Source organism: Euprymna scolopes, chromosome 5, assembly GCF_053919585.1.
Source record: "Euprymna scolopes isolate OS-2025 chromosome 5, ASM5391958v1, whole genome shotgun sequence".
Lineage (NCBI taxonomy): Eukaryota > Metazoa > Mollusca > Cephalopoda > Sepiida > Sepiolidae > Euprymna > Euprymna scolopes.
The window spans coordinates 37,995,721-38,067,809 of NC_136486.1; the positions used below are offsets into that span (position 1 = coordinate 37,995,721).

The 72,089-nt window shown below is 33.6% G+C and overlaps 3 protein-coding genes across 4 annotated transcripts; 1 reads left to right on the top strand and 2 right to left on the bottom strand.

Moving 5' to 3' along the window:
* Positions 1 to 5,388: 5,388 nt before the first annotated feature.
* Positions 5,389 to 20,006, bottom strand: LOC145276769 (large ribosomal subunit protein uL11-like). Its single transcript, XM_080128024.1, has 6 exons — positions 19,793 to 20,006; positions 17,266 to 17,339; positions 12,586 to 12,766; positions 11,528 to 11,635; positions 6,875 to 6,966; positions 5,389 to 5,439 (listed from the first exon to the last, which is right to left on the bottom strand). The coding sequence occupies exons 1-6, from the start codon at positions 19,827 to 19,829 to the stop codon at positions 5,434 to 5,436; spliced, it is 498 nt and encodes a 165-aa protein (XP_079984150.1). The 5' UTR covers positions 19,830 to 20,006; the 3' UTR covers positions 5,389 to 5,433.
* A 152-nt stretch (positions 20,007 to 20,158) lies between these two features.
* On the top strand, positions 20,159 to 29,419 carry LOC145276768 (KICSTOR complex protein kaptin-like). Its single transcript, XM_080128023.1, has 2 exons — positions 20,159 to 20,692; positions 27,587 to 29,419. Exons 1-2 carry the CDS (start codon positions 20,159 to 20,161, stop codon positions 28,661 to 28,663), a joined length of 1,611 nt encoding a protein of 536 aa, XP_079984149.1. The 3' UTR covers positions 28,664 to 29,419.
* A 10,132-nt stretch (positions 29,420 to 39,551) lies between these two features.
* Positions 39,552 to 54,904, bottom strand: LOC145276770 (large ribosomal subunit protein eL32-like). 2 transcript variants are annotated; one of them, XM_080128026.1, is made up of 4 exons: positions 54,794 to 54,904; positions 48,248 to 48,356; positions 41,821 to 41,973; positions 39,552 to 39,753 (listed from the first exon to the last, which is right to left on the bottom strand). In XM_080128026.1, exons 2-4 carry the CDS (start codon positions 48,335 to 48,337, stop codon positions 39,595 to 39,597), a joined length of 402 nt encoding a protein of 133 aa, XP_079984152.1. In that variant the 5' UTR covers positions 48,338 to 48,356; positions 54,794 to 54,904; the 3' UTR covers positions 39,552 to 39,594. The 2 variants fall into 2 exon arrangements, with proteins under 2 accessions (XP_079984152.1, XP_079984151.1); XM_080128025.1 differs by lacking the exon at positions 54,794 to 54,904 and having other exon boundaries at positions 48,248 to 48,405.
* Between the last annotated feature and the right edge of the window lie 17,185 nt (positions 54,905 to 72,089).

Here is a 72,089-nt window from a genome sequence, read left to right on the forward strand (position 1 = left end):
AACGTAAATGAACACCTACAGCTGACCCCCTCTTCCCGACAAAAATTCTGTTTACACTTTTTGAGAGGGGGTGCTCATTTTACGTTAAACTGTTTTCATTGTACTCCCAACCCCTAACACAGTAGTCACGGCCATACTCATTTTTCTTCGCTTTTATTTGTTAAAAAGAAAGCGCCCTTAAAAAAAAAAAAAAAAAAAAAAAACGATGGCCATAAAGTGGGTGCTAATTTTACGTTAAATTTTTATAGAAAAGTGATCCCCATTTTTTAAAACTAACATTTCTTCCTATCTTGGAAACTACTCGTTTGTCGTAATTTTAAATGTTAGTTTCATTTACAGCGCCACGAGCAGTATCAGAATTTTGGGGGAATTTTTGACAACCCTAACACAAAACTGCGAATAACATATACAAAACTCGTAATTTCTCCGTTTAAAGTGGGTTGTTTATTTTCTTTATGGAATATACTTCCAAAATAAACTATTAAAATTGTTTAAAAAATAATAGAAATATTATTATTTTTTTTTTTTTTTATTGCCGGCATTTTGTAAACACTTTTTTTTAAATAAAAAAAAAAATAATATTTCTATTATTTTTTAAACAATTTTAAGTTTATTTTGGAAGTATATCTCCAAAATTCTGACACCTCCAGGGGCCACGACAGTTACCACAAATAATTATTAATAAGCTTTTGGGATAACAAAAACGGTCATACACTTTAAAAAAAAAAAAAAAAAAAAAAAGTTTAATCTATTTCACGCTGAGGATAAAAATTACTACCGGAACAGTAGTAGAAACTCGCTATGAAAAATATTGCACAGTAAAATAGTTGAACTAAAAAGATAAATGATTTTTCTTATTTAGAATTATTTAAACAAGGAATTACGTTTTTACGATATCGCTTTTATTAAATTGTTAGGTGAAAGTACATATTTTCACCATACTCCCCATTTTAAATAAGTTTCTAAATAATAATTTATTATTTCAGCACATAACTTTACATTACATGTAAAATTCATTTTTTATATATACTTACATTTTAAAATACGTTCTAAAGAAATAAATAAAAATAAAAAAAAAAGGCGCGTTTTGGTTTGTTTTTTTTTTAAATATGGCAAACATTTTAACACTTACTCTGCTATATTTAGATGGAGTAAAATCCTGTCTTTTTATTGCATTAATCCACTGGTAAATTATTTCCCGTTTTTTTTTGGGGGGGGGGATGAAAACACGGTAACTTTTGGTCCATTTTCGTAGTTACCTCGGCATTTTGGAACTATACATCTCGACGGCATGTTTAAATTTATTTAACCCTCCAAAACTTTAAACCAACTTCCAGTTTAGTCATGAGACTTGACCAAATTTCAACAGACCGATGTTCATGACGTCAGACTAAATTATAGTGGTCGCTAGGCCATCATATTACGGTAGCCACGATAAAACTCGGTCTATTAGCATTCAAAGGGAAATAACTCCCTTTTTCATAACCGAGTCAGAAATACTAATGGTTTATGGTCTTTTTTAAGTCGTTCCAGGTAAATATTTCATTCGTTTTTATTTTACGTTACAGAAAGCACATTGTAATTAACTTTTTTTTTTCTTTCTCAAATCCTAAATTGTATCTAGAATAAAATTGGATACAATTAGTTAATGTTATTTACACCCTCTTTTGAAACTCAAATAATGGGATTTTTTTATATCTATACATGTAAGTATAGATATAAAAAAATCCCATTATTTGAGTTTCAAAAGAGGGTGTAAATAACATTAAGGTAAATTTTGGTAAATTTAATTTATAATCTCCTTGAAATTCATCAAGGATTTCAATTTTTTTTTTTTTTTTTTTTCTCCATGTGAAAATGTTATTACTTTACTGCACCTACTTAACCCTTAAGCTACGCTGGCTGTTAATTTTTTAACACCTAGTTTTCTATTACAAACAAATGCAACAATGGTGTTTTCAAGGACTATGGAATTCTTGTTTGCCCTAACTGCATTAATCAATGAATGAAACCCATGTTTGAATGTTTGTATTGTTTTTTGATAAAAAAATTCTTTTTGAAAGACCGTAGAATTGATTTTATGTGATGTGAAAAAATTCACACCCATCGTAGGCAATGTGTGTAAAAATACTATCGTAGTCGAAGGGTTATTTCATAGTAGCATGATTTCCATTCTATGAAAAAGCATTCCTTTTTTCAGTTCATGTTTGACCAGTTCTTTTCTTTGGCCAAACATAATTTTGACTTCTAAACTGTCAAGTAAAACTTCTCTTCTCCCCCACAAAACAAGCTAGACCAGCAACCACAAGGGTCACCAAAATATGTGAATAGAATATCGAAACATTAAAAAAATGTAAAAGTGGCAACAGTCCAAGTTCAGTTCTCATCTATCAAGAAAAAACAGAAAAAATTTTGGCGCACGTACTCATGAGAGAAAATATTGTACACCGAAAATCAAATTAAGTAATTTTATTTAAAGAAAAAGATTCCAATTGTATGGCTAAACGACGATTGATCATTTGAATCCTATTTTGTAAATAGTTTACAGGACACGGAAATAATTCCAAATAATTTAACTAATTTTGGAAAGATATTCAAAGTAAATCAAACTTTTGCAATGTTTTATTCATTTAGTTAAATATTATGGTGGAATGTCAGAAAGACAAAGATATTTTGTTAAAAAAATACTAGTGGGACCAGTGGACTTCTTAATACGTAATATATTGATGTTGGTATTTTGTGGCTATTCAGTATAAATGAGTACGTTATATTATGGTAGTTTTTGTTAAAACTGCAAAAGTTTATCTGAGCTAGCAGGGACGCCCAGCATAACCCGGTCGTAAGATATGCTTAAATATATTTTAATTTATGCAGCTTTCGTATTTATTATTATAATCAATATTCTATCGATTATGTGATAAACTTGATTTCAAAAATAAAAAAATATATCCATGACTTTGGTACATCAGCTGGAATCAAAACTGAAATCAAATCTTCTGAAGAAAAAAAAATGTGTGCATATATATAAGTTGAGTTCCTTAAGCTATAATAGAAACTAAAATTTGTGAATTCTTGGTAAAATTATTTATTATAAGAAATGATAGGTCATAACAATTAAATGAGTCACTCAGAAGAAAAAAAGATGTAAGCGTGACATACAAAACACACTATCAAATTAATATATAAGCATTTAAATCCATTTTTCTATTTGTGCAGCTTTTCTAAATCTTAATCTAATTCTTGAAAAAAAAAAAAAAAAAAAAAAAAAGAAATTCAGTTTTGGTTAAACCTTAAAATAACTTTTAAGAAAGTTTCAAATCAACTTTGGAAATGATCTGATTTTCATTAACAATTTAAAAATGATTTTCTTTATGAAAAATAAAACTAATGTAATTTTTGCTGTACATTATTTTCTTTCCATCAGATACACGTGTTGCATTATTGAATGTATATATTTGTTAGCTTGCACTTTTTAAATGTTTGCTAAAATCATATATACACCTGACAATTCTTCATTATTCTCCAAATCAACAGACTGATTTATCAACATAAAAGTTTGCTTTATGTGTGGCCGCAACGGCTAAGAAATGTCAATCATGTTGAAAGACTTTTAGTCTGCTCTTTTATTATTTATATTCTCTCTTCTTTCATTATTTATATTCCTATTTACTTGCCTCCCCTGGGGGCAGAGTTAGACACAAGGTAAGTTTTTAATGTGGAGAAAATCCAGCTCCCCAAAAAGGAACATTGGACGAGAACAAAAATAAAAATTGCCTGTCATGAAGGTTTTCTTTTCCACTGATAGAGGACAGAACAGGTGAAATGTCATATGAGAACAGATACTACACTTTTTTTCCCTAACCACAAGGTCAAGAAAGTATCAATCCTCAACCAATATTCCTGGGATGTAAATATCAAATTATTAGTGTTCTTTTTTATTTTACATTGCGCAATGCATAACCTCCTGACCTGGAATGGTGATAATTACAATTCTGGACATATGGGACTCAAGAACGTAGATTAAAAATCCATCTGGAATGTGCATGTTCATACCTCCACTTTTATTGGCAGTGCCCCGTCTCCATACCCAACACATGCAAGGATTTTTTTTCATTATAGGTGACTTACACCGATCACTTCTCCACATACAAATAAAATAAGACCTGCTTTCCAAATGTAAAGAGGTTAGTCTGAAGAGTAGCCCACTAACCACCCCTCTCGAGTTTGTCATCTAACAATGGTTCAGAAAAATAGAAAATAAATTGAAAACTATTGTGATAGTTACTGATAGTTTTGATTACAATTTCTTCCACAATAAACATCAACTTGAGGTCAGCTATGAAGTCAAACTTGTGTTAGGAATTAATATCATAAAAATGAACCTAAACGGATCTAGCAGTCTTATGAGACCATTTTTGCTATAGGCTATTAATATGGAGTTCGAGAAAGGATTGGATGAATCCAATCCTTTCTCGCAAAGAATACTCTCAACAAAAATTCAAGTGATGATTCGGATCATCAATTCATGATTGCGTGTTCGTAGACATCGAATATCACTCGTTTTCCACTAAAGTCTCCTCATCCTGCAGATCTCTACCGCATGTTGTCAAATGCAGCATGCATACCATTTTCAATGGATGGTACACCGTGCTGCTATATTTCAAAGGAATCTGCTTCTACTGCACTATAAATTGTGGCCGAACACTTGTTTTGAGGTTGGTGTTAAGTCTTCTGCACCAATTGTAGTAAAGTACCAATTGTGCAATTTTTTTGACAGAGCTCGGACATTCTTGCATGAAAGCGGCATTTGCCATGGGTCTGCCACGCTCAACAAGAAAATGTCTGTGAGAAAGGATTGCTCCAAACTTAGTGGAAGTGTTCTTGATGGCTTGTAGATGAAGGGACAAGGAGTTCAATATAGCACTATTAGTGTAGAGCATTTTGTTTGCTTTTTCATTTTTAATCATTTGCATTTTGCTTTTGTTGAGCTGTTCACTTCCCACATAACAGCTTTAAGAGGAAATGGTACATCATTCAAAGTGACATTTTCTCTTCACCATTTGCCTTTCAAACTCAAAGAGCCATTGAACAATTAAGTCTATTGATTATCTCATGTTTAAAAGCTTGGATTTCTTTTGTCGTTTTTAAATTTGGTGCAGACTTGTAATCTATTGTTTAAAAGATGGTGGTTTCGAACAAGGCGGGGTAGAATGATATAATGGTTCATGCAATACTATACATGTGACACAAAAAATTTTTTTTTTTAATGGAGGACACAAATTAGGCAAGACAACAATACTACACTTATTGTAGTCTCTGGCATTTACAAGACATTTTTCTTTTTAACTTGCTAATAAACAAAAAAGTAAAGAAATAACCCAACAAAAATAATTTTGTAAACCAAATTTATTTATTTTATGTTGTCATCTTTGTTTATTCCTGAAAAGAAAAAAAAAATGTAATTTGAATTCTAATAAAAAGATACAAGTTCGATGTTACTTCATAAAAATAAAAAAATTGATTCTCGTCCAGAATTTCATTTGTATTAAAAAAATTTTAAAAAGTAAAGAGAAATCTGTACTCATAACAAAATAAAAAAAAAAAAAAAAAAAAAAATCATATAAATTGATCAAGTATAATTTTTATGAAGAATTTGAGCAATTAACAAGATATGTAGGCATTACAAATCTTGCACATTTTGAATTTTTTTTTTTTTTTAAATGGCAACAAGTCACTTCTCCAATATTAAATAAAATTGGATTTTTTTTTTTTTTATAAAATAAAATTACTTCATCTACATGATTTTGGAAATATGGTATTTTTCATTTCCATTACACAATAGTTTTTTTTTGTTTTAACATAAGGAGAATTCTGAATAAGAACGAACATTTTTTACAATTTAGAATCTTATTAAAAATAACTGAAATTCATTAAAGTAAAGGAAAATGTCAATTATATTGACTTAAATAAATAAGGTTTTCACTTATGAGAAACATCTAGAAACAAAATTTTCAATAAGTTTGGTTGCAATACATGATATTTAAGCTAAATAAGAAATCAGAATGAGAAAATATTTACTAAAGATACTTTTAAAATCAAGAACTGAACCAAAGACCAAGTCAGCACAAATTTTATAAGAATGCATTTTTTTTTTTTTTTTTTAGATATTTATATAATACAGTAGTTTTACAGGTCATCTGACCATTGCTAAGGCATAAATAATTTTAGTAAAGCTCATAATATCCCATAATAAACAGCTTTTATATTGTTTATTGAATTTTTACATTTAACAGCTTTTGGAGAGAGAAAAATGAAACTAAAGTGAAATCAGTAAAAACCAGAAAATTTTTCAATTTGTAAGCGTTTTTTTAGATTTCAGAATTTTATTAAATGAGTGCTAATTTGAAAAAAAATAAAAAAGATTGTTAAATATTGATACTACATATCAAGACAAGTTAAAGCCTCCCAAAATTCATACAGGAATTGTCCACATTGTTTAAAAAGTAAAAACCTTCAACAATCAGTTTGGAGTGACGGTTTTATGGAAGTTGAAAGCTCAATGCTTACTAAAGACAAATAACCAAAATACTACTTCTACATACTTGTGAGAGAAAAAATTCTACCAAAAATCAAGTAACAAATGATTCCAGCATTTTCTACAAAAAGCATACTCATCCTAAAACTGTCAATCATACAACTATTACATTTCTATAATTTGTTTAATTTGAATCAGAATAAACATGTAGGAATTCAGCAAAGAATATTGTTTTTAATTTTATGAGAAGAGAAAATTACTGAGCATAAAAATTATTTAAGATTGATAATCGTAAATAGCTTAGATTTGGTATAAAAAAAAAAAAAAAAAAGCACTTACAGATGGAACTTCATATTCTCCTTCGTTGATCAGGTCAATGATATCATGAGGAGGTTGATTATCTACAGTACAGCCAACAGACTGAGCAGTGCCTATACGAGGGAAAATACAAAATTGAAAACAAATATATAACTAAGCCGGAGGAAAAAAAAAAAAACATTTAAAAATTTCAACACGCAAATTAAATGGTTAAGAAAAAAAATGCAACAATAAAATGTATATTTAACGTGAATTTAAGCTAACATAGCAGTTTGCATTATATGTTCTTAAGAAACGCATAAATAAACTTCATTTTTGAGCTATGGTTAAATATTACACTTAACGTTTTCTAAGTGCAATCAGTACATTGATACAAGTGGTGTTATAAAATAAAAAAATCTGTTGCAATATTTTTAGTACAATTATGAGAGTATGATTAGCAGTATCAGAATTTTGGGGGAATTTTCAGCCAAGTCGCCATTTTGAATAGACACCTATCTTTCTATCAGATTATAACAATATGAAAACGTAATTTAAACCCGTAAATTTTATTTCAATAAAACGAGCAAAGACCAAATTTTAATATCATAAAAGCTTTAATAGAGAAATAAACAATTTTATTTATTTTTCCTTCGATTTCTTCACTTAACATTACACGGCTTGTCGAACAATAACATTACTTGAATCTTACGATATTTATTTTAACGGCAAAATATACAACTTACCTGGTTAATGAGTAAGATATGCTTTCTTTTAATCTTCCTGTATGAGAATTTATTCATATTTATGTATTATAATCCATGTATTTTTTAAATGGAAGGATTTTTCCAACACATATCGCGACAACGCGTGTCTTTCAAGAAAGTTGTAAAGACACCGGATGTTAAGATTATCACTTTCTTATCTACGGAAGCCTATAAGTGTAAAAAAAACACTAATTCAGAAACCTTAATAATCTCGATATTGGATTATATTCCTTCAAATTTTCCACTTTCAAAGGTTTTCGGAGGCGCTGAAAACGGAAATAACCATTTATATATACGGCAAACGAAACTATACTTTTCTATAATGATGTGACGTCAAATGGGCACCCACTTTATGGCCACATTGCAATGAACAGATTCGGCCGTAATTTTAAAGGAATTTTCGAGGGTGGCTTCATATTGACCCTATATGAATAAAGGGAGATAACATCGTCCTTTTTTTTTTTAATGTTGGCGCCTTTACGCTATCGTACATGAAAACTGGGATTTTTTATTTTTGGATTTACACGGATTACGAATGACGAAGATATGAAATGTAAATTTTTTTTTTTTTAATATCTTAAAGAAATACCTGAATTTTTTATTTATTATACTATAAATCTGCATTATATGGTATCGTCTTTTTTTTTTTTTATATCGAAAAAAACAGGAAACTAGGAATTAAATATAAAAATATACACTGACCGAAAAATATTGACTGGAAAATTCTAAACAAAAATTAAGCTTCTACGTAAAAAAAAAACACGTGGTTATCGAAAAAAGAAGGATTTACATTTTGGACTTTACCGGTAAATTTACAGATAAGTGATATTTTTTTGTTATTTTAAATTTGAGTATTTTATTTATTCATGTTTTATCTTCAATTTGTGATATATAAAACGTATCGACCAAAATTAATTATTAAAATTCTCATAGACATTTCAAAATGGGGGGGGGGTGAATTTATAAAACAACGTTTGTCTAAAATATTACATTCAGTTTATCGGAAAGAGCATAAAATTTTACATTCACCCTGAAAAAAAACGTAACAATTGAACGAATAGGAAAATTTTGATAGATTTTTAAAGTTTAAAAATTGAAAAATATTCATCTCATAAAAATCAATTGATTTCACTACGTAACAAAATGGCTCCCTGAGCGCACGCACGCACTTTGTAAACACTTTTTTAAAAAATGAAAAATAATATTTCTATTATTTTTTAAACAACTTAAATAGTTTATTTTGGAAGCATATTCTATAAAGAAAATAAATAACCCACTTTAGAAAGAGAAATTACGAGTTTTCTATATTTTATTCGCAGTTTTCTGTTAGGGGTGTCAAAAATTCCCCCAAAATTCTGATACTGCTAGAGTATGATTACAAAAAATTGGAAGGTTTATAGACAGGATGTTAACTGACCAATCAAATGGAATGACGCTCTGCCACTGACCAATCAAACTGGAATCACTTCACAAAACATACTGGATATTTCAGAATTCTGACATACTTTTCATCTTCACACAAGGAACTTTGCTCTTTGTCTAAGGACTTCATCGGATTGACTACCTACCAGAAAACCTTTGTCTTAGTCTGCAAACTTTTACAATTCAAAGCTTCTCTGGATTGATACTGCCATTTTGTTTGGAACATTTCTTTTTTAAAACTAAAATGGCTTCTAACTCCAAAGATTGTTTTAAGATTATGAAGTAGCGCATTTGTGCCTAATCCTAGTCAATTTAAAAGCTTAGAAAAAAACACTTGAAAGAGTTTCCAGGCATTTAATTCCGATTATTGTTCCATAAGTGAACAAAATTTTAGACTGTAGTTAGCTAACATACTTCCTAACTTCTGGCGTAGCACTACCAGAAACAGTGACATGGCAAATCAGTGTCTTCACTTTTACTATTCTTCAGTATTTCTACTGTGAAACGATTTATTGAAATAAAATATAAGAAAAGGACATTATTGAAAAGAATACAATAAAAATTAGCAAAATTATACAGATGAAAATAGGTTTTTATTTGCACTTTTAATAATTTTTTTTAGTTTTTATTTTATTTGAAATTTTATAAAACAATGTTTATGAAATTATAAAAAGTTATTTTTTAATTTTATTTGAACATGTTTATAAAAATAAAATTGAAATCAAAACAATTTTTAACAAAAAATAATGTATACAATAAATATTCGCAAAATAGTTTTAAAATATTGTAAAAAGTGTTTTTAATAATTCTTTAAAAAAAAAAAAAAACTAATTTCAATAATTCTTAAAACAAGACAAAAAAAAAAAAAAAAACTTAAATGATTAAGTAAAAAGAAAAATCAGAAAAACGTAAAAAAAACAATTTTTTGTTAATAAGTACATGCATATAGGCATGAGAGAAAAAAAGCGAAGGAACAGATTTACCTTGTCACCACTTCCGATAGTACTATGCAGGAAGTTAAGTAGATTAGTTGACTATAACCAAATTTTAATTGTTTTGGAAGCTTTCAAACCATTTTATAGTTAGAATTAAAATTTCAACATATTACATTTCATTTTTGCGTTCTTGATCAGAATTCCCCTCCATATTAGAAAATGAAAAGAAAAATCTGTATGAAAATATCATTGCCAAATCACAAATTAAGTAGTTCAATTTTTAAATGAAGTCAAACTTTGAGATTCCAAAGAGTGATGATCTCATCTGCCATTTTGAAAACCAAAATCTCAAAATCCAAGAGAGATAACTCGACAATAATTCATACATATTAGTTCAATACCTACAAATTCCCATTAATCATTTAAAAGTGATTTTCTTAGTTAAAAATAAAACATGACTTTTGGAATATATTTTTATTTTGTCACGGGTACATATCACTTTTTTATATTCCTTGTTACTTTTGAAAGTCTCACTGTCATATGTCCATTTTATCTGGCACATTTTTTAATTTCTTCTAACTATACGCTGGTATTAGCCAGCCACTTTTCATCTTAGCATTTACCTACCCATTTTCTTCGACATGGGTTTTCTGGCAAGCATGTGCTGTCCTTTTTCCTCTTTTTCAGACGCAAGCTCGCGAACACATTTTCTATCGTGCTCATAAGCACTCCGTTACATTTCCATATAGAAGGAATTCTAAACAGGAAGAGATTTCTGCTCCTAAACTAATGTGAAACCACTTTTCAACCACAACACTTGCAAGCTAGTAATAATAATTGGTTTTAAACATGAAAATTTACATTAACTTAATTATTTCATCAATTGAACTGACAACTTCAGTTTTTCACGTTTTATAGAGAAAAAAAAAAAAAATCTATGCCAGTTGGAAGAGGACTAGCAAGATTTCTTTAAAAGCCATCCTCTACTACATTCAAGGAAACATTAAAATCATTTGGTCTAAGCAATAGAGTTCACAAACCATTATCAAAAAATTATTTATGAAACTTACCAGTTGAATAAATGAGGTCAGAAAAAAATAAAACCTCCACGAGTGAAAAATTTACTTTCACCATGATTAATGTTAATGCGCAAAATTTCAAAAACACCCGAGGTGTGGTTATTGAGAAAAGTGTGAACAAACGGGCAATGATTTGAGGGCAATTTTAACCCTATAATGTCCTTAAGGAGCAACTAGAGTTATGCCAGAAAATCCGTTCTGGCAAAAATTTATCTTTTTTACAACTAATGTTTGTGCATAGTTTTTTAAAATTTAAGTCATGGTTATTGAGAAAAGTTCAAACAAATGAACGGGAGTAAATTACTAGGTCAATCCTTCCTTTGTCAGGGGGACCAAAAAAAGGGCAATTTCGATGGAATCACTTAACAATTGTTAGACAACCCATTCACATTTCTTTCTCATAAAAATCATTTCAAGTTGAAAAACGTTAGTTTTAGCAATGACTAAGTTAAAAGATAAAATTTTTTTTTTTTAAATACCATTAAAACTTACCAAGAATTTCTTTGCAAGTTCCAGCTAATGTTTTCGACATACTTCTTTCCCTCATCGTACGTGCTACGGAAATGATGTCATCAAAAGTTAAATTGCCATTATGTTTGACTGAAAAAAAAAATAAATAAATAAAAATTAATTACGAACAATTACTGTGTGGGGCATGTTCATAATACGACTCACAATTATTCAAAATTTAAAAAATTTTAAGCCTAATTTCTAATTTGGTACCGATGCAGAGATGGTACCATTGCTAAAATAACATTTAGGAATACATTCTTAACATGTAGAGAGGAGAGGTTTTGTAACTATTCTGTATTTTCACCTAACAATTTAGAAAATAAAAGGTACGGTAAAAAATTGAATTCAACTATCAGTAGCTTCTTTGCAGAAATACCTCTAATTTTTTTTTTTTCGTCATGTTTTTACATTGTCAACACTAACGAAACTGCGTAAATTCACTAAGTTCAGTAAAATAACTGGTGAGAGAACATAAGCCTTGTTGCTTGCTTTTCTTGTGGAACAGATGTGATGTATCTTTACTGGTTTTAAAATAATCTGCTCTGGGACGGGGGGGGCTCAGAATTACATGCATCTATTTGACTTTTTTTTCTTTCTTTTTCTTAATTAATCAACAGATCTTATTCCAGACACGTCTTGATAAAGTTGTCTTAGATTCCAGATTCACCAAAATCAAAAACCGCACATTCAGCTATGAAAACAGCTATTTCGACTAACTTTCCGACAAAAGTAGGTGAAGCACTTCTTAGCATTGGAAGACAATCACCTTGAAATGGTACCCTAATAAAAAGCAGTGGCTCTGTCACCGTTAGGAAGAGCATCTGGTCTATAAAAATCTTGCTTCATCTAAATAAGCAACCAAGAAAATTTGTTGCATTTCAGTTTATGTAGTTTGAAGAAAGATGTGGCCAGAGATAGATCAGTTTGGTGGTCAATTTCTAAAAACTGTCCAACAAGTCAAAATGTAAAACGGACGCTAAAGAATATAAGATTTTATCAAGATGAATGGACACATGGGAAAAAAAAGAACCACTTACTGTGTTTAACCTTTTTTCTGTCTCGTGCTGGTTCTTTGAGGGCTTTGATGATGAGAGAGGCAGCACTGGGGACAACAGAAACTGCAGCTTGACGATTCTGGATGGTCAATTTCACAGTAATCTTGAGTCCTTTACAATCTTGAGTTCCTTTAGCAATATCATCACCAACTTTCTTTGGAGACTGAAGATAAAAAAAAAAAAACTTTAAATACACATTTAAGACTTTTTTTCCAGAAGAGTGTAATAATACAGCAAATAGTTAGGAAAATACTTTTAGAAAAAAAAAAAAAGATTTAGTCCTCAGAAAGGGAGATAACTTATGCAATAAATTCATATTTTCTTTACAGAAAGATGGGGGCTGCATCATTCTATGATGGTTTGATTTTGTTTACATATTTAACTTAATTGGGATGAATTTGTTGTGTAGGAGTTAATTTACTAATAAAGTTAGTACAGACAAATCCTTTGGTGCTTATATAGATTAACCCCTTACAAAAATACAATGCATTAATATAAATATATAAGGTTAAAATAAAACCTAAATAAATCATTAAATGCATTAATTTCTTTTGTACAGTCACTTTTAAGCTGTTTGTTGTAAGAAACTATGACATGAAAGGAAAACCTTACATTTATCAAACTCAAAAATGATATTTATGAAAATATTAGAACTTTAGGAGTAAATAGTAGAATTTACTGGATAACCGGCATTAACATCAGTTTATATAGTTGTTGTTGCTCTCAAGTTTGAAAGTTGTTTTGTTTTTTTTCAGAAGTTAATTTTCTTTTTGGTGGGGTTGCAAAAAAAATGATAGTTGATATGGGATCATTGTATAAAAAGTTTGGAGCAACTAGACAAATAAAAAGTATTAATTTTCATTAGAATGTTTATATAAAAAATTACTTAATGGATGTACAGATTACAATCGTAATGCGTCTCGGTGGGTGTTGGGAGATGACTACACACAAAAGCAACATTTTATATTTATATATATATATATATATATATATATATATATATATATATATATATAAGTGACTGTGTCTGTCTGTGTGTATACATTTCCCTATGCAATAACTGTCAATTTTAAGTCTACAGACTCAAAATTTGATATACAGGGTATTGAGATTTGGGAAAATCTTTGTAATCCTTTTTCAGCAAGAAATTTGGCTGTTAAGGGGTAAAAGTTCAACGATTTGACCTTTGAACTCTATCAAACTCCTTCGACAAATTTGGGTCTAAACACTTGAAATTTTAGATATAGGTTCCTTGGACATGGATCTAACTTAATAACTTGATTTGAGCCCAAAACAATAAATGTTCATGGGTCATAATAGGGGTCAAAGTTAAAAAAATTGACCGCTTTTTTTTTTTTTGCTCAGCATATACCTCCAAACATCCGGGCAATGCCAGGGCTGAAATGCTAGTGTATATATATATATATATATATAAACTGATGATAGAAACTATTAATCCAAATTGATACTTTTGCAATATACGAAGAGTGTTTAAATCAACATTTCATCAGGTTACATAAACAGACAGGAGATGCCGAACGACAACTGATTTATTAACAAAGAGGTTTTAAAAACACCATTAAAAAGAAAATCGTTATTATACAATAATTTCAATGTAAAAATATTTTTCGTTACAAGGAAAACATAAAATGAATTTTTTTTTTTTTTTTTTGAAAGAAAACACTATCATACTGGAACGTTTTTTTTGGGGGGGAGGGGATAATGACAATTTTTTTTTTTACTCTTTTTTTAATCATACCAATTAGTTTATGGTTGTTTTGTATTTTAGGGAACTCCTTTCAACTAGGTTAGGTTAGGGTGAAAAAGAAAATCAGTTCTTTGAATTTTTTTTTTTAGGGTTTGAAAGTTTTCACAAAAGACTGAATTCTTAATTCAATGAAAGTAATTATTGCTTCAACCAATTTTAACTCGTTGAAATATTCACTTAGCGCTTGGCCAGTGATTGCTCCGATAGCAGTGTCAGAAATTTTGTGAAAACTATTGAATAATTCCACCCGCTATCTTTCGAAGCTTATAACTCCTCGAAGCCCTAAGTTTTTTTTCAATTAAAGGAGCAAGGACCAAGGTTTCATTAAAAAAAAAAAAAAAAAAAAGGTTTTAAACTACGGACTTTAGAAGGTAAATTTCTAAAAAAAAAAAAAACACTACTTTTTTTTTTTTGTTTTAAATTTGAATATTATTTATTGATCTTTTATCTTCAATTTGTGATATATAAAACTTTGGTACATAAATTTACTTTTTAATAGACATTTGAAAGGGGGGGGGGTGAATTAAAAAAAAAAAACGTTTGTCTAAAATATTATATTCGATTTATTGGAAAGAGCATAAAATTTCACATTGACCCTGAAAATATCGTAAAAATAGAATCAATAGAAAAATTTTGATAGATTTTTAAAGTTTAAAAATTGAAAAATACTGAACTCGTAAGATTCAATTAATTTCATTATTTTTTAAAAAATATTTCTATTACTTTTTATACAACTTTAATAGTTTATTTTGGAAGTATAATCCATAAAGAAAATAAACAATCCACCTTTAAAACAGAAATTACGAGTTTTTTATATTTTATTTGCAGTTTCGTGTTAGGGGTGTCAAAAATTCCTACAAAAATTCTGATACACCTATTGCTGTGATCTGATTGGCTAAGGGTTTCAGCATCTGATAGTTTGACCTGTTAATTAGTATGCTGATGTAGCATCAGTTTGAATACTAAACTGCAAAACCCAAACTTTTACCAACTAACAAAAAAGTAATTTAATTATACCTTGAAAAACAGAATTAGTAAAGACTGACCATTATTTGTGACAAACATGGTTTTATACATTCCATCTTTGGTACTTATGCAGAGAGTGATCCGGACGTAACTCACCGGACGCTCGGCTAGCCCCGTAACACAACGTCAACAGCCGGAGTTAGCCGAGCGTCGGCGATGTAGTTCGACGGTTTTCAACGAGCGTCGTCCATTTTTTTTGTTTAGCTTTTTTCCTTGAAAACATTACAAGTTTTCTTCTATTTGACTCCCATGCATGTGAAAAATAATTACGGTAAGTTTTTCTGTTATTATTTGACAATAAAAATTACTTTGCAACTTACCTGCATCATTCATTTTTCTATTTAAAAAAGTAGTAATTATTAAAAAAAAAAAAAAAAACAGGGTATGTTTTACGGCATTTTAGAACTTCGCAAGGTTAGCGGAATTTAGGAACTATCCGACGGTATAATTTTAAACCGCTCTAACATTCGATATGAAATAAAAAGCACTTAAAACTACTTAAAAATACCAACGAATGATGCAGATAAGTTGGAAAGTAACTTTTATTGATAATGTTACCATTTATTATTCTTTTAATGGCTAATTTCGTGAATTTGGCCGTTTTTGAAATGGTTTGGCCTTCAAGAAATTGTATTTGGCCTTCTTTTTTTTTAATTTGGCTTCTGTTTTCTTTTTTTTTTTTTAAATAATTTTACCACTATATTAATTTTATAGTAATTAAAGAAAATGCTATAATTAATTTTTCAAGCAGTTTCGTGTTGAAATATTCTGGAAACTTGTATTTGGCGCTGCTACTGCTAGCCCCTCCCCCCCCAGTCGGCCATTAATTTTTTCGCGTTTTCTCTCTCTGTAAGCCCCCCCCCCCTCGTCCATTTTCTCCGTCAGATGGCAGCATGTGACGTCATTTTACGGAGAAATCCGAGCGAGTGATAAGCCACGCCCAGGCCAGCTCATGCACTAGTACCAATTTGTTTTCCGTTACAGTAAATAAAAGTTTTAACAAATTTTACATTAAGGTAGGTTTCTCTTTTCTTATGTTTTCAGCGCCCACGCTCGGCTTGCTTTTCCTCGCCGACGCTCGGCTAACTCCGGCTGTTGACGTCGTTTTACGGGGCAAGCCGAGCGTCCGGTGAGTTACGTCCAGATGACTCTCTGCATAAGTACCCCATCTTTTGTCACATCAATGAATTCTTAATACCAAAACCCATGCCAGATGTAATATTCCAAGCATTGAAATGACGCGGCACAAAAGACGACTAAACTGGTTTAGGAACGTCATTCACTGTGTGCCGGCTCTGAATACATCCACCGGCTGGAAAAAACAGGTGGGTAAGTAAAACCTGGCTGTCAAAACAGATCTGAGAATCTTCAGTTTTCACCGAAATCAAGATCTGGCCGCCAATCAAGACATCGACAGGTTGCGCTGGTGCAAGATGTGAATTCATCTAGAGCCGACTCAATTCAGTGCGAGAATGTCGCTACAAGCACATACCCATGGCATAAGATTTTTAAAATCTTAAATTGATCAAGTAGCTTTATTTTTAATAAAGAAAATCTTTTTTAAACAATTTGAAGTGATTAATAAATCGTAGGCATTACAAGGCTGATCTAACATTTCATTTAGTGAGTTATCTCCCTTTGTTTTAAGAGGGAGACGCAAGGCAATTTTCTTTCCACTTAAAATTTTTCTTAAAATAAAATTACTTGATCAATTTATATGATTTTGGAATATGATATTTTTGTTTCTGCTCACAGGTACCAGAAGTATTTTTGATATTGTGACCGTTGGGAATTCGACTGTTTGCTGTAAAGTGTCTATTAACATTTGATAGGCTTGAAAATGACAGGTTTGTTTTCAATCGACTTACCAAACCAAGGGGACCAATTTTGGGAGCAAGAGATGAAGTACCAGGAACTTCTCCACCAACAGCCCTGATGTAGACTGGAAAAAAAAGATATTGAATTGAAAAAAGTATTGCAAAAACTTAATATACACTTTTTAAGGGGTTTGTATTATAGTACACAGATTCGAAAAAGTTGTCAAAAAACAAATATATAACAAATAAATGTTATCAAAGGCAAGATAAGTTACTTTTCTACCAAACTGGATATAATTTTCGTGTTTTTATTCAATTTAACATGTTTATACAGCTTGAAAAGTATACAGTGTTTACCGATGTATTGGAAAATTCAAAATGGCGCCCGACTCTCCCTTAAACACGGTAAGTTCGGGAAATAATAATATTAAAAAACCACCGAATATATGTCAAGTTATGTCACGGTAATATATATTGAACGAATTTATAACAGTATTTTGTCTAGTTTATTATTTATAACACCTTTTCCCGAACTTACCGTGTTAAAGAGAGAGTTGGGCGCCATTTTGAATTTTCCAATACATCGGTAAGTAAACACTATATACTTTTGAAGCTGAATAAACATGTTACATTGAATAAAAACACGAAAATTATATCCAGTTTGGTAGAAAAGTAACTTATCTTGCCTTTGATAACATTTATTTGTTATATATTTGTTTTGTTTTTTTACAAATTTTCGAATCTATGTGTACAAACCCAAATAATCAATGGGTGAAGCAAGCACCTATTAAAAACTCCCTCAAAATAAAAAAAAAAATTAAAAAAAAGAGGCGACCATAAAATGAGTGCCTTTCTGGGGTTTGTATTACTGTACACAGATTCGAAAACGTTGTCAAAAAACAAATATAACAAATAAATGTTATCAAAGGCAAGATAAGTTACTTTTCTACCAAACTGGATATATTTTTCGTGTTTTTATTCAATGTAACATATTTATTCAGCTTGAAAAACATACAGTGTTTACCGATGTATTGGAAAATTCAAGATGGCGTCTGATTCTCTCTTTAACACGGTAAGTTTGGGAAAAGGTGTTATAAATAAAAAACTATACAAAATACTATTAAAAACCAGCCGAATATATGTCAACCTATGTCACGGTAACATATATTGAGCGAGTTTTTAACAGTATTTTATCTGGGTTTTTATTTATAACACCTTTTCCCAAACTTACCGTGTTAAAGAGAGAATCAGACGCCATCTTGAATTTTCCAATACATCGGTAAACACTATGTTTTTCGAGCTGAATAAACATGTTACATTGAATAAAAACACGAAAAATATATCCAGTTTGGTAGAAAAGTAACTTATCTTGCTTTTGATAACATTTATTTGTTATATATTTGTTTTTTGACAACTTTTTCGAATCTATGTGTACAGTAATACAAACCCCATTTCTTCATATCTTGAAAACTTGTTTCTTGGAATTTTAAACGTTGGTGGTAATTTTAAACGATTTTCCGAGGGTACGTGGCCACAAAGTAGGTGCTCATTTTACGTTAATATAGAAAAGTGATCCCCCACTTTTTTAAAACTAACATTTCATCATATCTTGGAAACTACGCGTTTGCCGTAATTTTCGTTTTCAAACACCCCGAAGGTCGACCTAGACGAGAGGATCCAAAATGGCCGACCAGGACTGAGATATGACACGTGCCGTTGTTTCCTTAATAAATTATTTCAGTTAGGAAGAAATATCTCATGTATTAATAAATGTTAAATAATAATGAAACCTTACCAAAACAAAACGAAGTAAAAAAAAAAAAAAAAATCTGACAATTCATCGGCTCTAGCTGAAATAATTTATTAAGGAAACAACGGCTCGAGCTTATACTAATAAATAGCAACTTACACACAAATAAATGTTAAATAATAATGAAACCTTACCAAAACAAAACGAAATTAAAAAAAAAAAAAATATCTGACAATTCATCGGCTCTAACTGAAATAATTTATTAAGGAAACAACGGCACGTGTCATATCTCAGTCCTGGTCGGCCATTTTGGATCCTCTCGTCTAGGTCGACCCAATCCGTATTCTGCAGAAGTACCAAACAGGTACTAACATTTTTCTACTAAGCAGCACCGAATAAACGTTCTGAAAATTAACATTCTTTTATGATTCATGAAAAATGTTTTTCTAAAAATAAGAAATTAGTTAATCTACCTCTTATTTTTCATAATTAAACATCGTTAAATGTTATTTTAAAAAAAAAATAAGTAAATAGATAAGAAAGCTTAAGGAAGCTGGGAAAAATTTACGTGGCACACGTGAAATTGAAATCTCCAAGCTTTAAGTTATCAACAATATGAATCTAGTCAATTCACAATGTTTATTAATAAACAATATACGAGCATTTTTATACAAATGATTTAAAATAATTTTAATAACAAACAGAAAAATGGTTGGTAAAATTTGATTTTAAAAAAAATGAATAAGGAATTTACAGAGGCCACATGGATATACGTGTTAATCGATAACAAGATTATAACAAGAATATTGCCTAAAAAGGCGAACTTACCAGTATGCACTGCAGTGGGATCGAATTTGGGTGGCATATTTCTTTAAATTTGGCAAATTTTAATACGAATTAATAAGACTAAGGTGTTGGATGAGCTTAGATTAGCACGACCAAAAAAATGTTGCACCCAAGTCTAGATGAGGGATAAACAGGAAGAGGACGATATTTCTTCTTCCGGTGAGGGGCAGATAATTCTAGTTGAGATTAAGCAAGTTCCGGTTTGATATTTCAAGATGGCGTACAGTCATTTTATACCGTAAATACTCTATATAAACAATGAGTATTATGCTAGTATAACTCTGGGTTTTAAGCAGTTAATTAACTGTTTTGAAGTAGTAGCGGTTTGTGTGCTTTTAGCTGTACACTATGGATGGTAAATGCCAGTGGATAGATGCCCATTTTAGCTGCCTCCCATCGCAGAGCAATGTTTACGGTTTAGCTAAATTTGCCAAAGCAGATGGCACCACCAAACTCTTGACAGGATGCATGAATGGGAAAGTGATGAGCGTGGAATATCAAAAAAGTACTGACAAACTTCGACCGTCGTCGAGGGAAATCCAATTCACTTACATCCCGGTTGATGCTGAGCTGGTCAGTATCGACGCCTTTCGGAAATGTCATCACGGGGACGAACTTATCATCGGAATCGCTTTCCTCAAATTGGAAGAAAATGAAAACAAAACGGAAACCTGTCAATTCCTCAACATTTATTCGGCATGGGAGAGCGAACTGGATGTGAAATTAAATTTTAATTCTGAGCATGTGACCCCCATTTGCCAATACATGAAATTAGAATTTATACCGTATCAACTGACGCACACTCAACTGATTACAGAGGATTCGAAAGAGACTGTCTTTTTGCTAAGCGGCGGCGACAAAAAAGTCCATCTTTATAGAGAAGTAAGCGATTACGTTATTTTTTTCATTTTTAGTAAATTTGTGTCCTCTAACCATAGGATTTAGTACTTATTATGCACTTATTGTACCGTACTGAAATGTTATTTAGAAAGCCATTCTTAATATGGGGATAGTGTTTTGTAACTGTTCTGTACTTCCTAACAGTTTAATAAGATATCGTAAAACTAGAATTTAACTTGAAAATACTGCTAAAAAATAGAGCGGTAAGTCCATAAACATCAAAATATTTAAAAAAAAAAAAAAAAAAGTTACCAGTAATCTCCAAAGTAAGCGTGATGATTATCTAGCGTAAAAATAATTATACCGGCAATTATTTAATTTCCACCTTTTTCTTGAAGTGGAGAAAATCACATTTTAAATGTGTCCAAAGGCCAAAGATGGCGGTATCGGCTGCTCAAAAGTCAACTCTAATCGTCGGAATATGAAACGAAAAACGCATCTAGGCAAACTTAAAAGTTTGAAACCAAAATGAAAACTGAACACACTTTGAGAAACAACCGTTCGGTATTTTACTTTAAGGCCCGTCTCACGTTCATATATAACAATTTTTATTTTATTTTTTTTTTTTTGTGCTAAAAACGAGACCGCTTCCGTCGCAAAAAATAGTTTTCATAAATTACTTTTCCGAAAAAGTGGGTGATCACTTTTCCATTAAAATTTAGCTTAAAATGAGCACCCACTTTCTGGCCACCTAAGAGAGGGGGTGATTGTGTTTATTGGCTGAAGTCTTTTGTTTGATTTCTTTTGCATGGTATTTTAACCCCTCCCCTCCTCCTCCTCCTCCCCCCCCCCCCGAACTCTGGGACTATTTTCCCTTTCACAGCCTAGCCTTCATTTACGTTACGTGCGAGCATAAACGAAGGCTGTTAAATGTCGGATGCGCGTACAAAATGGCCACCCGTGATAACATAGAATTACATGGTTTAATATTTGGAAAACTGCTTGTTTTTCGTTTAAGGTACTCCTTGGGCGTTGAGTTCCATGGCGACCAGCTGAAAAATTTAATGGGTAAATGTTTACAGAACACCGACCAATAAATTTTTTATGTTTTCGGGGTCGCTGACAACGAATCTGATATTAAAACCCGTCGCAAATTTACCGTTTGGGGTTTCTGTACCCATAGAATCGAAAAAGTTGTCAAAACAAATATATAACAAATGTTATCAAAGGCAGGATAAGTTACTTTTCTACCAAACTGGATATAATTTTCGTGTTTTTATTCAATGTAACATGTTTATTCAGCTTGAAAAACATGCAGTGTTTACCGATGTATTGGAAAATTCAAAATGGCGCCCGACTCTCTCTTAAACACGGTAAGTTCGGGAAAAGGTGTTATAAATAATAAACTCGACAAAATACTGTTAGAAACTCGCTCAATATATATTACCGTGACATTGGTTGACATATATTCGGTGTTTTTTTAATAGTATTTTGTCTAGTTTATTATTTATAACACCTTTTCTCGAACTTACCGTGTTTAAGAGTCGGCCGCCATTTTGAATTGTCCAGTACATCGGTAAACACTGCATGTTTTTCGAGCTGAATAAATGTTACATTGGTAGAAAAGTAACTTATCTTGTCTTTGATAACATTTGTTATATATTTGACAACTTTTTCGAATCTGTACAGTAATACAAACCCCATACAAGCTACCGATGTATTCGAAAATTGCAAATGGCAGGCACTCTGGTAAACACGGTAAGCTTGGGAAAATGAGTTAAAACTTTTAAAAAACTAATAAAAATATTGTTAGAAACTCGCTCAATATATGTTACCATGACATAGGTTGACATATATTCGGTGGGTTTTTAACAGTATTTTGTATTTAGTTTTAACTCGTCTTCCCAAGCTTACCGTGTCACTGCAGTAGTACTGCAACTGCACTGCCCTGCCCCGCCATTTGCAGTTTTCAAATACATCGGTAAGCATTGTGTTTTTGTTTTTTTTGTTACGCTTTTGTTCGTTTGCTGGCTTCTCTGCAATATACCAATTCAAACAAAAAAAAAACAAAACGAGTTCTAATCGATAATCTGATTTGAAAAGAAACGAAAAGTTAACTTCAAGTTTTACAATATATTTTTGTGGCGAAATACTTGTGAATGCATTCAAAATAAACCATTAATTCAAGTATTGCTTATGGATTTAGCTGAATACGATATTAAAAATCATTTTATATTGGTACTTATTCACTTGTATACCGTGCTAGTGGGTGTATTGTAACTATTCTATACTTTCACCTAACAATCGTTTGAATACATTGATTTAGATTTAAAGTGTTGTGTAATTATTAAAAAAAAAAAAAAAAAAAAAATTAGTTGCGCTCGGGCGTTAAATGGTTTATTGTATTAAATTGTTAGGTGAAAGTGCAGAATAGTTGTTACCGAACTCGCGGGTGTATCATAAGTACAATAGTGATTTTTAAATCCTCCATAATTGTGAAATTATTCAACATTGAAGAAATAATGCACAAGCGCAACTAAATAATTACACATTTTAAATTTAAATCAATGTACTCAAATATATATTGAGCTAAAAGTAGATGGACAGTCGAAAACATTTATTTAGAGATCACATATGTATAAGACAATTATATTATGAAAATTAAATGTTATTTATCAATGCAAGTGCTCAAACTGTTCCTTAATTTACACAGCTTTGAAGGTTGCCTCTTACGCTTCAACTTTTGGCTCCCCTGTATTTTTCACTTTGTGTGCATGTTAAAACGTAACGAGGGTGACTTCCAAGCCCACCTTAAAGGATGGGTATTTTATTTTTAAATTAATAACTTGAAAATAAAATGGATAGCTATCCAAAGGATCTCTATACTTGCGGAGTTAGTCCTGACATAAAAGCTGAGCAATCTGAAAGTTTTTTTCTGCAGAGGAATGGGGCAATGTTTTTAGCGTATAATTAAGTTTAGATTTAATATTAACTAACCTCTCCATGTTAAGGGGTGCTTTTTTTTTCTTTTTTTTTTTTTTTTTTTACAATAGCAAAAAAGGAGTGAAAATAAATATATAACGAGTGTTACTAAAGGAAAGGTAAGTTGCTTTACTACCTACCTAGACATATTTTGTTTCAACTTATTTAACTCTTTATTGAAATAAAGTAATGTCCAATCTGAGTTAGAACAAAAATGGCAATTTTGTTGTTGCTATTTGGATCCTCGATAATCATTGAAAAATCAAATTAAACAAAATGCAAATTAGAACACATTTTAACACTATTGGTAACCTTTATTGAATGGGTTTCTCAATCCAATATGAATCCTGACGCAGGTAATTCTCTTCCAATAATCTGGTGCTTTCCAGTCATCCATAGCTTCCATCTCAAAGCCAACAACAGTGCATATAAATATCTATCGCATTTTACTACTAAATACTGTTAGAATTTTTTTTTTTTTTTTTTAAATCACCATGCGTAGCTGGTCTGAAGCAAGTTTGTGAAAAACGAAAAAAAAATACTTCCTTTGCGACCCTCTTCTTGGGTTTCTTAACTACATGTAACAAATATAGTGCTCTTAACTAGTGAGGAGGGCTTTTATAAAAAGAATGAACCTTCTATTAGTAATAAATATCCACCAAACTATCATTCATCTTGGCGATTAGAAGAGCCTCTTCTGTCCCAGCAGCTACAATTTAGTAAGTTTAGCCCATTATTTATCACAATTCTTAAATTCGAGAACTTGCAGAACTACTTTATCACAATCATCCTATACATTGTCAAGTTTTAATTTGTAATCTTGGCATTTTGTTACCTTACTTATATATTTTCTTGGTCGGTTTTTGTAAATTGATACAATGCAATCCTTTACAAAATACTAGGCAATGTTTGTTTTGTTTTTCCATTCTCCTCCACCTCCTTCAGTAATTTGGCTTGATTTATGTGGTCACCTAAATGTAAATGAAAGGTGCATCTTTCATTTATGGATTTTACTGAGCCGATACTGGTAGTCATATCGGCTGATTTGTGAAAGCACTGACTTTCACATGATTTGGTCAATTAAGAACGATCCTAAATTGTTTCTTTGAAAAATTAAGGGAAGTAACTGTAAAAAAAATAAAAAATTGTAGAATCTCAGGGTAATGGATCAGTATTTTGCTTCCTCTGCACAAACTTGAATAGATAATTTTCAAAGAAAGTGGAGTAGCAAACAGTCTTGACAAGCTTCTGGGACTGACCTTCACTTCTGGTCTGAAATGGAACGCGTACATCAAATCTCCAGCCAAGATCGCTGAAAAAAAATGGATCGTTCTGCCAGTCTAGTAGGTATCTCACTGCATGTACAAGATCAAAGTACGTCTTAGGATGGAGTACTGTTGCCACATCTGGATAGGAGCTGGTTGGTGCACTTTGTCTTGTCTTGATAGTTCAAAACCTAGTAAATGATGCCCTTTTTTTTCCCCTGCAAACTCTTTCCCACAGAAGACATTGCAAGCCTGTCTTTGTTCTATCATTATTTTCATGTCACGTGCTTATCAAAGCACTCGAATAGTTACAACCACGATCAACAATTTCCCTCCTATCTGTGCCTAAATCTAAATGCAGATTTTATGAACAAAGCTCCTTTCCTAGAACTGCTTACCTGTGACCAATTACAATATGGTAACCTTTAAGTTCAATATAAACAAGTTCTTGTTCAGCAATTTTCTTAAATAAGTAGACTTCTGCCCAATCTACACCATTAACGATTACTACACTATCATCTTGCATTCATTAACGCTTATCCTCGAGTGGCCTTGATAAGTGACTCCCTTGTAAAATAAAAATTTTTAATTCATTTGCCATGGCTCTACATGCCTTCTTCCAGCCTGTGAGTGCATGTTCAGTTGTCCTTGTGAACAAGTTGGTTTCAACTTGCATTTCTTAATGTTGAAATTTAATTCCAGTTTTCTTTAGCACAGCTGAGATCTTAGTCCTTCACATTACTAGACATTGCTTTTTTTTTTATATATATATATATATATATATATATATATATATATATATATATATATACACAATACTTTAAAATTTTACATAAAGAATGGGGGGGGGGGTCCTTGTTGAAACAATGTGCCATGAAGCCAAAAGTGAATGGGGGTCGAGGGGTCATCCACTTCGTCTATTCCCTAAGCTAGTAGTTCACTCACCATAATACCTCATTCACTTTGTGGGCCTAAACTGAATGTTTTTCAAAATTTTAGTTATAAAAACATAATCCAATCACAGCAGATCTTTTAATTCTTGTCCAGAATTCCTTATATATTAAAAATCACAATCTTTGTACATGCCCATGAAAAAAACGAAAATATATTCCAAAAATCATGTGAATTGATCAAGTAGTTTTATTTTTATAAAGAAAATCATTTTTAAGCAATTTATGGGAATCTCCAGTTTTGAATTATCTCTTGTTTTTTGTTTCTTTTTCAAAATGGCAAGTGAAATGGTCATTCTTCCAATACTCATAAAATTTTATTTTTCATTTAAAAAACAATTTATGTAACTTTTGGAATATTTTTGTCATGGGTATGTACAGGGTGCTTGAAAAGTCTTTGGCACATTTTGACATTAAATATCACAAGAACTAATATAAAAACGCATCTGGTATATTCTGAAAGCTTGCAATCAAGTTTTTCATTGAATGTTCAAAAGATGTTAAATGTGAGAACCATTATTCACATGATCCACATCAAGCTGATTGTCCAATTCTTACCAAACGCATCCCAGCATTGTGTTATCAATAGTTGCAACAGCTTCTGTTATTCAGGCCTTCAGCTCATCCACATCTCTTGGAATAAGAGGCACATAGACCAGTCCTTTCACAAATCCCTACAAAAATATTCCAGGGTGTGAGATCTGGGGGGCATATTGAACAAGTGTCCAGTTTTTGCAAATTGAAGAAAAATGAAAAAATTAGCCTTACAAAAATCTTTGGCACCACTTTCATCTTGCAACTATTCATAGTTAAGCAGATATGAGGACTTTAAATTTGTTCAAGACTTTTGGATAACCCTATATATCATGCAGAGTTTTTATTTTTTTTTTTTTTTTGATATTGAGGATTCTTAACAAGAATTGCTATTTTGATAGAATTTTGGTCTATAATAGTATACATTATAAAAATGTTATGGTCAATCAATTAGGTAATTAAATCTGAACGAGTTTCAGTTTGGAGTTTTATGGCACACTAACCCTTTTAGAATTACTGATTAATTATTGGAAATGATAACATTTTCATTGATTTGAAATAACACTTTTGTCTCTAAAAGCCTAAATTTAGAATGTTATTAAATAAAAAAAATTTAAAAAAACATATATATATATTACATCCTTTTAGATGAGGCTTCATAATCACTTTTATGTGGACTATTATCCTCATCTTCATAGTTTTTGTTTCACCACGTTTCGGCCAACTTAACCTCTGGCTTTCTTCAGGTGATTAACTGTGGTGGGATAGGAATGTAGTCTTGTAACTGTATCACCAGTAATTACTGCTTTCCATAGTTGTCAAACTAATCCTCTGGTTTGCTTTGGGTAGGATTGAAACCACTTTCAGGCAAGTCTCACCTGGAAAAATACTCAACGTCTATCCACTACATCATGGGCCCCGAAGGAAGCCAATAATTATTGTTGTACATTTACAAGACTCTGCATTCCTATCCCACCTCAAGGAGGTCAGAGGATAAGTTGGCCAAAACGTGAAACAACTATGAAGATAAGTCTGCATAAAAATGAATACACAATTTTTAGTATGTACATCTTCATCACAGAACAAAGATGCCATATTTTAATCCACTGTGAATTTAAATAATCACCCCCCCCCCTAGATCTGTTAGGCCCACCTTAAAAATACCAATTTGTTTCTTTTTAATGTAATTTAAATTTTATTTTCAGGTTAAAGTTGATCTCGAACATTCCTTCATGGAAACGCCAATATTGGATTATTTCCCAGAATTCAAGAACATCACAAGCAACATTCTCTGGATGAATATCGTCTACACTAACGACAACAAACAACGAATCACTGCACGCGGGCATCAAAGTGGCGAGATTATTGTTTTTGTTGTAGAGCCTTTGGCGAAAGAAATCCTGCACGAATTCTCTATTGTTCATGATGGTCCAATCACCAGGGTTCTGTTATTCACTTCAGAAAACAAGGTCCGCATCCCTTCCTGTCTGGACAATATTGTCGCCAAAGAATCTGCTACCAAAGAGGAACCATCAAATTTGGAAAGCTTCCATTTGTTAGTTGGAAGTGCTATCGAACAATCTGTAGTTTATCAGAATATCATAAAGAATAAATTTGATGACCAGCTTCTGCTGCCAGATAGCGACAAGTATGACTGCGTCATGTGTGCTGCTGCAGTTGATATTGACTTTGACGGGAAGAATGAGCTTCTCCTGGGGACTTATGGTCAAGAACTGTTGACTTATAAATTTCAAGCCATCCAACCTCAGCCTCCTAGCGCTCCTGTAGATAACTTTGACGATATCGACTGTATGAACTCAAGACGGAAGGCTTATTCTTTTTCAGTGAGTACCAAAAAAATGTACAAGAGTCCAACTGTTGACAAAACGCCATCCTCCAAGACTGTTTATAAGGATGACCTCAGTATGCCAGACAATTGGACTGTTAATACCTACTCAGCTGAAACAGGAATTATATCCCATCGGCTCAACATGCAGTCTTCTTCTCCCGGACAGGTGAAAGAAGGTTACCAGCTTCTGTGGCGTCGTAGCTTTTCAGCACCAGTCATGGCTGTAGAACATGCTGATGTCATGGGAGACGGGATGGATGACCTTATTGTCTTGACCTTAAAGGGCTTGCATATATTACAACCAGACTTGTCTAAAGTGGCTGATGTTTGCCTGAGCAGGCTCTTTGATTTGTATCGCTCTTCATCTAAGTCAAAGAAACCAGAAAAATCGCCTGCAGAAAAGTCATCTTCAGCCGAAGCAGTAAAATCCTAAAAACGAATAAGATATACATGAATACAAATATTTTTATAAATATTTTTTCAGGTTTAAAAACAATTTAGAAACCAAATGTTAGACCACTTGTAGTGGGCGAACCTTTTGCTTATAAAGTGTTCGTAAATGTCAAATCTTACTAATGGAGATTTTGTATCTGTTTGAAGCTCAGATTTTTAATATTCAATTTGGGGATGGTGGGAGCATTCGTTATATCATCCTTCCCAGACATTACTTATTGGCAGTGCTATATCATCCTCCCAGGTATTACCCTCCCACTTTTTTTTTTTTTTTTTTTTTTTTTTGTAGGGGGTATTGAAGCATTTGTTCATGATGCCATTCTCTAAAGCATTACATTAAAATATTTTTTATATTCATTTATATCCTATACAATTAATAGAAAAGCCATTCTAGCTATTACATGGAGTTTTATAAAGTTTTAAGATTTGATATTTCGCAGAAAATGGAGTATCTTCAGGATATATTAAGAATATCATTTGGAATTTTTTTTTAATGGCTCTAAAATAATTTAAATTTGACCGATTCTATATGATGTAATTTCAATAATTTTTGGAGTTTTTTATTTATCAAAATGTTTGAGCTTTCCTCCAGTCTTGTTCTGGTATAAAAACCAGTTATAAAAAAAAAAGGTATTTTTAAGTAAGGAAAAGGCAGACATTTGGATGCAATATCCTCTGCATAAATTTGACAATCGATCCTTTTAAACTATGTAAAAAATAAAAAAATAAAAAAAAAGTAATTTTTCTCCAAATATTTATAAGGAAAATTATCTTATTTGTAAATCTTTCGAGCTAAATCTCATGTTTCGGAATTTGCGATAATTCGTATTTCGATTATTCATATTTACATTCTTCACAATAACACTCTCCTCTTGGGTGTTATTTACCGAACGTTTCAGTCAATGTACCTTCCAACCTTTGTAAGGTGTCTCGATCCTCAGTATGGATGGCACTCAAAAGTACAATTGTAAAATTCCACGCAGACTCCAAAATTCAACAAGATATACCTGAAAAAAGGTCGGAAGTTACATCAACCAAAATATGAAAATAACATGAACGGTAGTTTAAATAATTAAAATTTCTTTATTCAATTACTCAAACTTTGAAAAGATGCTATTGACAGAATAAGTTTCTATGTTATGTGTCACCTACTTTGGCTTTTTGCATTTAGAAAAAAACTCTGGCAAATATTACTCATCTCTGACTTGTGAAAAAAATGACAGCAACATTTAAGAAACTTAATTTTTACACAAATATCCCAATTTATTTTCTGTCTTGCTATGATTAGATACCATCTTCTTCCCCCCCCCTCCCCTCTTAAGAATAGGATTTCTGGATTGGGACAAAAATTCAAATTACCTCTGTCTAGAAAGATTTCTTAGTTTTTCATAATAATTAATATATCAATCTGATTTTCATTCTTTTGTTCCATATCCTTAAATTTTTTTTTTTTTTTTTTTTTTTTTTTTTTTCTTAACTTTTGGATTCTTTCCTAAAGGAGCAGATATATTCATGTCTGGAATGATATTAACCTCAGAAGAAGAATCATTAAGTTTGCTACTTGACACGGTTTCAAAACAAATTGTACAAAACCATTGTTTATTGATGCATCATGGTCTTCACATGAAGGCAAAAAATTAGACTTTAAACTAGCAGGCTGCCTGGCATTGCCAGGTCGTAAAATACGCATAAGCATACTTTAATTCATGTAAGTTTCTTGATTAATTATTATTCAATATAATAGTCTCAAGTTATGAAAACAAAAATTACTTGGGTACCAGCAGCTAGAATCAAAATCAGAATGTTTAGCACTCCAGCCTTAGTTGTTATTTATCTCTCTGACATCGTTACTGTTTGAGCTACTGACAGATGGATATGAAAGCTTAAAAATTAAGCAATTTTATGCTATGATCCACATGTAAGAGTAACAGCAGGCGTAATGTTAGACTTACTTGCCAAGGTCAACTGTCTTGTTTTTAATTTTGAACCCTTAGCAACAATTTTTACCAGTTAAAAACCAAATCGAAAGTTTGCTGTCAGTTCAAATACCATATATATTAGTGATGGGACGATTCCAATGTTTTCCCCAAATTCTGATTCTTTATAAATCTATAAATATTAACTATAAATTCATTTTTCATGATTACCGTTAAATGTGTGAATATTTTCTCAAACATAAAAATACTTAGGAGTGATGATCTATCGGTTTTAGTTTCACTGGTAGTTTAAAATCAACATTTTCATGATTTTTTTTATCATTAATATTAGTAGTAGATTTTGATTTAAACAAAATCAAATAATAAAAAAAAAAAAAAAAATTAAAAATGTAGTTTTTTGGGGTTTTTCCCATCAGAAAATAGGCAAAAATGTTTAGATTACGATTCCTATTAATCGTCTCGGCACTACTATATATCAAATTTCAATTGTACGCCAAATATTCAGGTTATATATATATATATAATCAGCAGGTCGCCTGGTCATAAAATACACTGAAATATATTTTAATTCATGCAGATTTCGTATTTATAGTCGATTCTCCAATAATCATATTGTACCCAATAGATAGTAATGATTTCAAAAGTAAAGACTATGCTGGAATCAAAATCTACAGCTGTCCGTTAGTGTATGACCTAAATCCATACATGTAAAAAAAAAAAATAAATAAATAAAAATAAAAAAAAAAAAGTTCTGCTAACTGTCAATTAGCACATACAGATAGAAATTGGGATAGTCAATGGTTAATTTTTTTATTTTTTTTATATCCAGTTTCAAGTCTGGAAAATAAAAATTCAGGAGTTTAGAGAATTTCTGCACACACACATGCAGATGCAAATATAGGGCATACTGATGAGGTTTTCCAGAGTGTTGGGAAGCAATTCTCCTTAAAACGCTTAAACAGTTTGGTAAGTATGGAAGCAAGTTCTGGTTGAAGCTTTTTCAACACTATAATTGGAATACCGTCAGAGCCAGTTGCTTTACTGGAATCAAGATAAACACAAAATAGGGCAGTTACCAATGACACCACGCTCTATAACAGGTATGAGAGGGGGGGGGACAAATGAACACCTCTCTAAGAAAATGGCAGAAACACTAGAGGATGACCTCCATTCTGTAGTGGAATGGGGAGAAAAATGGATGGTCACATTCAATGCTGCCAAGACTAAGCTTGTTTCCTTCATTAACTACAAGAAACCTTCTCTACCAGCAATAGCCAAGAACACATTGCCTGAAAGTACTTCTTTTAAACTCCTTGGCCTAATGTTTACAGGGAACATGAACTGGAATATACATTGAGAGCATTGCCAAGGCTGCTGCAAAGAAGGTGGGCTCTCTCTACCGGGCTAGAAAATTACTTGCGTCTGAAAGTATTCTGTACCTCTGTAAGGTCACCATTCGCCCATATATGGAGTACTGTTGTCACATTTGGACTGGTGCATCTGCTGCTTGTCTCTAACTCCTGGACAGGGTTCAAAAGAGTCGCCAACCTGATAGGTCTTGAACTGTCATGTCCCATCGACGAAATGTTACATCCCTCTGCCTGTTCTATAATACTTTAATGGTGGATGCTCTGACGAACTGCAAACACTTGTACCTCCTCAACGTGACTACCCTCCCCTCCCCGGACAAGCAACTAAGTCCCACTCGTTTACAGTAGAGATCCCTAGGTGTAAGAAAGCCTTTTACTCCAATAGTTTCTTCCCCAGAACTGCAAGTCTTTGGAACTCCCTTCTGGGATTCTGCTTTTCCCAACTGTACTGATATGTGTAATGTGAACAAACATCTTGCTACTCATCTCCCTTCATAATGTCCCCGATAATAGCCCCCTATTTCAAAGTGGCACTGTGCCTTGTTTGGGGTGAAAATTGAATGAAAAAAAAAAAAAATTTAAAATTTAAAAACCTATATGGTTCCCCCAATTGATGTCTTGAATTTTAGGAGAAAAATAAAAATTAGCCCCAAAAGGTTTCTCACTCCTAAAACATCCTGGGGCTCAAGCCCCAGAATTTTCCCAGGGTCAAATATTACGTTTTCAGTTGTATGTCTATGTGATCTTGCTTTTGGGTAACTTTCAGCTAAATCTAATGGTTGGTAAAGATTTTGTCCCAAAAAGTGCTTTTTAACCCCTTTGTGATGTACCCAGAATAATCAAAAAAATTTGTTGCATTTCCTCCTCTGGGTAGTTGTAACTTCATGCAAAATCTCACAAAAATGTAACGAGTAGTTGAGAATTTGGGAATGAACGGATGAGGGTGAATTCTAAGGTCCAAATCCGACTAAGTCTGTGGACCAATAATCCACAACATTCACATTGATTAAGCCAATTTGTATAAATTTTTTTGATATGTGCTTGTTTGGTGTCTGAACAGTTAATTTTGATTAAATTGTACTTGATAATCTTTAGTTTTTAGTGTACACTAGCATGTCCATAAATTTTCCAATTTATATTTTGTACATACCTTTTTAATATAGATAATTTAAAGCGATTTCTTATAGATTATATTTTTTTTTTTTTTTTTTTTTTTTTTTTTTTTTTTTTCCAATGGAAATTGCTCCACGCAAGGCATGGATCCACTTAATGTAAGAAACTAAGAAAAATATTACTTCAAGGTTAAAAAAAAAAAAAAAAAAAAAAAAATTGCCAATGATAAACGTTAGTTGGAATAGATTCTGACCCAGAAAAGTGTTAGAAGCATCGCTCCTGGAATGTGAGAACTATAGCATAAAACAAGGGAAGCAAAAGTTACAGTTGCTGTAAGTAAACCCAAAAATCTATTAAACAATTGGTTAAAAAATAAAATGCCTAAAATTACTCCTAGGCAACCCCAAGTTTAGTATATTTTCTATTTTTTTCCAAGAAATATTTAAACATCTTGGACTGAATATTGTATGTATTTTGGAAGAAAATGCTGTGATTCAACTCATGTTTCTCATGTTGATTTCATCACATTTTATTTCTTTGTATCACATTGTCATTAAACTACCTCAGTACAAATTGAAATTGTTTTTATTTTGTTTGAACATAGCATATCAGTTATATATATATACTAATATATATATATATATATATATATTAGTATAAATTTTGAACGGCTACCAGTTATGCCAGATTTTTTTTTTTTTTTTTTTTTTTTTTTTTTTTTTTTTTTTTTGTATATGGTCAAAGTATCCAATAAATTTTCTATTTGGCCTCTAATATTCTTTGTGGGGAAGTTATAATCAGTTTAACATTCATTTTTATATACTGACATTAGATAGCTTTAAAAAAAAAAAAAGACTTTCAATGTAACCTCTGACCAGGTTTTTAGTTATCCCCTTTTCCTTAATCACTTATTCTTACTTTCCTGAATCTGCTCCTTCAGCTTTTCTATTTATTAACCCAAGGACTCTCTTCCATTTAATATGACCACACCATGGAAGTCTCCTGTTCTACATGTATCTCCCTACACGTCATGAAAATAACACATAAATCTGACAATCTTTTGGGGTGGGGAGAGCAAACAGCTATATAATTTCCTGGAGGGTCAAACACCTAGTCTCATGGTGGAGAACCAATTAAAAATTAGTCACATGGAGCCTCGATTATTGCTTAAAAAATCAAATCTCGCAAAAGTACTCGTAATAAAAAATAGTGTGGTTGAACATTACATTTTCTTACCATTGGTGACGGTTATTAGCTGTGATTCCATTTCATTCGAGAGATCAAGACTCCACTTGACTATCTAATGTCAGCCAGTTTTTTTACATTCTCATTTTACAGTTGGCATTACTTTTGTAAAAAAAAAAAAAAAAAAAAAAAAAAGCTTCAAATTTAAAGCACAAATCTTGGTAGAAGAGTAACTTAATCTTGCCTTTGGTAACTTTTTTTTTTGGGGGGGGGGGGTCTTATACCCTGAAATATACCATATTTTCTAGCATGACTGGTATTCATTCATGCACCTGGATGAAGTGCTTTTCTTACAATACAGTTGTTTGTCTGATGGGAAGCAGTGGTTCAATGTTTCTTGGCCATAATTATGATGGAAAACTACACATAGTGTATATATATATATATATATATATACTACAGGATTATGAGGCAGTTCTAGTATGAATATTGGGAGCTTTAAATCTATTCTTGCTTCTGTATATATAATCTTACTACTTATAACTGTAGGTCACTTTAAAATAGTATGAGAAGAGTATGGTTGTGGCACTCCTTTTGAAGCCAAGTCTGGGTCTCTTTGGACTTGTGAGCTGCTGCCGAGTCCTGCTGCCACACCCAGGGTCTGTCAGTGGCCACTGATTATACCAGATCACCACACTCTTCAGCACATCCAGGTATACTTTGGTATTTACTTTCAAGCTGACTTCGAAGATGTGATGTGGCCCTCAGTTGAAACCACACTAAAGATCATAACCGTGGCCAGAAACTTTTTATCACCCTGGGCACGTCTTTGTTATTTGTGGCAATCCATTTTGAAGGTCCTGTTATAACTTGGATCAATAGAGAGCATGAATTGTACAGCAGTGCATTTCCGATCTTGCTTGTTGAACATTTTGTCACTTTCAGACATGATAGAAGGCTCCTATCACTTTTGGGATTTGTACACAACTGGTCAACTAGTAGATGGTGTACAATAAAAATAGAAAACCGGTTTTCATCAAAAGGAAATATCAATGTCATCTTTTCTAGGACGATAATTTTTATTTCTTTCCCTACTTTCACGTTTAATGCAGCATTAAATTTCATAATGCCATTGAAGCATATCAACCTCCATTTATGATCAATCGGTCTTCGAGGGCAGTGGGTTTATTTCAGCAACTAAGAGATTGCTTTTTAATTCGTTCTTGTATCTAAGTAATGGTTAGTCTACTGTCCTGTGACCACTGTCAAGTTGACTGTACGTAAACATTTTTGTAATTCTTCCTTCTTGCATATGCAACACATGGCTAGTCTAGCGCAGCTGTAATTTCATGAAAGAACTCTATCATCAATGTCGTACATGGTGAAAAGGTCAGCATTTACAATCCTGCTGCCTGAATGAACTCCACAAAATTCTCAGACACAACCTTTGAAAAATATTCGGTACTCTTGCATAATTTGACACGAATTCTCTTGAATTCCCGTCAAGCATGGATCGGGCAAGACCGGCAATTATTGGTGTCAGCCGAGCATCATAACGGACGCAAACTAATGAAAAAAAAAACCGGAAAAAATACAAATGTAAATAATCAAAAATAACAAAACCTACCTTAAAAACGTGTTTTTCATTTTAGTATTTATTTCTGACAATATGAGATTGTCTGCATCATTGTTTTCATTTATTTTTCTAACATGTATAGATTTATTTTCTTGCCTATCATTTTTCTGTTTCGCGATTTTGAAAATATATATATATTTTTTTTTTTTTTTTTTGATAGTGCTTTTTCTTTGATTAATCAAACTCCAATTTATATTAAAAAAAAAAAAAAAAATACAAGTAACTAATCAGAAAATAAAGTCACTCTCGCCCCCTTAATATCACCTTAAAAATAAAAAGTCGAGTTAGCATTTCAACATGTCTATGGTGCTGCGACCTGCACGAAAGCCACACCATGACTCAGGATATACATTGTGAATTATGATTTTTACCAGCTATGAAAAGAGGAATACCAAAGATTATTACATATCTTCCTTATTTTTGTACAAATAAGAGCAACTTTTGCTAGACCATTCCCTGCTTCCAAATTCTAATGAATAATTGAAGCAATTTCTTGAAGTTTCTTACCATGATATTGAAAAGATTTCTGGTGGGATTGCATCTTTTCCCGACATTATTTGTTCAATAGCTGCCAGAACTTTCTGAAAGCTTGGTGAAAACGATAACTCTGGTATTGTATCAAAATGTTCCTTCCAATTTTTCCAGATTTTTAGCCTTGTGTGTTCACAGGTCTCCATTTGTCAAGCTTCCTGGAGATAGGTAGCCTGTGCAAACCACCAAGCTGCTTTCATTGTATGCAGGGCTCTTTTAACATGATCTTTGCATGTGTACACTTTTTGTTCAGGTGAGTTTTTATCTCCAATCCAAGCTTTATGGGAACTATGCATTTAAGTGATAAAAGCCCATAGTGTGTGTTTGTTTTTGTTTGTTTTTGTTTTTTTACATATACATCACTTATCAAGGCCAAGAGGGGCACTCAAGGATAAGGGTTAAAGATAAAGAGTATAGTAGAAATTGGACAATATAGTGATCATTAATAATGGAAATTTGGTAAATTTTGTTAACTTATGGAACGGTTCATCAAAAACTTGTTTACATTAGACTTGAAGACAACCATTTTGTAGTCAGCTGGAAAACAGAAAATAATTCCACAGGCATCTGTTTATGCTTAGGCATGGATAAAACCAATCTTGGTGTTTGTGAATAGGCAACCCAAGCACCTCAAGGTGTTCAGTAGCTTTACAAAGATTTAAGACGATCCAATTTCATTACTTATTACTAGAGTTCAGCACTTCAAGCTGTTCTGCAAGAGTTTGCTGGTCATAAGATTTCAATGGTGAGATGTTTGTACACTTTGGAACGGAAGATTTTTTCATCCTTCTGTGATCTAGATGAAATGTTTTACTATGAAGCAAAACCTTATATGAAAGGTAATGTGGTGTGAAAAGATGTCAATTTGAAGTTACTTTGATCCCGTTGTTTTGTCATCACATAGTCAAACATGTACCAGTCTTTAGAGCATGGGTGCATCCATTTTATTGAGGCAATGTTTGATATTCAAATCAAACTCTTTGCAGAAAGAAACTAATCTGAGTCAGTATTGGACATATGAACTCAATGACCCAACATACCTTCCGAGGTTTGGAAACCACTTCCAACCCGATCGTTGAAATCAATAAGGACGATTACAAGAATGTAATGAAATAACATTCCGAAGTTGGCTACAGAAATCATCCTTTTCTGGCTCCGAACTACATCTAAAAAAAAATAGGTTTAAAACTAAGACTGTCCACAAAGACATGTGGTCCAACTGATAAGTATTAAATAAAATTCAGTTTTAATTTCAACACTTGAGGTTGAAGATTCAATACTCTGAGACTATGAATTACTGGCTGGTAGATTGACAGCATGTTACTCCTGTGTTAAAAGGTTTCAATCAAAATTTCGATTTTGACAAGATACACCTTTAAAGTTTTGCGATGACATTGGCTGAAACCTTGTGAGAATGACGTTTAAGACGAGAATAACAGTCTGAATAATCCAAATTATCCATCCAATCTCAAATTCTTTAAACAAATTAATAAAGATGAACACGGGAAGGATTTAATAACTGTTTCATATTTTAGCTATTTATAGCGAATAAACTATTCAAACATCGGAATAAGAGATAAAAAAAAAGATGTTAAGAAAAGAGGTAATAATGACTAAACTACAAATAGGTCACACTTTCCTGTCACTCACTCACATCTACTAAAAGGAGAAGAGTATTATTCTCATTATCACTTATTCAGAAACTAACTTTAGTTAAAAAGGGAATTTAACTCTTGATGGGAGAAAAAAATAAGCATCTATTCTTTTGTAGTGTTTTTTAAAATATTAGTTTTCAGGGGGATATTTTGTTACTTGTACAGTTTTATCAAGACAATGGAAATATCGAAAACAGTTATATGGAATGAAATTCTCTAAATAAAAATTTTTTTTTTTTACAGCATAAAAAAAATACAATCAAAAGGTTTTGATTTTTAGGAAGAAAAGCTACTATTTAACATTGGGGGGAGGGGGCCTTTAGACAGTTACCTCCCAGTGGTGTGTTCTAAAAATCCAAACAGGGCTACCTTCAGAACACCGTCATAAAGAACTACTCAATTAAAATAAGTGAAAAAAATTTTTTTTTTTTTTTTTGAGAACTTCATTCTGTAAGGGTACGTACAATATAACTTATTTAATATTTTCATTCTTTTAATGTCTTTATTATATTGTATAAGTGCTGATATTTTGATATATATATATATATATTTTTTTTTTTTGAATGATTTTAAAAATAAGTTATTAAAATATCAACATCCAAATAAATTATATCCAGAGTAGCTTATTTTGTAATATGAAGACGTGCTTTTATACAGAAATACGGATAAAATATTCTCAGTTGAAACTTGATAATCTAGTCTTCTCAGATTATATATATATATTTTTAAATCAATTGAATTGAAAATTTTCCATCCTAAGAAATTCCATAGATCTAAAAAGCTAACCGTTGGTTTATAAACTAATTTTAAAACAAAAGTGGAGAAATGTTAAAAGATTATGTGAGTTGATCTGTCCAACTGTTTTATTTAGCATAATATAAATCTCACCCGCATTTAAATGTATATACGTATGTTAGCCTAAAACTTTTAGAGACAATAGACTTTTCACAGTATTGTTTTGAAACTTGACTCTTTGGATGACAAATATAAAAAAAATGACTAAAAACATTCATTTCCTCACCCTCAACTGGGCACTTTTCTACAGAGAGGGGGGGAGCGGGACGCCTTTTTCGCTGATATTTTCAAACATTATCCCCTCTTTTCGATTGACTAACCTTCATCACGTTTGGCGATGGACACAACAAAGACGTCACTTTTTTCACATTCTTTTCCTCCTTCGCAGCACGGGTTCAAGCCTGCCTACTACCACTTTTTTTTTTTTTTTGCTTGCTCAACACACCTCCAAACACCCGGGCTAGTTTAGCATAAAGCAATACTCTTTGTAATAAAAAAAAAAAAAAAGTCTATCGCTATCTGGTAATAACAAGCAAGAGATTGAATAAAAGGATTGATCATATTGGAAATCTCAGCTTGAAATTACACCCAAGAACTATAAGGAGTATATGGACAAGAAACATTTAATTATAAAAGACACTCCATGTTGGTTTTTAAATTGTTTATTTTCTTTCTTTACAGGCCACCATTTACTCGTCTTCTTGAGACCTAAGTCTTCCATGTGGATTTGTCACTTTGATATTTAATTGTTGAGCACGTTCAACAATATCTTTACGCTTTTTGCTGGAGACGCCATGAGAAATCTCAGCAGCATAAACTCGGTTCTGCATCATAAGAATCTCCAATTCCTGCAAAAATATAATTTGAAATTAAAATCACATTAAAAAAAAAGGTATTCATGTTGATAATGATCTTATACCAAATAACCAAAATCATTTTAAGATAAAGAGAGAACGGACAGGTCTGATTAATAGCAACAGATTCAATTTTATTTTGCTATTTATGTGGCAGGGAAGGGACATTTCTTAGAAATCAAATTACCAAATACTTGAATTTGTCTCAAAAATTATATTTATATAAAAGTTTAAATGTTTTTATGAAGTTTTTTTTTTTCTTTAAAAAAAAATGCAAAAAGATATTTGGTGAATATACTCCTTGTCAGTTAAACTCAAAACTGCAAGACCTGATTCACCAAATTTAATGTACCATGATTTAAACATAGGAAAAGCCATTAATGACAGTTCCTACGTGGGATTTCCTTAAAGGAAACCAACATGGATAAATAGTTTACTAAACATTATCAAAACTCAGCGACTATGAGAAATTTTTAATTTCCATCTTTTTTTTTTTTTAATGAAATTGAAATTTTTCTCAAATTGTCAGAGTTTTGAAGAAAAAAAAAACTTTAATCCTAAAATAAAATTTTAAAATAACCATTTCTCAATTTTTAGCATAAAGAGACATGCTTTAAAATGTGATTAAAACAAAATTTCTGGTAAATTTATTTTAAAATGAGAAAATCTGAATGGCATTTTATTTTCATCTAAAGTATTAAAAAACAGGAAAGAACTTGCAAAAATCTGTATGGTTAATCCAAAGAGGTCATTTCAATCTGAGAAAATTGAAGTAAATTAACTGGGAAGACTTGCTATGAATAAACTTAAATACATTATGGTGGAATTTCATTAAAATTGAAAAAGCTAACATGTTGTGTGGAATGGGGGGGGGGGGAGAAAAAACTGTTGCTTGGCACAATTAAAATCAATGTGTGAATTCTCCCAAAATTATTAGCTGGGTTGCTGCATGCGAGATTCATTTTTAATCCCGAATCCAAAACTAGATCACAATCTTTGAAATTAAAATATATATATATGGAGCGAGGACAGCATGTAATAACACTACATATCAGGAGGAGATGTAGAGTCTAAGAACAGCCTTTCACTGAAACTATCCAGAGAGCAGGACATAGCTCGAGAAAACCCAGATTAAACACCAAGAGATGCCAGCCAAAAACCCACCACGGTTTGCACACCATACTCGAAAGGCCTATCTGAAAATTTTGTAAAAATATGCAGTTGGAGTGTTTAGGGCAACTCAACATTCCGAAAATACCCGATGCAAGTAAAACCCCTCGACTGAAAAACTGCATTTACAAGATATCATGTAAATGTGGGAAACTTTACAAAGGTGAAACATGCCACCTCCTCAAAAGACTAGAAGAACACCAAAAAACTCATGCGCAGAGAAATCGAAAAATCAGCCCTAGCTGAACATGTGTGGAGTGGGGGGAGTAACCGTTCTACAATATGGAATGATGTTAAAATAAAGAAAATGGCAGATCAGAAAACTTAGAGGCGGCACATATGGTAAAAAATAATATCATTAGCTGTTCCAGCATAGAATTTAATTACATTTGGATTTCCCTAATTACAAATTCATGTAAGACAAAGGAGAAATAACAAAAAATATGTCTAGCCCAAGGGAGGTAACTTAAAAAAACACCCTTCTCCCCTTGGCGTTCTCCTTGCATTTTTTTTTTTTTTTTTTAAATACATGTGGATATCGATCCTGTTTGGATGAACTTTTTTTCACTAATATTATATATTAACAATTAGCATAGATATCCAAAAAATTGAGTCATAGGAAAACCCTAAATTTTTTTATCTTAGTGACCTCCCCCCCTCGAAGATTAAACTTTATGATCTACGGACCCACCCTCAAACCCACAGTTCGAATTCTTGCAATGGAGAGCTAACCCCTCTTTTCCTTAATAGAGGAAAAGGAAACATGTATTTAACACCCGAAGAAGGTCACAGGATACAGCGACCAAAACATTGTGCTAATAACACCCTAGATGAGAATAATTGTCCAAGTAATCAAAATAATACAAATATATATATATATATATTACTTACACGAACATTGTGTACAAGGAACTTTTTGAAACCATCAGGAAGCATATGTTTGGTCTTTTTCGTAGAACCATAACCGATGTTTGGCATCAAATATTGACCCTTAAATCGTCGTCGGACACGATTGTCAATACCTTTGGGTTTACGCCAGTTGGGCTGGAAAAGTGCAGAATAAATAATATTAGTAAATTCATATTTCAACCACACAAATTATTTAAAGCAAAATTTGGTTTAGGCATTATGCTATAACTTAGTTTTACCTATATAAAAACAAACCATTTTCTAAACCAGTTGACAACTAGAATAGCTAAGGAAGAAAGGTAACTCAATTTTCAGGAAATTATAAACAAGTTATATACTCTAGTTCTCTTGTTTGTAAAGATGTCAACTACACTTTCCTTGCAAATTTCCACTTCAGCAGTTCACATATACTAGATAAATTTCTAGGGTTATTTTAATCGATCAAACAAAATTTAAAGTAATATTCAAATTTCAATTTAAATCATACTTTACATAAGACTTTAATTGTATTTATGTTAACAGGATTGTTACACTATTCAATAAAATAAAAATATTTTTTAAATAACAGATGGGGGAAAATATTTTGGTTGTCTTTTTCAACTGTTCATACTTTAAAAAAAAAAAAAAAAATGCTATTCTACTGAATAAGAATGAAAATCAGAAGTAGCAAAATTGAATTGCCATAAAAAAAATAATTAAAAAAAACATTAATTTGATCAAGTTTTTTTTTTTTTTTACAGAATAAAATCAAATTTTAATGAGATTGACGTATCATGGCCATCTTGGCTATTTCTCTGCAAATGAGGAGAGAGAGTGCCAGGTGAGATACCAGGTACATATAAAGTTCTTTTTCAATATCTTTGTTTTTTAATGCCCTTGGTTAACTACACAAGCACCTAATATTACATCACATAAAACTTATTTTCACTACTGACCAAGACGTCATTATTTTGAGGGTAAATGTAAGAAGATACTGCAGTTATCTCCCCTGTTCATCTAGATATACCTATAAACTTGAATTTTGTCGCTGACCTTGATATTAAAACAAATTTAATACACTCAGTCATAAGTATGTGAGCAACTTCTAGGTTAACTAATTTACATATTCCTTTGAAATATGAGCTTTCATTTGTTTCTTATTAGATGATTGGCCATTCATTTAACCAGGCATGTGCAAATGAATGGCCAATGCTCAAAATGCATAAACATTTTGACCCCCCACCCCCTCTTCCTTTACATAAAAATTCACCAAAAAAATCAGAAAATAAACCAATTTTAGTGAAATTTTCATATTTATTAAATAATGATCATGGAATATAATGGACCCATTATTTGAATCTTAGTAGAAATGTGTAATTTTGTTCAAACAAAAGAAAAAAAAAATATGCATAGTTTATACTTTGTTCATAACTGCAAAAAATTAAAGAAAATGTTATAACATATGGACATGTTATATATAGTGACATTGCTTGTCAGTGTGTGAAAAATGTCTAACAAATCACTGAATATTTGGTCTACAGACTTGAAACTTGACATATAGGATATTTGGACCTCGGGAACATTTTCAATTTGGTTTTTAAAGCCTGTAAAAATAGTTTTGGGATCAAAATTTGGAAAAGAGTTGACCTTGGTAGAGTAAATAGATTAACTTCTAAGCATGCATACAAATACATTTTTAGCTTGAATGACCCCCACTTAATTTTTAGCTTTAACAAAGGATGAAACGTTAAATAATGACTGATTGGATTGCTGAAGCAATTTTTTTTTTTTTTTTTTTTTTTTAAATCATTACTCTATATACAATATCAGAATTTGCTTGATAATAAATACAAAATTTGCATGAATTAAAATATAATTCAAACATTTTATGACTGAGCAGTCTGCTAGTTTAAGAAGTTCACTTCAAAGACTTAATTTTGTTATTTTTCTCAATTTTTGGATATTCCATTAATTTAGACACAAAAATTAGGTTAACATTTTTTGGTAAATGTTTATTTTAACTATAACCCAACACCAACCATTCTAGTTTGTGTTTTTATGGGTTATCGAGGTCGCTGAAAACAAAACTGACATTTAAACCCGTCACAAATTGACCATTTGCATGGTATTAACTCCTGGACCCTGGGATTATTTTGTGACATTTCACCACCTTTATTTATGATACGTACAAAGCACGCAGTAGCGGTTTCTTACTGAAATGTACATTTGCGCATATGTGTAGTCACATGACATTTCACAAGGCGCATGAATACATGGCGGACATCTTAAATTACAAGAAATAATTTTCATAAAATAAAAAATAGTTTTCACCTTCTTTAATAGTAAAAATAATGCTGTCAGAATAGAAAATGGCCATAAAAAGAATTCTTTTTAAAGTAAAAATATTTTTTGTATTTTCAAATTAAATTCAATTTGAGGAAGAAAAAAAAAAAACCTTCCACATTAAAGAAATTTCTAAATAATAATATTAATAAAAGAAATTAAAAAAATTTAAAACAGTTTTTTAAAAAAATTTATTCCATTTTCACCCCAAACAAGGCACAGTGCCAGAGGGCTACTATCGGGAACATAAGTTATAGGGATACTATGTAGGGAGTTGAGCAGCAAGATGTCTGTTCACATTACACTTTAACTTCTGCATGTCAGTACAGTTGGGAAAACAGGAACCTGGAAGGTAGTTTCAAAGAAGAAACTATTATACATCTAGGGATCTCCGGGTAGGAGTGGAACTTTGCTGCTGGTCGGGGGGTATTTACTTCGAGGGGGTACAAGGGCTTGCAGTTCGTTAGACTATCCACCATTAAAATACTTGTAGAACAGGCAGAGGGATGTAACATTTCATTGATGGGACAGAGGTTAAAGCCTAGATAACAGTTCCGGACCTATCAGGTTGTCGACTCTTTTGAACCCTGTCCAGGAACGAGAAACTAGTAGCAGATGCACCAGCCAAAATGTGACAACAATACTCCATACATGGGCGAATGGTGGCCTTGTAGAGGTACAGGATACTTTCAGGTGTAACTTTCTAGCACAGTAGAGAGAGCCCAGCCCACTTTCCTTGCAGCAGCCCAGCCCTGACAATGATCTCAATGTATTTGCTCCAACTCCTTCCTGTGAACATTGAACTGAGGAGTTTAATAGTACTTTCAGGTAATGTAGCTTTAGCCATGGCTGTTGGTGGTTGAGAAGGTTTCTTGTAAATATTGAAGGTAACAAGCTTAGTCTTGGCAGCATTGAATACTACCATCCATTTTTGTCCCCATTCCACTATAGATTGGAGGTCTTCCTCTAATGTTTCTGCCATTTCCTAAGATGTGTTCATTTTGTTAGTGCCTCTTAGAGTGCGGTGTCATCAGCAAATATACCCATCTCAGAGACAATTTTATCATTATAAATATTAGGAATAATAAAGGTCCAAGGATAGACCCCGGAGGTAGGTGTGTCAGAAACTAACCTTACAAATGCGTGAAATATATTGAATAATTCGATCCCGTCTTTCCAAGCTTATAACTACTCAAAAAATGTAATTCAAACCCTAATTCTTTTTCAATTAAAGGAGCAAGAACCAAGGTTTCATTTGAAAAAAAAAAAAAAAAAAAAAAAGTGGTTTTTAAAAACGGTTTTAAACTTCGGATTTGACAGGTAAATTTCTAAAAATACTTTTTTTTTTGTTTTAAATTTGAATATATTATTTATTGATCTTTTATCTTCAATTTGTGATATAAAACTTTGGTAAGTAAATTAATTATTTACTTTTTAATAGACATTTCCAAATGGTGGAGGGGGGGGGCTTAAAAAAAAAACCGTTTGTCTAAAATATTATATTGGTTTATTGGAAAGAGGATAAAATTTCACATTGACCCTGAAAAATTTTGGTAGTATATGCTATAAAGAAAATAAACAACCCACTTTTAAAAAAGAAATTACGAGTTTATATTTTATTCAGAGTTTCGTGTTAGGGGTGTCAAAAATTCCCCAAAAATTATGATACACCTACCCCTGAGGTACACCCACATTTATATCATTGTTTGGATGTACGACCATCGAGGACAACCTAGATTCTTCTTATTTAAGGAGGATTTAATTATGTTAGTATTCGTCCAGTGATACCATATGAACTAATTTTCCTGAGAAGACCAGTGTCAAAAGCCTTAGATATATCTAGCTCTACCCTCCCCTGTTTTGTCCAGTGTTTGGTATATACATTCAGAGGATATCTGCTGTAGAATGGGTTTGCCTAAATCCATATTTAGGGTTGATCAGAAGTTTAGCAGCTGTAAGCAATGTAATTCTTTATGTTAAGTGGTGGTCATTGTTGTACCCACATATTTTTGCAGGCAAAATATGCACGCACAACAATGACCACCACTTATAAAGAACTACATTGCTTAATATCTGGAAAGCTACTTATTTGTGGAAAATTTAAATGGGATATTCGTTTTCAGTATACCTGAAAACACCCAGAAAACAAGTTTTTTAAGGTAGGTTTTGTGTTAGTCTATCAGACCACAATTACTCATTTTACATTGACGAACCCGCAACAAAAAGTGGGTGTTAATTTTATGTTAAATTCATATAGAAAAGTTACTCAGGTTTATTCAAAGGTGGAATGATGCTGCACTTTTACCTTTACATGGTGGTGGTAAACACTAAAAACTTATTCAGATAGAAGAGTGACGTTTCTGTTATTACAATAGAAAAATGCGAACATGAAAAGTAATATGGTTAAGCTTAAACATGGAAAAGTAAAGGACTAGTTAAAACTGGAAAAGGACAAGATATTCTAGTAAAAAATATAAATTTATAACTTAAAATATTGCAGCATTAAGAATTGATTATATGTTATAAATTGAATTTTTTTTTTTTTAAACTTAATGCGGCAATATTTTAAGTCATAAATTTTATGGTTAATACTGCTTTCAATAAAATATCCCCAATCATCTCTTTCATTCTGTTTCATGAGCGGTGAACTGGTAGCAACAGTAGTCGCTGAAGCGACGTGGTTGCTATGGAAACCAGTCATAAAAAAAAAAAATGCTTTTTTTTTTTTTCTTTTTAATACGATTTTGAACTTTTGCTTTACTGAACGAAATTTGAAAAACTTTTCACAATATAACTGAGAAGGTGATCTAAAAACTGTAATAATTGTTTGAAATTTGGTCGAAAAAGGAGTGAGCGGTGAAGCTTTAAAGCAGTTCTAAATAATTAAAACTTGCACTTAACCGGTAGTGTTTGAATGATGGGTTTGTTTGTTTTTTGCCTATTTTTATTATTTAGAAATAATTTCATTCTAATTTTTAACGACCATTTTCTATTCTGATAATGACAGGATTATTTTTTACTATTGAATGAGATGAAAACTTATTTTATGAAAAGTATTTCTTGTAATTTTAAAATATCCGCCATGTATTAGGTGTGTCAGAAACTGACCTTACCAATGCGTGAAATATATTGAATTCGCCCCCCCCCCTTATAGCTACTCAAAAAATGTAATTTAAACCCTAATTTTTTTTTTCAATTAAAAAGGAGAAAGGACCAAGGTTTCATAAAAAAAAAAAAAAAAAAAAAAAAGTTTTAAACTTCGGACTTTACAGGTAAATTTCTAAAAAATACTTTGTTTTAAATATGAATATATTATTTATTGATCTTTTATCTTCAATTTGTGATATATAAAACTTTGGTAAGTAAATTATTTACTTTTTAATAGACATTTAAAAATAGGGGGGGGGGGGGGTTAAAAAAAAAACCGTTTGTCTAAAATATTATATTCGGTTTATTGGTAAGAGCATAAAATTTCACATTGACCCTGAAAATATCGTAAAAATTGAATCAATAGAAAAATTGATAGATTTTTAAAGTTTAATAATTTAAAAATTACATAACTCATAAAAATTCAATTGATTTCATTAGCTTTTTAAAAAATAAAAATATTTCTATTACTTTTTATACAACTTTAATAGTTTATTTTGGAAGTAAAATCCATAAAGAAAATAAACAACCCACTTTTAAAAGAGAAATTTTATTCGCAGTTTCATGGTAGATGTGTCAAAATTCCAAAAATTCTGATACACCTAGCCATGTATTCATGCGCCTTAAGAAAAGTCACATGACTACACAAATGTACATTTCAGTAAGAAACTGCTACCGTACACATATCATAAACGAAGGCAGTGAACTGGCACAAAATAGTTCCAGGGTCTTGGGTTAATACCATGCAAACAGTAAATTTGTGGTGCATTTAAATGCCAGATTAGTTTTCAGCGGACTTAGTAACCACTAAAAAGAAACTAGAATGGTCTGCGTTGTTACAGTTACCCATTTTTTAAATTAAAACTCAATATTTGGATTTTCGTCCTTCCGAAGAAGCATTAAAAAAAAAAAAAAAACTATAACACATCACAAAACTTACCTTCAGTTTCTTGTAACGATCTGACTGATGTCGTATGAACTTCTTTGTTCGCTTCTTTTTAATATTCGGCTTGTAAAGTGGTCGGGCCATGATTACTCTTCTGATCAAACTGAAATTTGAATATAAAGATATTAAAAGAAAACAAACTTTTGAATTTAATTTTACAAATTATTTTGGGGCAATCATGTAGTGTAGGTAACACAAAACAATAAAAAGGTGCTTTATATAAACAATAGAAATATAATCTATAATATAAAATAACAGGATAACTGAAATACTTATTAAAAAAATCAGTGCACAAAAATTTACAGAAAATAAAATTACATTATGTACAAGATTAGCCAGGGGGAGATAATCACGCAAGTCAGATATAGTAACAAAAAAATCTCTGATAATGGCTAAAATGTATTTTATATATATATATATATATATATATATATATCTGGTCATGAATAGGCTCCTATATGGTTGACTATTATAGATATCTGATCACATATAATGATAGATGTATCCAGACACAGGAATGGGTATGTTTGATCTGGTATAATGATGATTCATTAAAATTGTGGGGTCTGTGTACGCGCTTGGTCCACAAAGTATGGAAATAATAAAAAAAAAACGTTTACACATGTTTTTGATATAGATGTACATAATACTTTGATAAGTATGTTTTAACTTAAATAGGGATGGTATAATAAAATTGTGGGGTCTGCGTTCGCGCCTGGCCTCCATAGAATGGAAATAGGCACAAACTTTAATAAAGACTTTTCATATCTATCTGCGTAAGTATACTTTGATAATTATGTTTCAGTTTAAAGAAATATGGTATAATAAAATTATGGGGTGTTCGTTCGCGCCTGACCTCCATAGAATGGAGGTATGTCACAAAGTTTAACAAGGTTTTTTAATATAGATCTACAGAATATTGTGATAAGTGTTTCAGTGTGAACAGGTATGGTATAATAAATTATGGGGTTTATCTATTTTATTTTCATCACATTTTGTTTTGGTTTTGATACCCCCAAATTCGAAGTTATCTCTTTACAACCCTTCCTTTTCATAATCTATCATACTTTCATAAATAAGAGTCCATTTTCTGTAGGCTGTTTTTGAACCCAGTCAACGACAAGTACTTATACCTAAGTACCCGTTATATATATAAAACAAAGACATCACAGTTCATAAACTGGACAATTAAAATCATACAAGTTCATACAAAATTAAATTTTAATGAGTTCAGTTAAGAGTTAGGTTGTATATTTTTTGTTAAATTTTATTACTAATCATTTAAGGATTCAATCATTGTACTCATTAGTAAACAGGTCAATTAAAAGCTTACACGCGTTTTGTTTTTTTTTTTGTTTTTTACATAGGCAGCACCACTTATTAAGGCCAAGAGGCCACTCGAGGATAAGGGTTAAATAGTCAATTGGACATAGTAATCGTTAGTAATGGAAATTTGGTAAATTTGTTAACTTAAGTGGAACAGCTCATCAAGAACTTGTTTACATTGGACTTGAAGACAACTATATTATTGTCAGCTTAAAGGCAGGAAAACCGAAGACAGTTCCACAGGCGTGCAATTCTAAGAAAGAATCTTTGTTCATGGAATCTACGTTTAGGCACAGATAAAAAATGGGTGGAATTATTAATAGTGTTTTCAGCTAGATAAGTGTTTCTTGTGAAAGTTTGGCGAGAGGAGACCATAGAATGGAGCTCAGCTGAGCACTCGCCATGAAAATAATAAAGTAGAAACAAACTCGCAACATTTCTTCTTTGAGAAAGAGGTTGCAGGGAAGAGAAAAGGACATCCCCTACGAGGCTACAAAGTATATTTTGAACTCTATCAAGGCTGGATAAGTCCTTTCTAGCAGCTCCTGCCCTGATGTGGCAACAGTACTCCATCCTTGGATGCACTTGGCTCTTATACATGTAGAGAATTGCATCAGTAGCGAGATATTTACTGGAACAGTAGAACAATCCCACTATTTTTCCAGCGGCCTTGGCAACGGATTTGATGTATGTGTTCCACTGTTCCATTTCAGATCAGGAGTAAAGGTCAAGCTCAGAAGCTTGTCAAAACATGAGGCCTCCCCAAGACAAGAGCCATTTATTTCAGTTGATGCCAGATGGGGATCAGAGTGATGATGTAAAGATAAAAGGTTGGTCTTGGATGCATTAAAAGTAACTAGCCACCTCTTTTCCCATTGTACCATGTGCTCAACGCCAGAGAGAACTTGGTCGTTTATGGTCTTAGATGTGCTACCATAGGCGGTAGAATCATTAGCATAAATGTCTATGAATGATGTAAGGATGTGATTTGGAAGACCATTAACGTAGATCAGGAAGACAGGATGGATCCCTGAGGGACTCCAGTATTAATACTGTGAGCTAATTTCTGCCCATCAACCACTACTCTTATGATCCTATCAGAGAGAAATAATTAAGACATTTCCAGCTATAGTGTAGCTGAAGATCTTGTGAAGTAATCCTTTATGCTATACCCTATCAAAGGCCTTGGATATGTCGAGCAATTGCTCTAGAAAGGTAGCCTCCATCGAGCGATTCACTAATCATGAGATATAACTGTAAGCACATCTGCTGTAGATCTAGCAGAACGGAACCCTATTTATTGCATGTCACTAAGGTTATTTTTGCTGAGATAGTCGAACAGATTCCAGCAGCAACTTACTCATGACGCACAGGAGATTTATTGGCCTGTACTGAGAGGGAGATGAGCGATCACCTGAATTCTTAAATACAAGGCACACTGATGAGATTTTCCAGGGTGATAGGAAGCAATTCTCCTTTAGACAACGTTTAAACAGTTTTGTAAGTATGGGCGCTAGTTTCGGTTGACGATTTTTTTGCGTACTATAATTGGAATACCGTCAGGGCCAGTTGTTTTACTGGAACTAAAGTTTTTTTGATTAGCTTGGCAATATCACGTACATATATTTGTACATCACATATTGAATTCTTACGACTCGTAAAAAGTTAATATTTGATATGAAATAAAGAGCGTTTAGGAACACTTTAAAACACTGATAAATGATTCAGGTAGGTTGCAAAATAACTTTTATAGCTACTGTTAATATTTGTTGTATATTTTAAAAACTTTTTCGAATCTATGTCTACAATAATACACCCCTTTGGTAAATATCCAGATACGCTACAACAGAACACCGACCACTCTAATTTGTTTTTTTATAGGTAATCGAGGTCGCTGACAACGAATCTGATAGTCAAACTTGGGGCAAATTTACCGTTTGCATGGTATTAACCCCTGAACCCACGAACTACTTTCCACCATTTTGCAGTTTCCGTTTACGCTACGCGCGTGTGCTGCAGCATAAACGACGGCTTGCTTCACCGAGCAAACTGCCTTCTCACATGACGTATCAATCAAAAAATTACGGACTGACATTTTTTTAATGACTTACAATTAAAGAAAAGTACAGCCAATTGGGGAACTTTATTTTTTTTTTTTGTCTCACGTAGTTTTTAATGCGGTTTACAAAAACATAAGCAAACATTTTTATGTTTTTTGTTCTTTATTTTGCGGGAGGGAGATTCAATTATAGAACTTATGTGGCTTAATAGGTGCTTCTGCAGTTTAGTTAACCGTTTCTCCGTAAGTAACGCACCGGCATTTACCCATTAGAACACCATTTAACATTTTTCGAAGATTTTACTGTTTACATTGGGGGCGCGAGGGGGGGGGGGGGGCGCGCCCAATGTAAACAGTAAAATCTTCGAAAAATGTTAAACGGTTTCTAATTGGTAAATGTCGGTGCGTTACTTTCTGAAAATTTGAAAACTGTGTTCCAGGGGGGGGGGGGTAATTCCCCCCCCCGTCTCCCAACTTGGAGTGGTTTCCTTTTGTTTTCTTTTACAGCTAATTTTAAATTTTCCACCCAAAAAGTGCTAAAAACAAAAAAATAAATTAACCCCCCCCCACACACAACTTGGTGTGCTTTTCTTTTTTTGCTTTATTTCTTTTTCATCTAATTTTAAATTTTCCACGGAAAATTTGTACGCCATGTGAGAAGGCTTGTTGAAGCCGTCGTTTATGCTACAGCGCACGCGCGTAGCGTAAACGGAAGCTGCAAAATGGTGGAAAGTAGTTTATGGGTTAATACCATGCAAACGATAAATTTGCCCCAAGTTTTTGAACAGAACGCTTTAAAATAAGTGAAAATACCAACAACTTAGCCAGTTAGGTAGAAAACGGACACTTAGAAAATCGATTTTTTTTTTTAAACAGTAAACAAGTAAAAATATTTTTTTTAAATATTATGTCTCTTCAAAAAATTTACAAGAACGGTCATAAAATGTGTTTTCAATCGATATTTATTTAATAAGGGACCCGTTTTCCTACCTAGCAAAAAGGGTAGTTTTCCTAAATTCCCGCACACATATGAAGTACCCCGGGTTAGGGTTACATAGTATCCGCTGGAAAATCTTGTAAAAAGGGCGAAACTTAAAAAAATTGCTGATGCCTTTAATAATACACTGAAAAAAAATAAATAAAATAAACGGTGTTTTCCGCTTTCATATATACCGCCCGTTCAAACATGACCGCCAACGAGTTACATTGCAAAATACAAAATTATGTCTGCGCTAATTTTCCATCGATATGCGTTTCCAGCATACCAGAAAACCTTTAAAGTCGCCATTTTATTGAAAAATTCTAAGGCGCCTTCAGTTGGCGAAATGGTGCACTTTCACCGGTACTCCATGCAGTCATGCACTTATTGATCCGTGCTGAAATAACGTTATTTAAAAAAGCCATTCTTAACATGGGGAGGGTATTTTATTTTGTTTTATTTTTTTAACTGGTAAATCACCACTTATCAAGGCCCGGAAGCCACTCACGGATAAGGGTTATTACGTGTACAGTAATCAATGGGATGATATCGTAGTAATCGTTAGTAATGGAGATTTGATCAGGTGTCTTAAGGGGGCGGTTTATCAGGAATTTGTTTATGTTGGACTTGAAGACATCCAAGTTGTAGTCGAAACAGGCAAACGGAGAGTTCCACAAGCGTGCACTTCTAAGAAAGAAGCTTTGTTCATGAATCTACGTTTTGATTTAGGCACAGGCATTTTTTTTACCTATTCTGTACTTTAACCTTACAATTGAATAAAAACATCAAAAATGTAATTAAACTTGGAAATACGATTTAAAATAATAGCGTGGATCAGTAAGTGAATTAGCAACCTTTGACGGTATGTTTTAAACGGAATTTTAAGCGTTTATTCAGTCTGAAAGGCAAGTGGTGCAAAGTTAAACGGGCAATCAAGATGGCCGAAAAAAGCATGCGGTCTTCGGAGCTTAGCTTCGATAATGAGTTAAAAGTGGAAAATTAAAATATTGATAAAAATCCACCAATAAGTGTCACAGTAATACTTATTGGATGGATTTCTATCAGTATTTTGTTAATTATTTTTCACTTCATTTATTGGCGGACGTACACGAGTAAGGCCCCCATAGCGAAATACGCTCCGATGTTGTGCGCATCATCATGTTCGAGGGAGCTTTCAGCCGAAAAAACGGCCAAACACGCCAAAAATTCTTTCCTTTCAGAATAAACGCTCCCTCGAAGCCGATGCGTATTTCGCATCGGGGTTCTCACTCGTACGTTGTGTATTTGAATTTTTGGCCCTTTTCTTCGTTGTCTTCTCCGCTAAATACCCATTCCAAAAATCAGGTAATGTGGATCATTGGATCAAGTAGTTTTTTTGTTTTTTTTATATATATATATATATATATATTATTCAAGATAATCAAATTTTACGACTAAGCGAGTCGTAGTGTTTTCAGCGACCGAATCCGATGAAATAAAAAAAATGAGGGACAACTCAAATCGAAGTTGAGATGAAAAATAAGCCTTGCAGTAAATGCAATTTAGTAGTAAAATCGCTAAAAATCGCAAATTTTGATTTTCTTTACTTGATCGATTTAGGTAATTTTTGGAATAGGACATCTCCGTTCTGTAACGAGTACATACATCGTAAAGACTTTCTTGTATTTTCTTAACTTTTAATTGCTGTCACAAGTGGCAATCTGAATAAGCACTGTTGTTTTTAGTTCTCACTTTATAACAAGAAGTTTTAAGTCGTATTCGAAAGCGGACACGTTTTGGTTATGGTTGAAGACTTGCATTTTCTACCGATATAAACATGAAATTAAATTACTAAGAAGAACTGTAAAAAGTTTTCTTTTTTACACACGCAAACCAACAACGCAATTGAATTTTTTTTTTTTTTTTTTTTTTTAGATAAAAACTGGAAAAGTGAAATATGTTAGAAGCATGAGCATATTACATACACATGGTTACCTACGGAAGAAGACACAAAAATAGAAACATACAAGAATTTAAAATGTCTAGAAAATCGAATTAAAGTTTATAAAACACATAAATAATATAAAACATGTGCTCATAAGTTATTCGATATGTATTTTAGACGAATATAGGAATAAGATGATAAATATTTTAATTAAAAATTGCTGGGATAAAGAAGAGCAAAATTGTAACTCACCTACAATCAGAAGAAACTATAACCGGAAAGGGAGAATCTTATGCTCATGCGCAGTGAAAATAGGAAATTCGAGACCAGGATGCAGTTGAACAGGATGCTATTACTGAGTTATCTCCCGTTAAATTAATTTTTTTTTTTTTAAATCTCTTACTCCTACAATGTTGAATTCTGTGTATTTTTAACAAAATCATAATAAAAATGTTAACTTCCTAGTTAAATACTATTTTAGTCACCCAAATTATTTAGAGTGAAATTGGTGTCGATTTAGCTCCCTTTCTAAAGAACCTACATTTATTTAATTGTGTGGGTTTCTACCAGTATTTTGTTTATTTTTATTTTTTGAGCTATTATTGAGACTCCAAAGATGTGACTCTCATATCGGCCATGATTTCTTGGGTGTTTCTTCGGAATGAGAACGAAAATTGAATTATTGAATTTTAATTCAAACCAATGGTATCTACTTGTCGTGTAGAAATGAGTAAAATATCCAAAACTAACAAAAAATGATCAAGTAAAAAATTAACTATTCATGAAAATAGTTTTCGAAATAAATTTCAATTTATACTTAAAGAATAAAAAAAATAAATAAGGGAGGTAACTGTAGTCTGCTAAAAAAAAATGGTGACCGTCACTAGATCGTGAAATCGTTAAAGTAAATGTTTTATGTAATAATGTAGTAATATCTTACTAATTTCGACATAACAATTAAGAAGATAACATTGCTTGTAGTTGAAATTGAGATTTTTTTTTTTAATTAAGTAAATCACATTGGTTTTTAAATGGAAATTCAATTTTGTTGCTTTCGATTTTCATTCTTATTCCAAAGATAGGTACTAGAACACTAAAAACTTATCCCAGTTTCTTGTTCTCACGTAACACTCGACTTATTTTCCGAACTGAATAAACACTTTAAAATAAGTTAAAACACTAAAACTTATCCAGGTAGGTAGAAGAGTAACTCATCTTGCTTTTGATAATATTTATTTGTTATGTACTTGCTTTTGACCACTTGTTCATTTTGTTGTCTATAGTAAAAAAAAAATATGCCCAACCATGTAAAAAGTAAATATATATATATATATATATATATATATATATATATATATATATATATATATATATATATATATATATATATATATATATGGTTCTTGTCCAGAATTCTCCCAACATTTAAAAAATAAATAAATAAAAGAAACTGCTATATGATCTACATACCGTAACAGAACAAAAAATATATTTTAAAAATATGTAAATTGGTTAAGTAGTTTAATTTTATAAAGAAAATAATTTTTAAGCGATTAATGAGAATTCATAGGCATTACCCCATAAATCCAGTATGAACTATTATTGAGTTATCGCCCTTTGTTTCTTGAAAAGTTACTGTTCAGATTCTCCGTTCTTTTTCTTACTCTTCATTCACTTTTTCCATACTTAATTTTCCATGCTTTATTTATATTTTATAATTCAATTTTTTATCAGAACTTTATTGTAATTTTTTTTTTAAATTAAAAAAATTTTTTTAATTAAAATAAAGATTTTTAAAAAGTTTTTGAAATTCTTTTTATTTTTATATTAAAAAAATTTTCTTTTTATTTCATTTTCTTATATATTGTTTTATATATATTTTTAGGCTTTATTGTTTTTTTTTTCTGTCCCTTTCATTTATCCCCATCATCACATCACCCTATAAAATTTTTTCTAATTCTAATCTAAAATATATTTCTATTTCTAATCTGAATGTTTTCAAAGTCAGTATTGCCATTGCCTTTTTACCTTTACATTTGTATAATGTTGGCTTTTTCTCCTCTTCTCATGAGAAGCATTTAGCACCAAAGTGCCATGCCCTACAACGGTTTCTCCCTTATTCCACTTTCTGTAACCCTTATTGACTTGATAATGTAATATAGTTCCTATGTAACTTTGGACCAAGTAAAGAATAGATACCCCGTATCAGACACCGCCGCCTGGCGGTGCCAGGCGCACATTTCAACTAACACCGGTGATTCGACCTTGACATTGGCACAAGCACATGGCGTCGGTTGTTTTTAAACACGTCAGATAGCAAACATGCTCGAATATTCACCAGCATTTTTTTTTTTAATATATTTACAAAACCTTTGAAGATTTAAAAGAAAAAGTATATATTTACAAAACATTTTTTAAAAATAAGTAACAAAACGAACGTATTTAAATAAAAGATATTTTAATAAATGGGTGTCTCTTTCTGTTTCGGATTTTTGCGACCAAGATTGATTTTTATGTACCGTGTTTTGTGGGGGTGGAGTTCTGTGTGCGTTTTTAAGACAATTAAATATTTATTTAATTATTCTTTAAAATATTAACTTCAGCGACAATTAATATATTTTTCAAATAATATTTTTAAATATTAAATTTTTACGAATATTCGCGAGCGAGATTTTTTTTTTAAATAAAAGATATTTAAATAAATGGGTGTCTTTCTGGGTGCGTTTTTTTTTTTAATAAAATAAAAATTATAAAAAGATTTCTATCTTGTGATACTACATTTCATCTTTATAAAAATAAACGTTATAAAAAGATATGTGAATAAAATAATATATTTTTTTATCTCGATTGTTTATACTTGCCATTTTATTATGCATAAAAAATTGCCTCGGCCTAAAAGGATTTCTCTTTCACTGACCACCGACATACATCGCACTGTAAATAAATATTGAATTGTATTAAAAACGTACAAAAAAAAATGGCCAAAACCGTATAGAATGAACCTTTTTTTATAAGTTTTACTCAGTCTTTATTTGAACTTAATGGACTGTTGTTGTTTTTTTTTATTATTTATTTATTAACTGTTTTATTCTTTTTATCAAACAAAAATAGAACTTTTATAATGAAATATGTATTATGGAGTTTTTCAAACATCGAAATTTTAAAATTAAAGTTTTATTTAAAACAAAAAAAAAGACGAGGTGTTTTTTTCTTTTCGAGATATTTTTTTTTTCACCATTTATTACTTTGAAATTTTATTCAACAATGAAATGATAAAAAAAAACTTTTCGTTAAATATATTTCAAAAAAATTATTATAAAATATCTATAAAGTCTATTTTTATGTCTGTAAAAGTTTGTTGAAAGTTCAAATAAAGTTTATAATTTAATTGAAAAAAAACAAAAAACAAAAACACTGTGTTCATTACAACTCTACTTTCAACCGAGTCGTTGTTTGCTTCGTTCACCACACTCTTTTCTTCTACCTCTTCTTTTACACACGTCCGTTTGTTTTCGTGACTCAAAATCGTCTCTCTTCCCGCTTTTCTCCCCTCGCTATTTATGGAATCAAGGTACGAGATTCTCCGAGATTCCACGAGACTTTTTTCCACATAAACGCATGCGGGTGCCATCTTGATTCTTAGTTTGTGCTCTGCAGGCACAAACGCGCAGTCTCTTTAACGCTAAGCCACTTTCTCCACACTCCCCCCTGATCTCATGATCACAGAGACGACAGGGGGGTGGTGATCGCCGCCGTCGGGTGCTTCTACGAAGGGGGACAGTGCTGCTCTCGTCTTTGCGTGCACTCTCATCCACCGCCTGATGGTCGGGGAAGGCTTCATCTCCGTGGAGGGTACTGATATCAGAGTCACTGCTTGATAGGGATGGTGCAAACCAAAGCGATGGCCCACTCGTCTCAGAGTCAGAATCACTCTCATCGTCCACATGGAGGTGGTACATGTGTCGCCGGCCGTAGGTCCCTAACGTGACGGGGTACGCCATCAACCTGGACACACTGCTGACTCACCACATCGGTCACTGTGCGTCGTTTATACTTGTCAGTACATCGGTTTCCTGGCGGCTTCACCCAGACAGCATCCCCTTTGGCATATCGATTCCGTTCTATCTCAGTGGCCACAGTTGTATCGGGGTGGATTCCTTTTTCTCGGACACGGTACTGATAGATTGCGTTTGCAGGCGCCGTTCCTGGAGAGACGCCATCCTTTGGCATGAGATTATACCAGTACATAGCTTCTGCGATGGTGCACTGCTTCCTGGCTGCAATTGTTTTGATGCTGCGATGGCTTCTCTCAGCTATACCATTGCCAGAAGGCACATAAGCGCATCTAAGCCGCATCCGCACACCCCATTCTTGTAAGAACTGCCTTATCTGATGGCTGCAAAAGGCTGGGTCGTTGTCCGTCAGCACTTCATCGGGCGCACCTCTTTCACAGAACACGGATGACAGCTGACGAATAATGTTGCAAGAGTCCTGGCGCCCGAGGAGTCTACAGACTGCAAAACGTGTAGGCCCACAATCGATGAGGGTAAGGAAGTGGTTGCCACCATAGTGTGTGATGTCCATGCCCACTCTCTGCCACTTACCACTCACTCCTAACTCCCCTTTCTCCCATTGTGCTGGAGCTGGGTCGATGTATTGGTAGACCTCGCAACTTTCCACCACTCTTTGGATATCTTTTTTTTCCTACTCCTGGATCAATCATCTTGACAAAGTACAGTGTCCGCTTGATGCCAGGATGTCCACACTGTCGATGAATGTCCATGATGCGCGCTGCATCCACATTACACACAACTGCTGCACATGTGTTTTGCAGATTATCAGCATCTCTCCGAGCACCAGCCAGAAGCCATCATTGAGGGACTCTTGTCAAAGCATCTGCTCTGTTGAGTGCAGACCTGATCAACACTACGTCCACGGTCAGGTCGTACTCTGTGATGGTGTCGACCAAGGTGGCAAGCCATCTTCGAATTAACATCTCACTCGATGCTCGTGTCATCAGCCGTGCTCTTCCACTTAATGCATCGGTTATCCACCGATGAGTGCATGCCGAGTCAGTCATGATATGTAGAACCTTGGCGTGCCATTGAAGCGCCAAGTTAACGCCCTTCAATGTGGTATCAAGTTCGGCCAGGTTTATGTGCCTCGAATCATTCTCTGGCTGAAGCCAACAGGCATCTTCAATAATGGAATCATTAACTGCAAGGGCAACTCCAAGGGCCAGTGAACTAGCATCCACCCAGACCGTGAACTCATTCCCGCTGACACACCACTTTCCCTGAATGGGGTCATCACTGGTCACTCTGGACACAGTCTCTGTCAACATGCTCCTTAGGGTGACATCGTGTACTTCATCGTCCTATCCCTACGACACGGCTGTTGCACGTCTCTTTATGGCTGCCACGGCCACCCTGAGCCAACCGCACACAGGGAAATGGCCTACCATTTTTCCACAAAGCGAAAACACTGTTCATCGAGTGATGTCTGCTGGGACCTTGGGAACGTGACTTCCTCTTCTCCAGCAAAGTCCCGCCTTGCTATTGCGCACGTGCAGGCCGAGAACTTTTGCTCCATCGCACAGACGCTCTGGTTCCTTACATGTCAGTCCAAAGCTTTCAAAGTGCGTTCTAACCGATTGCGCTGACATATGGTTTTCATTGACGAATATATGATCGATGTATGAGGATGTTGCCTGCTGCATTGCCTCATCTTGCTGCCGGATAGCATGCAAGATTGCTGTCATAATGCCTGGGGCCACATTTAGACCGAACCCTAGCCTGGTTAGACAATATCGGGTTCCTCTAATTTCCACAGTCTGAAATGGCCACAATTTCTTCTCAATGCGTATTTGAAGATAGGCCCTGCGTAGGTCCAGAGTTGCCACGTTCGATCCCTGCTGTCGCCACTCCCTTAATTTGAGTGCACACACATCAGCCCTTGCTGTATATGGGTCGACATGCTCATTGAGCTCACGGTAGTCTAGGACGGGGTGGACCTTTTGTTTGGTCTCTTGTACGACGGCCATCAAGGGAATCAGCCCTCACGGGGGGCCAAGCTCATCCTCTAGGTATGGAAGAAGCCAGCCATTGTCGATCCACGTTTGCAATTCTTCTTCATACTGTTCCCTTAGCCACATGGGTGGGGGATATTCTGATAACCGGTTTCGCAAGGATATTGGTGGCTGATCGTTTGACCACTTCCAAGACGCCGTCCATGCATTGGTGTTTCTATCATACTCTGCATGAAAGTCAGGCTCGTTGAAAGTTATGGCAGCACAAACATGTTCCTCACATCGGGAGAACTGTACCTTGCCGGTTCTGTCGATGGTAATTCCACCCAGCTGTGTAATCAAGTCCATACCCAAGAGTAGGTCGTACCCGAGAAGCTCTCCCTCCATCACCAGGGCTTGCACGGCTACTGCAAGCCCGTCGTTGATGCTTGCACGGATAATGCTCACCCCACAAGAGGCTAGTGAACCCCCGCCTACAGTTAGTACCGGAATTCTCTCTGCTTTCCAAGTGGCACAGCATATCTTGCTTACGAGAGTCTGGGTGCACCCAGTGTCCACAAGCGCGAGGCGCTCGCTTCCATTAATGTGTATGCTTACAGTGGGTAGCGCCCTGCTCAATGACGATCTGGGGAGAAGACTGGCGCTGTAGCTTCTTCCCCTTGCCCGTTTCCCGGACAGGTGCGGGCCAGGTGTCCGCGTTTTTTGCACTTGTAGCACTGCGGCCCGTCAAGTTTCCGAGTTGGTTGACGTGACGAAAGACAATCAAGGGCCAAATGGTTGGGTCCTCCACACTTATAGCAGGCTGTAGCTGCGCCCAGGTCCTGCAATCCAACCTGTGATGGTTGTACAGCTGCCACTTGGTCTATAGTGTTAGGGCTTTTCTTTAGTATTGCTCGTGCCCGCGCCAATACTTCCGATATGTCCATCTCGTCCACTTGGGATGGGGCATGGAGCAGATCTTCCACACTCTTAGGTAATCCTGCAACAAAGGCGCACACCAAGCCTTTGTCTGACATCCCTCCAAAAAGGACCGATAGCTTTTTTAGCTCAGCCAGATACACATCCACCGTTTCCCCAGGATGTAATTTTCGGGCCATGAATTCCTTCCATGCAGTAATTGGATCTAATGCAAATGCTGTAAAAAGGGCACGCTTGATGCAGGCAAAATCTGTTTTTTCCTCATCAGCTAACTGCTGGTATACTGCATATGCTCTCCCAGTGAGGTGCATTGAGACCACGCATTCTATACGCTTCACCCCACTGAGCTGACATATTAATTTTGCTTTTTCTACCCATTCCTGCACTGAGTGATCAGTGCTACTGCTATCAAACAGGGGAATTAGCTTGGGGTCAAATCCTGACGTCATGCCGGAATAGCTTGTGTTCGTTACAACTCTACTTTCAACCGAGTCGTTGTTTGCTTCGTTCACCACACTCTTTTCTTCTACCTCTTCTTTTACACACGTCGGTTCGTTCTCGTGACTCAAAATCGTCTCTCTTCCCCCTTTTCTCCCCTCGTTATTTATGGAATCAAGGTACGAGATTCTCCGAGATTCTCCGAGATTCCACAAGACTTTTTTCCACATAAACGCATGCGGGCGCCATCTTGATTCTTAGTTTGTGCTCTGCAGGCACAAACGCGCAGTCTCTTTAACGCTAAGCCACTTTCTCCACAAAAACACCTCGTCTTTTTTTTTTTTTTAAATAAAACTAACTTTAATTTTAAAATTTCGAAACAGTCCATAATATATATGTCATTATAAAAGTTCTATTTTTGTTTGATAAAAAGAATAAAATAGTTATTAAAAAGTTCTGTAAATATATTAAACACGCACTCAGAAAGACACCCATTTATTGAAATATCTTTTATTTTTAAAAAAATCTTGCTCGCGAATATTCGTAAAAATGTAATATTTAAAAATATTATTTTGAAAATATATTAATTGTCGCTGAAGTTAATGTTTTAAAGAATAAATATTGAATTGTCTTAAAAACGCACACAGAACCCCCCACCCCCACCCCCACCCCCACAAAACACGGTACATAAAAATCAATCTTAGTCGCAAAAATCCGAAACAGAAAGAGACACCCGTTTATTTAAATATCTTTTATTTAAATACGTTCGTTTTGTTACTTATTTTTAAAAAATGTTTTGTAAATATATACTTTTTCTTTTAAATCTTCAAAGGTTTTGTAAATATATTTAAAAAAAAAAATGTTGGTGAATATTCGAGCATGTTTACTATTTGACGTGTTTAAAAACAACCGACGCCATGTGCTTGTGCCAATGTCAAGGTTGAATCACAGGTGTTAGTTGAAATGTGCGCCTGGCACCGCCAGGCGGCGTCGTCTGCTACGGGGTATCTATTCTTTACTTGGTCTGTAACTTTAATCTTTATCTTCTTAACTTATACTATTATATATATAGTAGCAAAAGTACCCATCGTTGTAAAGAGATAGTTTCGAATTTGGGGGTATCAAAACCAAAGCAAAATATGATGAAAGTAAAAATAAAATAGATAAACCCCATAATTTATTATACCATACCTGTTCACACTGAAACACTTATCACAATATTCTGTGGATATATATTAAAAAAACCTTGTTAAACTTTGTGACATACCTCCATTCTATGGAGGTCAGGCGCGAACGAACACCCCATAATTTTATTATACCATATTTCTTCAAACTGAAACATAATTATCAAAGTATATTTACGCAGATAGATATGAAAAGTCTTTATTAAAGTTTGTGCCTATTTCCATTCTATGGAGGCCAGGCGCGAATGCAGACCCCACAATTTAAAATAATATATATACCACTCGTGGGGGTACCAAATTGGTTAAAGGGAAAGTTATTACCAATTCGCATTTAGGTAAAAATGCACTTTCGTAAATAATTGAATTAAAAAAACAAACAACATCTAAGTAAATTGCAGTATATCTAAACAGTCGTGCAAGATGGTTGAGCAGTAAGAGGTTTAGGCTCATTACCATGGGGTCCCGATTTCGAATCTCGCTAGATTCAGCCACTCTTATGAGTCGTAGACGACGAAACATGTGTCAGTGGATAATTATATTTTAAAAATAATATATATGCCGCTACCTATGTGGGGGTACCAAATTGGTTAAAGGGAAAATTATTCTCAACTAGCATTTAGGTAAAAATGCACTTTTGTAAATAATTGAATTCATTCAAAAGGTATCGCAAAAAAGACAAACAACATCTAAGTAAATTGCGGTATATCCAAACAATCATACAAGATGGGTGAGCGGTAAGAGGTTTAGACTCATCGTGGGGTCCCGATTTCGAATCTCGCTAGATTCAGTCACTCTGATGAGTTGTAGACAACAAAACACGTGTCAGTGGATAATTTATTTTAAAAATAATATATATATATATATATATATATATATATATATATATATATATATATATTTGCTCAACATATACCTCCAAAGACCCAGGCAACGCCGGGCTGAAATGCTAGTATATATATATATATATATATATATATGTTGAGCAACAAAAAGAAGAAAAGCGGTCAATTATTTTTTTAACTTTGACTCCTATTATAACCCCCTTAACATTTATTGTTTTGGGCTCAAATCAAGTTATTAAGTTAGATCCTTGTCCAAGGAACCTATATCTAAAATTTCAAGTGTTTAAACCCAAAATTGGTGGAGGAGTTTGGTAGAGTTCTCAAAGGTCATATCGTTGAACTTTGACCCCTTAACCGCCAAATTTCTGGCCGAAAACCGATTACAAAGATTTTCCCAAATCCCAGTACTCTGTATATCAAATTTGGAGTTTGTAGACTGAAAATTGACAAAGATATTGTGTAGGGAAATGTACACAGACAGACAGATACACGCACACACACACACTTTTATATATATATATATATATATATATATATATATATATATATACATATATATATATACATATATATATATATCTGTGGAAATTGGAAATATGATATATATATATATATATATATATATATATATATATATTACAATAAAAAAAATGTGAGAATGAAAGTAATATGGTTAAGCTTAAACATGGAAAAGTAAAGGACTAGTTGTTAAAACTGGAAAGAAAAAGAACAAGATATTCTAGTAAATAAAATATGATAAATTTATAATTTAAAATATTGCAGCATTAAGAATTGATTATATAATGCTATAAATTTAATTTTTAAAAATCTTAATGCTGTAATATTTTAAGTTATGAATTTATTATATTTTTTACTAGAATATCTTGTTCTTTTCTTTTCCAGTTTTAGCAACTAGTCCTTTACTTTTCCATGTTTAAGCTTAACCATATGACTTTTCATGCTTGCATTTTTCTATTGTAATTCATGATTTTTCACTTGTTCTTTGTTTAATTTCAGTCTTTTTTTTTTTGCCCCCATAAATATAACATACACATATGTAAAAACAATGTACAGCACTCGTCTGCTTTCAATAAAATCCCACCCCCCAATTATCACCCTTTCATTCTTTCATTCTCTCTGTTTCACTTGTTACTTCTTTTTTTGCGAGAGCAGTGAATTGGTAGCAATAGTAGTCACTGCTGCAACGTGGTTGTTATGGCAACCAGTGATAAAAAATGTCATTCACTTCCTTACGTTTTTTTTTTTCAATTTTGAACACCAGTAAATTCATAATAACTTTTGTTTTATTGAACGAAAATTGAAAAAGAAATTTTTCACAATATAGCAGAGAAGGTGATCTATAAACTGTAATAATTGTTTGAAATTTGGTCGAAAAATGAGTGAGTGGTGAAGCTTTAAAGCAGTTCTAAATTACTAAAACTGTCACTTAACCATATATTCATCATGTTTGAATGATATATATATATATATATATATATTTATTATTTTTTAAAATAGTAATCTACGTACACGCGTGTTTCAACGTCTTTACCTCTCATCAGCGTAGTTTAACTGTTTCTAGGGATCGAACCTCAGACCATGTTTACCACAGTCCAGTGCCTTAACCGTTAGGCCATAATCCCTAGATTAATTATACTGTTTATTTTTATCGCTTATAAATTTAGATTTTGTTATTGTTGTTAGTTTTCAAGCGATACATATGGTTAATATTGGCTTCGCCTCGGAGCTCATTTTTTTATTTTACTTAGAAAGTCGCCCTTTTTAATTTGGACGTATATAACATTTTTATTTATTTCTTATTTTTTAAAACAGTAATCTACGTACACGCGTGTTTCAACGTCTTTACCTCTCATCAGCGTAGTTTAACTGTTTCTAGGGATCGAACCTCAGACCATGTTTACCACAGTCCGGTGCCTTAACCGTTAGGCCATAATCCCTAGATTAATTATACTGTTTATTTTTATCGCTTATAAATTTAGATTTTGTTATTGTTGTTATTTTTCAAGCGATACATACGGTTAATATTGGCTTCGCCTATGTTTCTGTGTAAGTCTATCTGCTCATACACCCACCTGAATTAATAAAAACAAATAAAAACATTCTAAGCCAATAAGATCCATTCAATGAGTTTTAAAAATTGCTATTTTCAAGCCACCCTGAATGCTATAAAAAGCCAGATTTTTCTTCAATAGACAGTTGAGCTGAAATTCACAGCAGATCAATATTGGCTCAATTCTCCTTTGCTCCTTTGTCATGCCTTGGATCTGGTATTGTATATTAACTCATGCAGTCATAAACATACTGTGGTTTGAGTTGTCCCCCTTTGCAAATTGGCTGTTTGGAGAAATGGAAAACTAGATGGCTCTGGTTGATAGTCAATTTGCATAAGTGGAGAAATGGGCACCATATAAACGGTACTTTTTTTTTAAGCAGGAGTGAAGAGCGCAGAGAGTGAAACGACGGTTGGAAGAAGTGACGGGAAATTCTTTTTGTGACGGTGAATTATTTTTGGACGTTGAAGAGCTCAACCTTTTGGGAGGAACAGCTGTGTCTTATATATTTTTTTTTAATTTCTTTTTTTTCTACTTCACTACAAGCTATTTCGGCGGGAACTATGGAAGCAAAGAGGATCAGCAGTGAAATGATTAAGACGTTCTCTGGAGAGGGAGATGTTATAACCTGGTTTAACTAAGTTAAACTTGTTGCTAAATTGCGGGACATCGCGGATGTAGCCAGCTTGATACCGCTGTATCTTGATGGTGATGCTCTGGCCCTATATCTGGAGATGTGTGAGGAGGATCGACTGTCTGTTGACGCCATTGAGGAAAAGTTGAAGGAAGCATTTACCGAAGGACCGTTTGTGGCATATGGCAAACTAAGCCGTATGGTGTGGACCGGAGAGCCTGTCGATGTTTACGCCAACAATATCAGGAGGTTGACGGGACTAGCAGGATTCAATGGAGAAGGCCGTCGACAGATGGTTAAGATGGCCTTTATCAATGGCTTCCTGGACCATATTTCTATAGTTCTGCAGCAAGTGCCCGGTGTAAATACTATGGAGGTGGCGGAGTTGATTACACAGGCTAGGGTGCTGGCCAGGAAAAAAGAGAGTGAGTAGGGAATCGTAGCTGTCGCTCAATGAAGCAAACTGCAGCAGGAAATTGTGAAGGACGAAAAGCAGAGAGGACTGTGGCAGAGACCCAGGTTCTCAGGCAGATGCTACCGATGCCAAGGCCCCCATATGGAGAGGTAGTGCAGGGAGCCAAAGCCAGAAGTCACGTGTTACCGCTGTGGGGAAGTTGGCCACATCAGCAGATTCTGTCCCCAGGGAAACGAACAGGGGGAAGCCACTGCGCCGGTGGCTACCCCACTTATTCGATGAAGGCGCTTCAGGGTATGTCACCACAAGTAGAGGTGACCCTAAATGGACGAAGTGCAAAAGCCCTTGTCGACACGGGATGTACTTCAACAATTGTCACCAAAAACATGGTTAACACATGCAATGGAACCAGCAGCATTACGGCAGTTGACAGCAGAGAGGTGAAGTGCAATGGCACAAGTATCGTTCGGTTGATGGTACGTGGGATGTCACTAACAATCCAGGCGATTGTTATTAACAAAATTGTCACGGGTGTCGATGTGATGCTAGGGATGGACGCAATTGCTTGACTAGGGGGCATTACGGTATATAGGAACCCCGTGAGATTTGGAGGACATCAAATGGGGCTGCAGGTGTGCAATTCGAAAAAGGTGTCACAAGAACGGCCGGGTCAGACAAAAGTTGCACGATAGAGGACCAAGATTTCTCTGCACACTTTGATGGTGAGAAATGGACAGTCAAATGGGCATGGAAGGGAGAACCTCCCATACTGAACAACAGAGTGGAATGCTACGAGCATACGTTGCGAGGAGGCACAAGAGTTGAATTTGAGAAGGAGGTGGACCGATGGATCTCAGAGGGGATTTTAAGACCATGGATGGAGAAGGTGGAAGGTGTGCTGCCGTTAATGGCGGTTGTTCAGCCCACAAAACAAAAAGTTCGGCCAGTACTGGACTTCAGGGAGCTGAATGTAAACGTTGCGTGTCACACGGGAGACGATGTGATGGATGTGTGCGGAGAGACCATGCGAGAGTGAAGGCAGATTCAGAAGGCTGCAACGATTGTGAATTAAAAATCTGCATACCTACAGATCCACATTTCACAGGAATTCTGGAAATACCAGCTGGTCAGATACAAGGGCCGAACGTACTGCCTGACAAGGTTGGGTTTTTGCCTGAATTCTGCACCAAAAATCATGGCAGCGATCCTCAAAACGGTGCTAAGCAAGGAGGACGCAGTCAGAAGAGCCACCAGTTCCTACATTGATGATATTTTGGTGGATGAGACGGTAACAATGTGGAGGACGTAGTAAAGCACCTCAACAGGTTTGGGCTAATTGCAAAACGCCCGGAATCGTTGGAGGGAGGAGCTGTGTTAGGGCTCCAACTAAGAAAGGACCAGATAGGACGGTTAGTGTTCCGGAGAGGAAATGAGATCCCGGAGGTGTCGGAAAAATTGAGCAGGCGAGAAGTCTTCTCAATATGCGGAAGACTGGTGGGCCATTACCCTATTGCAGGATGGCTACGGACTGCATGTAGTTATATCAAAAGGCTAGCTAGTGGAGCGAAGTGGGAGGATGGAGTTGATAAAGAGACTGTGGACATTATGAGAGAGATTATTGAAGAGGTGAAGAGGGAGGATCCAGTGAGAGGTGTTTGGCATGTACCCAACAGTGCAGAAGGTGTTGTGTGGTGTGATGCAAGCTGTATAGCAGTGGGGGTCACCTTGGAGATAGGTGGTGTTACTGCAGAAGATGCTGCTTGGTTGCAGAAGAAGGACGACATGGCTCATATAAATGTGGCGGAACTGGATGCGGTTATGAAGGGCATCAACTTAGCCTTGAAATGGGGGCTACAGAATGTTGAGGTGAGGACCGACTCAGCCACTGTGTTCTCTTCGATCCAGTCCGAAGCTACAGGAGAAAGGAGGGTGAAGACGAAAGGCGCTGCCGAGATGCTAGTAAAGCGTCGATTGATGATGTTAAGGGAGCTGATTAGGGAATTTGATCTTCAACTTAGGGTCACTATTGTTCCTTCAGCGAAGAACAAAGCAGATGTGATGACGAGGGTGCGGAAGACCTGGCTAAAGGCGTCGAATGAGGCGGCTGTTGCAATATGTTGTTTGAATGAAGACACTCTGAAGGATTTGCATGACATGCACCATTTTGGAGTGGATAGAGCCTTGTTCTTGGCCAGGAAGGTGGACCCCAGAATCACAAAGGAGGCCGTTAGGACAGTGGTTGAGAGATGCAGCCGGTGTCAATCAATCGACCCTGTGCCGAGTAGACACGAAGCTGGTGAGGTTCAGGTGGCAGAGAACTGGAGCAGGTTGGCGATAGACGTAACGCACTATCGACAGAGGCCGTATCTGTCAATGGTCGACTGTGGACCAGGAAGAGTAGCCATTTGGAGGGAGATCAAGGCGGAAAATGCAGGTGAAATTGCAAAGGTCTTGGAAGAGGTGTTTTTGGAGAGGGGTCCAGTGACGGAAGTGCTAATGGACAATGGAACTGCCTTTCGCTCAGCTGCCATGGAGAATGTGTTGGATAAGTGGGGAGTGCGGCGCTATTTCAGGGCTGCATATAGACCAGGCGGAAACGGAATTGTGGAGCAGCATCACAGGACCATTAAGGCTATAGCTGAAAGGGGCCAGATTTCGCCGCCAGACGCTGTCTTCTAGTATAATATGGCTTCAAAGTCAGGGCAAAAAATGGAGTCAGTGCCGCAGAGGGCAGTCTTCAAGTACGAGTGGCGGCATCCCCGAACTGCACAGGTACCCGCGGAGGAAGGCGAGAAGCGAGCAACTGTGCGAGTGGGAGAGGAAGTGTGGATCAAACCGCCTGATGCTCGCTGTACCACATGCTGGGGGAGGGGCATTGTGATAAGTGTCCAGTCCCCGAACAATGTATCTATCGACGGCATCCCTCGACACATCCTTGATGTGCGGCCGGTAGTGGTGTCATCAGAGGAAGACAGCGACGTCGAGCCAAGTAGCGACGTTCACGAAGAGGCTCCGCAGAGATCGCAGCGAGAGAGACGGCCGCCATGTTGGTCGAGCGACTACGTGATGGGTTGACATGTGATGATCGTGTAGATCAAGGGGGCGTGTGGTTTCAGTTGTCCCCCTTTGCAAATTGGCTGTTTGGAGAAATGGAAAACTAGATGGCTCTGGTTGATAGTCAATTTGCATAAGTGGAGAAATGGGCAGCATATAAACGGTACTTTTTTTTTAAGCAGGAGTGAAGAGCGCAGAGAGTGAAACGACGGTTGGAAGAAGTGACGGGGGGGGGGAATTCTTTTTGTGACGGTGAATTATTTTTGGATGTTGAAGAGCTCAACCTTTTGGAAGGAACAGCTGTGTCTTATATATTTTTTTTTAATTTCTTTTTTTTTACTACTTCACTACACATACGCATGCAAACATTAATGAAGACACAGACACACAACTTATTAACTCTTTCATTATTCATTTCATTATCATTTTTTCATTATTGTCTTCTCATCTAAGACCAATGTGTATAGATTTATTCCCTGAAATATTCCTAAGCTTTCTCATTGAATTTTCTTACTAATATGAAAAAAAATGAACAGTTTTATTAATAACTTTTAATGAATATATAATTTGTATAATTTAGTGGATAAATTTTGATTCCGATTTTCAGCCCCATATAATTAATAACACTTAAATCATCAACTCAGAATTCTTCAATATCTTAACAAAGAATCTCCCTTGTTTTACAAGGACTTATTGACAAATATTCTATGTTTTCCTATTGATGTAAACTTCCATTTTAAACAAATATAAAATATCTCTTTTGTGAATTTATGTATATGAGCTCAATATTTTGTTTGTGTGTATAATATAACATGTCTCTTGCTTTTCACATTTAATTTTTTAAGCCTAAAAAAACATTTTTACTGAAAAAATGTTTCTCTGAAAACAGCTCTTCCAGAAAAACTTCTGCCAAATTGAAACCCCTAAAAAGAATCCTACAAGCTTCCTAGGCAAATAAAATGAAATGTAGAGTGGATACTCCAACTGTTGCTTTTAAATAAAGTTAATTAATTTAATATACAATAATATTAAAAACAAAATGAAGAAGAGAATAAAAGAAAAATGGAAAAGTGAGAAATAAAACTAGATAAGGGAAAGGTACAGAATAGAGTAAGAATTGAAAAAGAGAAAAGGTGGAGGAAGACAAAAGAAAGAAAAAAACAAAATTGAGGCTAGAAATCAAAGCAAATTTTAAAATAAAAAAAGCCGTCAGAAATGGATATCTTATTCATAAAAAAAAATTAAATGTATTATGTAATAAGAAAAATATAAATAAAAAATTTTCTTACAAATTTAAAGAATAAATGTGGTACAAAATTGTTCTGTTTGAATAGTTAAGATGATTTTCTAAACCACTAGTGCCAATGTTAAATTAAATTTCAGCCTTTAAAAACACTAGAAAAAAAATAAAAATAAAAAATAATACAAAACTGTAGAAAAAACACTGGGCTTGGAAATACCTTCCTTAATTTTGTAAATTTTTTCACAGGTACAATAATGTTATTTATTTCATGTGTCGATTTCAGAATTTTTTTTTTTTTTTTTTGTAACCTCCTTATAGTTTTAAGAAAATTAATTCATTATATGGAAAAAATCAATTTGTCTCATCAAGTGTCTGTTCTTTTTTTTTTTTAAGATCCAGTTGCATTTCTAGAAATAATTCACTGTTAAGACAAAGTGTCGGAGTTATCTCCCTTGCGTCATAAGACTACACGTCCTGTCAGTTACAATTTTTTATTTTTGTACCTTTTCTCCACGTTAAAAAGCGACCCTGGTGTCTAACTCTGTCCCGTGTGGAGGCATTGTTAATAGGTACAATAAATATTTATAGTTTAACCAAGGCTAAAATTTCATATATTGTTGATCCCAAATGGAGACATTTTGTGTATTTTTATTTCGAAATAATTTTATATAAAAAATAGTTTTTCATGTGTTAATAAAAACAAATTTTATTAAATAATTC

Excerpts from the sequence above, each read along its gene's own strand:
- LOC145276768 (XM_080128023.1), top strand. The coding sequence starts at position 20,159 with ATGGATGGTAAATGCCAGTGGATAGATGCCCATTTTAGCTGCCTCCCA. Across the intron at positions 20,693-27,586 it reads AAGTCCATCTTTATAGAGAA|GTTAAAGTTGATCTCGAACA; the intron begins GTAAGCGATTAC and ends TTTTATTTTCAG.
- LOC145276770 (XM_080128026.1), bottom strand. The coding sequence starts at position 48,337 with ATGGCCCGACCACTTTACAAGCCGAATATTAAAAAGAAGCGAACAAAG. Across the intron at positions 41,974-48,247 it reads ATCGTTACAAGAAACTGAAG|CCCAACTGGCGTAAACCCAA; the intron begins GTAAGTTTTGTG and ends GCACTTTTCCAG. Across the intron at positions 39,754-41,820 it reads TCCTTGTACACAATGTTCGT|GAATTGGAGATTCTTATGAT; the intron begins GTAAGTAATATA and ends ATATTTTTGCAG.
- LOC145276769 (XM_080128024.1), bottom strand. The coding sequence starts at position 19,829 with ATGCCACCCAAATTCGATCCCACTGCAGTGCATACTG. Across the intron at positions 12,767-17,265 it reads AAATTGGTCCCCTTGGTTTG|TCTCCAAAGAAAGTTGGTGA; the intron begins GTAAGTCGATTG and ends TTTTATCTTCAG. Across the intron at positions 11,636-12,585 it reads CAGAAAAAAGGTTAAACACA|TCAAACATAATGGCAATTTA; the intron begins GTAAGTGGTTCT and ends TTTTTTTTTCAG.